The 67,050-nt window shown below is 33.1% G+C and overlaps 4 protein-coding genes and 1 long non-coding RNA gene across 5 annotated transcripts; all 5 read right to left on the bottom strand.

The window, feature by feature from the left end:
- Positions 1–6,848: 6,848 nt before the first annotated feature.
- Positions 6,849–11,611, bottom strand: LOC136979514 (patched domain-containing protein 3-like). The gene is made up of 4 exons (XM_067275521.1): positions 11,098–11,611; positions 8,293–8,622; positions 6,898–7,382; positions 6,849–6,863 (listed from the first exon to the last, which is right to left on the bottom strand). Exons 1-4 carry the CDS (start codon positions 11,117–11,119, stop codon positions 6,849–6,851), a joined length of 852 nt encoding a protein of 283 aa, XP_067131622.1. The 5' UTR covers positions 11,120–11,611.
- Positions 11,153–12,819, bottom strand: LOC136979513 (patched domain-containing protein 1-like). Its single transcript, XM_067275520.1, has 2 exons — positions 12,806–12,819; positions 11,153–11,579 (listed from the first exon to the last, which is right to left on the bottom strand). The coding sequence occupies exons 1-2, from the start codon at positions 12,817–12,819 to the stop codon at positions 11,153–11,155; spliced, it is 441 nt and encodes a 146-aa protein (XP_067131621.1).
- A 12,668-nt stretch (positions 12,820–25,487) lies between these two features.
- On the bottom strand, positions 25,488–45,040 carry LOC136979512 (patched domain-containing protein 3-like). The gene is made up of 4 exons (XM_067275519.1): positions 44,535–45,040; positions 43,710–44,191; positions 41,588–41,917; positions 25,488–26,788 (listed from the first exon to the last, which is right to left on the bottom strand). Exons 1-4 carry the CDS (start codon positions 45,038–45,040, stop codon positions 25,488–25,490), a joined length of 2,619 nt encoding a protein of 872 aa, XP_067131620.1.
- Positions 45,041–54,279: 9,239 nt separating this feature from the next.
- On the bottom strand, positions 54,280–60,328 carry LOC136979583 (patched domain-containing protein 3-like). Its single transcript, XM_067275604.1, has 3 exons — positions 59,854–60,328; positions 55,851–56,180; positions 54,280–55,710 (listed from the first exon to the last, which is right to left on the bottom strand). The coding sequence occupies exons 1-3, from the start codon at positions 60,215–60,217 to the stop codon at positions 54,407–54,409; spliced, it is 1,998 nt and encodes a 665-aa protein (XP_067131705.1). The 5' UTR covers positions 60,218–60,328; the 3' UTR covers positions 54,280–54,406.
- Positions 60,329–61,211: 883 nt separating this feature from the next.
- Positions 61,212–62,423, bottom strand: LOC136979544 (uncharacterized). Its single transcript, XR_010881398.1, has 2 exons — positions 62,223–62,423; positions 61,212–61,686 (listed from the first exon to the last, which is right to left on the bottom strand). It is a non-coding gene; the product is annotated as an uncharacterized lncRNA (long non-coding RNA).
- Positions 62,424–67,050: the final 4,627 nt, after the last annotated feature.

Here is a 67,050-nt window from a genome sequence, read left to right as displayed (position 1 = left end):
GCACTATATCGAAGTTTTACGTGTTTTTTATAATTACCCCCAAAATTTTAAAACTTTTAGACTTAGAAACGTTTAAACGTCCAGAAAAGCAAAATAAGTTGTGGGGTTTTTTCTGTATGTGGGGATATTATAGTGTGTCTGGGATTTACGATTTTGTTAATCACTTTGAAAGCTTAATAACTCCTGTGCCTTCTGTCGAAAAGTTCTGAAATTTTGCAGGGAGATTCGTGAATTAGGGGGTTTGATGCTAGTAAATTTGCGTTATGTCGAGTGTAACGCTAAAGCGAAAACCCAATAGAATTATGTATTGTAATGAAGTCTACACGCGAATTTGAGAGTTTGAATGTTAAATTTTGTATTTACACTGTTTATTTCAGACGTTATATAGGAAACCGCTATATCAAAGTTGGCTGTATTAATTATTATTATTTTTCGTTATCAAATGTGGAGTTTTATCGTTATAACCGAATCGTGCGACTTGTCTGCCAATCTTATTACTTTAAATAGTTTTTGTGGTTTTACATTATCCGTTATTAGCGCCACACTCGATTTAGTGAATCGCTATATCGAGGTTCGACTGTAGACACATATAAGTCAATCAGAAGGATGTAATATCGGTTAATTAAGCAGTAAAAACAATTACTTTATATATTTTAATCAAAATTAATAATAAACAATATTAAACTGGAAATTTTATCAGAATCGTATTTAAAATTGCATGTGGTGTCATCTGTTTTACTTTTATTAAAATCTTTTTATAATATTAATTATAATAAAATGGCAAAAAGCTTAATTTTGAGGATGTAGATGAGTTTTATAAAAGATTTTTTATTAAGTCAGACCCTACTCGAGATACGACACGTGACTCCTTCTATCTCCCCATCCCGTCGACCTTTAACCTCCAAAATTTTACAGCATAAAACCTCGTAATGCACAAACCTCCCTGTAAAATTTTAAAAATTTTCGACAAAAGGCACAGAAGTTATTAAGCTTCAAACAGGTTGAACAAAGTCGTGCCCCCCCACACAAACATCTATTCATACAGAGAAAGCCCTAAATTTCTCTTGCATTTCTGCACGTTTAAAGGTTCCTTGAGTCGAAAACTGCAAAAAACTTTTTTGGGGGTGATGTTTTGATTCCCAAAATACTTCCCCTCTTTCACATATAAACAGTAAAAATAGCCAAAATTATAAGAAATTTGAAGGAAAGAATCACTAAGAATTCCTAAATAAGGAGAAATATATTGAAATTCTTATCAGGAAGCGAGTAAATATAAATTAAAAATAAATCGAATGAATACGTTTATAGACATTTTTCTATTTTAAAAATATAAAATAACTCGGGTAATTCACGAGAAATGCTGTTTTATTGTTATTTTGCATGCGTCATCAGCACGTGAGTAATTGCTGTGTTAAGGAAAGAAAAATATGTTTGAGGAAAAAATTATTTTCACAATGCGATAGAGTACAGATTAACCGCAGAAAACAATACAAATAATTAAATTACGGTTCGGAACACTTCTCGAATGCGGTACAACCCCGGTATAGCGCTACCGCCCCTGAAGTTGGGAGTGCGGCGCTAAATCGAAGATACTCAACATTGTTTAAATTAATTGTGTCTACGTACAGGTTTGAGGTTTGGGGATTTTTGGAAACTGGATCTAGATTTAGTGATAAAAATGCCTTTCCTCTTAAGGAAAAGACATTATACGAGGGGTGGAAACGTACAGAAGGTCGCTATATCGGGTTTAAATAAATGTTTAATTTGAAGATATTAAAAGTAGCCTAATTAAAACATTTTCTTTTATGCTATTTGTTTTAAAATGTTTAGCAATACAGTATCTCATTAAAAAAAACCTCGTTATACCGAGAAGTGTAATTATAAAGTTTTTAATTTATCGTAATAAGTTAAGTAATATTCGATAAATTATGTGTAATACCGTCTAACCTCCCGTAAACGACCATTTATAGGCAGCGGCCAGACTTTTTCCCCTGCAGCAAAAATAAATACAGAATAACCTCCAAATAACGGCCAGTTTTTTTCCCTGTCATTGTCCGTTATTCAGAGGTTTGACTTTCTATTCTTGCCTTTATGACGTAATTAAACTGACGGCACATTCAGTCCTGCATAAATCCTAAAGAGCAAAAGGTTAACGAGTTCATTAAGTTACAAACAAATCAATGGTTTGTATCAATAGTCAAACCTCTATTTAGCACTACCTTCGTACAGTGTCGATGTTCATAACCTACAATACAGCTCCGAATAAATAAAAAGTAAAATAAAGTATGAGTAAGAATCCCGAATGCGTACAGTACACTGATACAGTTTTTCATTCACCTTGAGTACACGACCTTGCTTACACCAGACACAGCCTTACGAAGCTGCAGGTCGTGTCGGGTCACGCGAGGTTATACACTATCGATATATACAGAAAGAACCCCAAATTTTTTTGCACTTCTCCACGTTTCATGGTTTCTTGAGTCCAATAATGTAGAAATGTCGGGTGAGTTTTTGATTGATCGCCATACTTTCCCTCTGTTACATATAGGCCTAATACTTACAGTAAAACCTGTCGAAAACCTGACTAAACGGGAAAAATTCTTAGGAAGGCAGCGATTTTCTTTGTTAAAGAAACCTGTTCAAAACGGTAACCTGCCAATATTCTGTACCGTACGAGTTCGGTTTACACAGATTTCTCTATACCACACAACCTGTGTTGTACTTAATTTTCGAACGTGCTGTACAGTTAAATGGAATAATTAATTATATTTTTGATTACTTCCGATACACCTCTATGTATTCGTAGTGTACTTCCCGAACACGTGTTCAGAAAAAAATAAGAAAACAGAGGAATTAACGTCCTTACATTTATTCATATTTTAACGAGGAAAGAGAAGTTACAGAGGAAAATAATTAAGGAAATGCTTAATAAGGATTAAAAATATGTAAAATAAATGTTTTATTTGAAGTGATCTGTGGCCATTTTTCTGAAGTGATCTGTGGCCATTTTTCTAGTAAAATTCTAAAATAATATCGAATTTTACACAAAGGAAAAATAATTTAAAAATGTAAAGGAATTCTTTATCAATTACAATGATTTTTCCTATTGTTTTCGTTATTACGCTGTCGCTATATTAAGGAAAATGAATCGATGCTATACGTTAGCCGGACAGAAGAATTTCTGTAATTAGTAAATATTGTCTCGACCAGACTCCCTTCAAGGATATTCCACCCCCTTTTTGCTGTAAGTTAATTAATAATAGTAATTAAATAAACAAGTCTGGCGAGCTAGTGTTAATCTACACACTACTAAACTGTCGTGTACGCAACCTTTGTACTAAAAACTTTAATAAACCGTTTTTAAGGACTTTATCCACCACATTAAAGACTTATGGTGTAGACTCTTAGAGTCTAGACAATAGAAGATAGGATTTAGTTTAGTGATGACCGTGTAGGATCTAGTTCTTTTTCTGTATTCCACATAAAGGAAGACGGACGAATTTATAAGCCTACTTTTTGAAAATTGCAGCCCAAAAATAAGTTTACGCTATAAAAGCAAAGGCAGATAGGCCTATATATATAGCCTACACTACATACAGTATATACACTGCTGATTGAACCGAGGAGGCTTAGACACTTTGTAGACCCCTTAGGTAGGGACGTGCTGCAAACTGGAAAAGATGGGGTTAAATTTATGAGGTTACACCCGTATTTTAAACTTTTTTGGGTTAGGAGGTATCAAAACATGGACATTTTAAAAAAATTTGGAGAATTAGATTTGACGCAATTGCAATATTTTCCGTTGTTACGTATAGCAAAACGTAATAAAAATACAATATCTTACCTTTGTTAATTGTATCTCCTGGAAAAAACCAAGCGTTTTAAACTTCTTCCGTCAAGATGGAAAGTTTTTATGCATTCATCGAGAAAGACAAATTTCCATTGAGAATGGAAAATAAGTTATTTTAATTCGTTTTCCTCGATTCGTCTCTTATTTATTTTCTTTTGTATGCGATGCTATTACTCAAAACGTATGCTTAGTATATGAAGAACTTTTATTGTATGATTTTAAAAATAGCGCATTTATCGAGATATTTTAGGCCCGTGTGAGTTATTAACGTTTGTTAATACATACGTCACACTTTTTAATTTTGAAATTGTTTCATCCTTGCAAAAGGTTACGGATTTTTACTGTCGTCGTATGGAGGTCGTCTATTATATTTGGAAGGTTTTAATGCATCTTTATCTGTTACGCGTAAGCAGACGGGTAAAGAGAAAGGGCAAACTTTTCTCGGGCCCTCTTAGAAAAATTAGGAACCTCTAGTACTTTTTATCCCTATAAATTAATGCTAATTTTACTAACAAAGTATAAAAGTTTTTAAGACTTTTATTAATATACAAACTGTCTAATTTGTATTTAATTTGTTCAAGAAAACGTGACAAAACGATCTGCTTATCCCCCCGGGCCCCTTACGAGTTACAAACGACACTGAATACAGATTTAAATTGCGTGTTAAACAATTATCTGCTAAAATTAGAAATTTATTAATAAAAGTTGCTGGATATTTAAATAATTCAATTCTCGTGACGTCCTCGATTTACAGGTTTTGTTGTCACGCGTAGAAATTACATTAAGAAATATAAACTTTGCTATGAATAGGTAGACTTTTCATGCTTTGAGGCTGTCCATTAATCACGTGTATGACTTTTGAGTACTTTTGACCCTCCCACTCCGCTGTTGTGGATATTGATGTATGTACCGTAACGAGGTGCGGGAGTAACGCACTACGTACGGTACATCAATGTCTACGTATATCGTGCCTACGTTACTCCCGCACTCGTACGTTACTCCCGTACGAGTGCAGGAGTAACGTAAACACGTTATTTCTCCGCCCCGTTTCTAAACATTACAGTAGAATTTGCTCCTATTGGGTTATTCACACGTTAACTAAAATAGCTAATCCCGAATAGAACTAACGACCATAATTGAAGTTCGAATAATGCAAATGACATAAAATGTAGTGTTTAAACGGGCGTAACTATTAGAAGTTTTCAGATGTGGGAAGTCCTTTACGATCGGTTAAGTGCACGCCCCCCAGAGGGTGTAGCTCGCGCAAGCGAAGGTCACCAATAATTGTAGAATTTCTAGTCTACGTAATTCCACCGGTAGCCTATCGGATCAAATTCTGTTGTTCTCAATTGACCAAATGTAATCGTAAAACTAACCCCGCAACGGGAAACATACGTTTTCGACCGAAGAGCGCCACATTTTTTCCTAACGGCGAAAAATTAGACTAATTCCTCGTACGATAAGTATAAATTTTCGTGCTAATTAACGAGTTTATGTATTAATTAAATTATAGTGATCATTAATCGTATGCAAATTAAGAGAAAAGACAAGAGCGTTGCCTCTCGAAGGAAATTTCTATGCTAAATTGGTTCCTATTTAAGCGTTACAAACATGAAATGGTGACACTATATTGGGATTTCACTATATTCGAATTAGATTTATTTATTTACACTTTCTGTCTGGTTCTTTTCCAACTTTACTAAATCTAATGTATGAATTACATAAAACACGAAGACAAATTAAGGTCAGAAATGAGAAAGGATGTTTAAAAATGTGTCTTACTATGCCACATATCCGGAAAATAAAAGTTTGGACAAACGAAACCAGCGGAAATGATGCAGAATAAAGAAGATTATGGAGTTAATGACTTGATATTCGATATTTTTGGCCTCAATTGAAAATCAAAAAATGGTAGCTTACATTTCCTATTTGTTATTGACTACTTTAGCAAATGGAGAGAGATTTTCTTATTAAATTTATTACTGCAAAGCTAGTGTAAAGAAACAAACTACCGTATACCCCAAAATTGACTGGGCCTTTTGTCTTATCGAAGATTACTTCATAACTCGTATAAGAATTGAAGATCACTAAAGTCATTATAATTTTTAGTTTGTTTATTAACTAAGGCGTTACAGATCTTGTGTGAATGAAATTTTCAATATATACTTTAAAATTCGGGTCGGAATCAACAAGTGATATATCATGCATATTTGCAAATGCAGCTTCTATAAAAAAAAGTATTATCGTTGATTTTCACAATTTAAACATTCGATCTCCTTCCGACAATTCTCACCATATTCGATTTCGTGTCTTTTCATTTTCAAAAAATTACACGAAATAGAATCTATTAGACTCAAAATTACAGGAAGTAAAATCAGGCTATGAAAAGAAGCAAAAATTACCATTAAAGTGATAATTTTAGAAAATACGACAAACGATTCAGAGGGAACAAAATATAACACCGAAACACCCAATAAAGTAGATATACATCCTTGTGTTACTGGGTATCCAGCAGCATATAAACAACTCTTGATTTTCTCGTTTGGTGTCTTCTTTTTGCAATTGATAAACGCGTAAGCCGTATGAACTGTGTAGTCAACACAAAATCCAGTACACATTACTAATGATATTAATGCAGTTGTATTCAGAGTCACATTCCATAAAGACATGAATCCAATCAATCCTACCTGAATAGACACAACAGTGACGGCAACAGACGAAAGAAACAATACATTTGGAGTAAATAAAAGAAATACAGAAATTACTATGGCGGCCGCACACGAGATGGCTTTTAAGCAATTTGAAAGGACATTAATATACAGTTCATAAAACATAAATCTAAAATTGTATGCAATAACCGGAAATTTGCTGTTATCGGCAATTTTTCTTACATTTTCAAAAAAAAATTTTTCGTCAATTCGAGATTCTCCATCGAAACTCGATACGATGAATCTGGATGCAGTACTTTTATTTTCTTCTTCATTAAAGATAACGTCTTTCATAAATTTGTCTGCTACTATTGCATTTAAGAAAACATTTCTAAATGCACTCAAAAAGTCTTCAGAATCATTCAGATTGTAACCAGAAAGCGAAATCATCGCAACCGGAGATTTAGTGAATGCCAGAAATTCTCTCAGCCAACTTTCTGTGGTGGACGAATCGGATATAAATGGAGTGGACTCGAAACTTTGAAGAAGATCTTCTATGTCGGTTTGAACGGTGATATTCGAATAGTCTAATGTCTGGTTAATGACTAATTGCACTTGATGACTGTAACTATAAAAATACTTGTATTCAGCATTCATATAGTCGCGTAAGTAAGAATTGTATGCAGGGAATTTAGTTATGTCTTCTCCTTCTTGAACGAATTGCATACAGTATATTGCACCCGATAGATAAATTACGAACATAGAGATCACAGTAACTTTACTAATTGAATTTCCAAGGACTTCACCTAAAATGTCACAGAAGAACACCATCAAGAAATTTTTTTCCTTCTTCTTTTGTAACTTCACTTCTGTTTTCTGTTCAACTGTAAGTAAAAATTACATAGTAATTGGGTAGTTCCAGTGGTGATATTCGAAATATTTAACAAGGGGTTCGCTAGCTGAAAATTTTTCCCTGACAATCACCGACAAACGAAATGAAAGTTTTGGCTAGAAATAAATACAATACATTTTCTTGCAACCATATATCTAACAATCAGTGGCGTATTTAGAACGTAACGAGCCATGGGAGAAGGCCAGGTAACAATAGTATTTTAGAGCTGTCGACCTTTTTTTTTTTCAAGGCAGAGAAATTCTTTACCGCAATATGGCGCTTCTAGAAATAGGCACATGTATGTCATCATCTCTCGAGATACATTATACTTTTTCTTTCGCTGTCCATAGCCCGACACGTGTTCCACAGCCATCTTGTATTGTCCGCGCGCGTGGCATTCCGGGATCTCTCTTATGACTGGATCTACTTTCAAGAACACTCTTGAATCGATCGCGATTAAACCTCGATTGAAACAGTCGAGAGAGATCGTACCAAGACATACTCTCTGACCTTGCTCACAATTTAGATTGAAATGCTCGGTGCAAACGGGGTATAAGGCCCTAGTTTAGTAGTATTACAGAGTATAATACGCATAGTTTAATATATTTAAAAAAAAACAAACCCACTGAGAAATGTTCGTGTGTTTAACAAGGTTTGGGAAACTGAACATTTTAACAACGGGTTCGCCCGAACCCGTTCGGAAAACTTTAACAACGGGTTCGGGCGAACCCGCTCGGAAAACTGAAAATTTTAACAACGGGTTCGGCCGAACCTGTGCGAACCCGCCAAATATCACCACTGGGTAGTTCCATATAATTCTTGAAATTAAGTTTGAATTTTTATTAGTTTAATTATAATGTTTTGTTATAAGTGGCAGTTGCCGTAATAAAAAGTTTTCTTACCGGAATGATTCAGTTTGATTGGCCAACAAAAGATAGCATGCAGATTATACCTCTCTCTGTATCCATCTAAAGCCATGAGACCACCGAAAAACAATAACTGATAAATATAGTCAAACAAGATTGACAGAGCTGCGTAGGCGCTGAATATATGAATACATTTGTATGGCGTTACAAATCCCATGCAATATGCAAGAAGATTGGTTAGGGATGTAATAGTGATGGACACTGCAGCCTCGGCATATGTTTCTTTCATTCTATTCGGAACAGAAGCCTTAACGTCGGTTCTTCTCCACGCAGCTATTAATGTAAAGCCATCGTCTACACCAACACCTGAAATTAATTATGTGTTAGGGCGCGTGCTGACATGCGATATTCGCCATTTGCCAAAATATTTGTCCCTCTGTGAGCATACACAAACCCATTTATAATTATCACGAGCATAGTTTCGTTGCGAAAACGACGAACGTTTATCGGAGATCTAAGAAATGGGCAATTCTCAAACAATAATTTGTGCTGGTACTTTTATAGTTATTAGTAATTGGTATCTGTTAAATAAAAAAAAACAACCTAATTGAAGAATATAACGGATAGTATTACTTCACCGGAGTAGAATAATATGAATAGAAAAAATACAGGATTTAAAAGTTCTCTAGATCTCGGAAGAACGTTCGTCATTCCCACGGTGAACCGACGCTCGGCAGATAATTGAATTGTGAGCGTGTGTGACAAAAGAGTTCGACAAACGTTTGTTCGAGAGGCGAATATTTGGGATTCCACAAACAGTGTACGTCTGGTTTCGTCCATTTAATGACACAAAATCAGACCTTATTTTTAGGTATTTTTTTCTATTACACAAGTACAATAACGTTTAGGTAGACTGGAAAACTCTGAAGGAGTTTAGAAAGAAATTGCGAGAACTTTTGCAGAAGTGACTACCAGGAGAGAACACACAAAAAATTCTAGGGAGAGAACTCGAAAGAGCTGGAGGAGAGAAGTCTGAAAAACGTAATGTTCTATCCTTTCATCCTCGAATCTCCTCCAATTGGAGGTTATTATGACACATCATATGAGGAAATCCATGGGGTGAGTGGCGCCACAAGATGTGTCAACATGTAAGATAATTAGCTTCGTCACAAGAAAATGAGCTAATCTTAATAAAAATGTCAGAAGGAAATTTTATTTCTGTCTTTAACAAAAATTGAAAGTAAAAGAGAATTTAATGACCATTTTTAAACAAATAAATTCTCAACATCTTTTAATAATTAAAACCAAAACTAAAACATTTCCTGTTAAATGTGAGAATGTTTTCCAAACATTTGCTTCAGAAATAGAAATAATAAAATCAGAGGCGAATTCTCTGGGCTTGCTTTGCATGCACCTCATGCTAAGAGATAGTTTTGACTGTCACTATATTTTTTATATGAGAACAAATATGCGAATAATAAGTTATTTTAACGCAAAAACTCTTTTATTATATGTGTTTGCATTTACATTGACAGCTTATAATATATTTTATGTGTAGATATAATGGGCTTTATAATAGTCCATACTTTTTTATTCACACCGAATAACGTTTCTACCTATTGTTTAGTGCTAGAGATAGGCGCATTATTCTTATTATAACTCCCAGCATGCCCAAAAATTTTGGTCAAGATCCGCCCCTTAATAAAATAAATAGGTCAGATGATTTCCAGGTTCTCACATCAGTCACGTCATATACCTTAACTTGCATTGTTAAATATTTTAGCAAATGGCGTAAGTTTAAGGCAATTTTTTAAATATAAACGTTAATTTTAAAAAAATAGTCGCTTTTACAATAAACGTTTTTTTAAAAAAAGAGATTACATAGTGATAACGATTAATATGTATTATCGCGTGTCACTTGTGGGGTCAGAAAATACGATTTTATTGGTCATTAGTATTTACAACTGTTTTCGAAAAACCCATCCATACTCTCAGAATTAAGCCTTTTGATATTTTATAATAAATATAGAACATTGTGTATAAATATCGCTAAGAAATTTAGTAACAACACAGACTAAAATAAAATATTAATGTTTCTAGTTTCTTCGGTTAGAGCAATAAAAGAAAAACAATAAATCTCAATTCTACTATGAAAAGTCCAGCTACGAGTTGCTTAACTTTCTCGGCAACGTCTAAAACTTTCCGTGTGACGCCATTTGTTTAGATGTTTTATTTTAAAAACTTTTTATATTTTTAATCGTTATAAAACGACAGGAAACTTAATTTTGAAAGTTTGGATGAGTTTTATAAAAAAAAAAAAAAAAAAAAAAAAAAAAATTGTAAGTGAAATAACGAGTAAAATCGTCGTTAAGTCCCACCCCATTCGATATATGACACACAACCCCCGAAATTTCCCAACCCCCTCCACCATTAACGGGGAAACTCAATATAATCAATCTCTATATACACAACCCTCCCTGCAAGATATCAAAAATTTTCGACAAATAAAACAGGAATTATTAACCTTCAAAGAGGGTGAACTAATTCGTACCCCCAGACACACGCACATACACACTAATATCTCTACATACAGAAAAATCTCCTCAATTTCTTTACATTTCTCGACGTTTCAAGGAACCCTGAATCCAAAAATGTAAAAATCCCTGGAAAAATTATTTTTTTAGTGATTGACATACTTTCCCTCTTTTATGTATAATAGAGTCAAGAAAGTAGATATAATAAAAAGGCCTTCATCCGAAAATTATCCTAAACGTATAATTTATTCATTATTTTAAATTAAATTGTCGGAATTTTAAAAGATAAAATTTCTTAAAAACATACCTAAAATTAGAAAAAAAATCATGACATTTATTGCTGCGTAATCCACTTTGCAGTATCACAAGACACCAAATGCTGCGACAGTTGCTATGACAGGCGATGCACAACCAGCAATATCCATCCAAGGTTTGCTACTGAGAGAGTCAGTTGACAAGCAAGAAATTGCTGAAAATAACAGCATAATCGGACCAATAATTAAAATCAGAGGCAATGCACTTTTGCCAACTCGGTTAATTTCATCATCGACAGAGCGACCTAGTATTTTAGAAATTTTGGTACTGTTGAAATTAATTTTTGACAAAGTTTCTAAACACGTTTGTTCCCATTTCAGAGCCATTTCTTTCTTTTCTTTCGTGGTGTGGTCCATTGCGTAGATCAATCTAATTGCGTTGGAATCTCGGACCATATTTTCTTTATCTAAAGTTACTCCTCCAAATTCAACAGCAGACACTACTACTTTATCTTTACTTATATCAGCGGGATATCTGCAAATAGATTCATTTAAACATTAGACAAATGTAAATAGTAGTGATAGTTTTAATTTTTTCACTCTTGCTAATTAGCTATAAAATTACATCTCAATATTTATTATAATTTTGATTAAACAAACGTCCTTATTAATGATTTTCCCATTGCAGTGAAACCTCGATTTATCAGACTTCGAAACTAACAGAAAATTTCCGGTCTGTGATATGTAAAAATTAACACCCCGGTAATTTTCAAATGTTTTCTTTTTTTTATCAGTAACAAGAAGTTATTTATTGTGACATTGTCGCAATGCCGAGCAGAAAATTTTATTCATATTATCTGTCATCAGGTTATCTGTGAAAAAAACTCCCTCCCAAGACTTTTACACTTTTGGACAAGAGAAAACGACGAAAAAAAGTTAACATGAAAAAAATTGTTGGGGATCTTCTGTAGGTATGGATATTAGTGTGTGTGTGGTGGGTATGATTTTGTTGACCCAGTTTGTAGCTTAATTCCTGTACCTTTTTTTAAATTTCTGAAATTTGGCAGAAAGGGCTGTGCATTTATGAGATTAATGCTGTTAAATTTTTGTGGCTAAAAAACGACGGGATGGGGGCATACGATGGAGTGACGAGTCTCGACAGAATCGAACTTAAAAAGATTTTACATGTTATTAGAATTTACAATTTAAAAAACATAAAACTGAACTCTACCATTAACGTTAATCCTTTTGCCATTTATGATAGAAAATTTATGATATGAAAATATTTTATAATTGAATGTCATAATAGATGGCGTTGCAGTGAAATTGTAACTGCATTGTCGGAAAAGTTTCGCAGCTCGTTGCTGGATGTTTTAATGCGCATTCGGAAAACCGGTTAAAGTTTACCTAGGAAACCCCAATGGCCGCGCTTCCGGTCGCCATTTTGTTTACTGTACTACGCACGCGTACTACGTTCGTGCACTGTACTACTCATGCAAATTAGTTAGTATTTAGAATTTATTGAAGAAATAATTATTACATTGGTAAATAATAAATGTTTCAAGATTATTTTACAAGTTTCACAAACTATTAAAAAAGACAAATCTTTACTCACATGTTTGATGATTTTTTTACATTTCATTTCGTTTTTTCTCACTTTTATTGGATTTACGATCCTTATCACTAATTTTTCTCTTTTTACTTGGTATTTTTACACGTTTTTTTCATTTCAACACATGAATCTACCTTTGCTTTTTTTACCTTCTTACACTCATCACTTTGTGGAGCAGCTGGAACAGACTCTGGTTCTTTCCATTTCGGCTCAATTCCAGACCCGGGATAAATAAAGCTCAAATGTTTTATAAAAATTTAAAAACGTTTTCCTGCAGATTTCGATTGCCATTAGGGCTTACAATACCGGGATTCCGGGATCCCGAATACCGGAATCCCGGACGATTTTTGTCCGTTATTAAAAACCGGTATTTATGTAAAAATACCGGTATTTCGGTATTACATTAGTTGATAAAAATTGAATTTATGCACAATATAAATCTAATTTAAAATAATATTAATTAATTACAAGAAATTTTTTTTGAAGATATACAAACAATTTCATTGTATTAAAATCTATATCAGGCACATTTATTACACATACCGAGCCGAGTATGGCACCATCGAGGCGGTGGCGGATGGTATGGCGGTGTCGGCAATATAAAGCGATTGTTTATGTTTTACGTCTACTACCCAATGAATAGGTCTCGTTTATACAAATACATAAAGTGTGTAACACAAAAATTATTAAATAGTTTAGATTAGATTGTTTAATTTTGCAAATCAGCTGTAGTGTTTACAAGTAAAAATTATATTTTATATTTTCAATTTTATTTTTCATTCCGTTGTGTCTTGTGGTGTGTGGATTATGTGCACTTGTTTTCTGTTTTTATTTCTAATAATTGAAAATTATATAACGGTATTTAAATACTGATTAATCCATATGAATTATATGATACGGTAAGTTTATATTTGTATTAATGTAAGTTAGAGTGTAATTAATTTACAAATATTAAAATTAATAGGCATAAACTGCTATACCACCTGAAAGATGAATACATTTACGGAGCACCGAAAAGGACAGGACGAAACTTCAGTTTGGAATCATTTTTTGATTGAAAAAAACGGACAGGTTGCTAAATGTAAAAAGTGCGCGAAAGAAATAAAGTGTACAGGAGGATCCACAAGTGGCCTTCATACTCACTTAAAAACGATACATGGACTAAATCTTAAAAAGAAATGTGAATCCCCCCATGATGTCGAATCAAGTGTTTCTAAACAGCCTAAATTGTAATAACAAAGTATTTTAAAAATAATAAAAACGAAAAACTTTCAGAAGTGCTTGCCCGAATGACAGCTCGCGATGGTTTGTCTTTTAATATTTTTATAAAATCGTATGACATAAGAGAAGGCTTAAAGGCAAGAGGATTCAAAGACATACCAAAATCTGCAGTCACTATTAGAAATATGGTACTTGAATATAGTAAAATTATTAAACAGTCTACAGTGCATGAAATTTCTAGACTGAAATCTGAAGGTAAACGTTTCAGTATCACATTTGACGAATGGACATCTATTCGTAATCGGCGCTACATAAACATTAATGTACATTCTGTTGGAGGAACAATGTGGAATATCGGATTAGTGCGCGCTTACGGATCCGTTCCAGCAGAAAAATGCTTATCCCTTGTAGAAGAAAAATTGAAAGATTTTAATTTAGATATATCTAAAGACATAGTTGGAGTAACTACTGACGGTGCGTCGGTTATGGTAAAATTAGGAAAAATTATAGAGGCTGAACATCAACAATGTATGGCACATTGCATAAATTTAGCAATTACTGATGTTTTGTATAAGTCAACTTTGAACCCGAGTGTGGATATTGATGTTGTGGAGCAAAATTATAATGATGACGATGTTAATGATGTTGACGCGATGACAACAATGACGACGATATCGACGAAGAAGATGGTTATGGAATTATTATAGAGTTAGATGCTAGTATTACTACAAGTAATATAAATATTAGACATACTGGTATATCATCTCTAGTTTCAAAAATTCGGAAAGTAGTGAAAACATTTAAAAATTCACCTTCTAAAAATGATAAATATTTACAAAAGTACGTGAGAGAACAATTAGGTAAAGAAACAGCGCTAAAATTAGATTGTCAAACAAGATGGAACAGTATGTTATTTATGTTAGAAAAATTTGAAGAAATTAAATTTTGTATTCAAAAAGCACTTATTGACATTAGTTCCGATATTCATTTTTCTGACGAAGAATTTAATTTATTATCTTCAATTATTGCTGCTCTTACTCCTGTAAAATTAACAGTAGATGCATTATGCCGAAAAGATGCAAATCTTTTGACGGCTGACGCTTCTTTAACATTTATGTTAGATACTCTTTCCCAGCAAAAATCTGCAATTGCATTAGAATTATTGGAAGCATTAAAATCTCGAATTTTACTGCGACGAACTGAATTATCACAAATACTTCAGTATCTGCAAAAGGGCTCACAAGATGTTGGAGAAGTATTTAAACGCATATCCAAATTTACAATCATTAAAAAAATTGTAAGCTTAACTAAACGGCTCACACATGAAAATCTAGAAGATACAGAAGATATGGAAGTTGTGCAAGAAACATCCCTTCCAATATCTTCCCAAATTAGTAATGAAACAGTATTAGAATCTGACAAGGTAAACGTAAACGCATTAAAGAAAAAACTACAGGCAGCAATAGACGAAACACTAAATACTTCACCCGTGCCTGCGTTTAAAAAAATTCCAGGTCTGGAACAAAAAATAAAAGATGAAATTACTTTTTTTGAAAAAACAGGAACAAAAGGAACGTATTTACAAAATGTGTATGATTTCTTAATGACAATAGTGCCGACAAGTGTAGAATCAGAAAGAGCTTTTTCGGCGGCTGGTTATATTTGTACGAAAATTCGGTCCTCGCTTGATGATGAAACGATTGATTGTTTATGTTTTTTAAGAGCATACTTTAATAAACAAAACGCAAGTTATTAATATTATTTCATAAATACTTTCAATTTAATTATATTTTTTGCTTCTTTAATTATATAATGCCATACGAGCCTATTATATGTAAAATGTAACATAGAATTTAATATGTACTTTTTTTACTTGCACGTTTTTTTGTATCTATCTACTCCTACTCTCTATGTAATAAAATAAATAATATCTACTCATTTCAGAACAATATTTATTGGATTTCATATATTATTTGTTAACAAGTCAATATAACAACTGAGGTAAGTAAAAATATAACTAGTAAATTTTTTATTAATAATACCGGTTTTAATACCGGTATCCCGATATTTCAAATTTCAAATATCAAATGCCGGTATTCAGATTTTAGTTCGGTATTGTAAGCCCTAATTGCCATTTGTGGTATTTTTTATACATAAAAGAATACAAATAGGATTCGGACAATTCCTCCGTATAATGTACCGGAAGATGTTTCCTGTTTTTTTAAATACCCCCACAATCTCTCGATTTTCTGTGTGTTGGCTCCTGTTTTCGGATCCACGAAATTTTTCGAATGATTTACGGTTAAATGATTTATATCGAAACCTTCTAAATCATTTATACTGTTGTATCTTCTCCACTCATCTGTAATCACTGTGCTGCCTGAATTAACAAACTTTGAAATTATTCAATTCAGAGTATGTTCATTCCTACTGTTTACTTGGCATATAAGAGCCGCCGCAAACTAGCACTTTGCGAGAGCAAAATGCTAGCAAACGTGCCCTAGCACAACCGATGACGTCAAAGGCTCCGCCCCTCTCTTCTCGCTCACGTGGTTTTTCCTTTGCTAGAGCAGCGATACGAGAGTACTCTCGCTGTTCACAGAATTCAACAACGAGAGCATTACGCTAGCAAGAGAGAGCAGCGGAAAATGGATGACTACATAAACATGCCACACGTCGAAAAAGAAATAATAGAATTTTATCGATGTACGTAAATTACATGATTAATACATTCAGTATTGAAAAGAAAATGGTATAAACGTTGTATATTAAAATAGTTATTTATAAATAGGCTTAAGCCTAGTTAGGCTTAACTAATAGGCATATTTTTCCCATTCTGTTTCAAAGTTCGGAACGAAAACTGACAGATAGGTTCCGTTATAATAACTGACGGAACGAAAACTGACAAGTATAGGTTATAATAAAATCTTTGTTCTATAGCCAATCCACATCTGGATTCCACGTCATGTGGACTAGTTACGCGAGCAAACGTTGTGTAGTTTGCGGCTGCTTCGTGCTCGAGTAGCTTACCTAGCAAAAATGGCCCATAGCATCATGGGAAAAAAGGCGGGGCTTAGGAGCGCGACCGAGAGTACGCTAGCTCTTGCTTCCTGTAGTTTGCGGCGGCTCTAAAATAAGTATCATCTTCCTCATATACCTCCTACAACCAACCTCGTCCCCTTTACTTTTCTACCTTTCTCATATTTTCTCTTTGCAACTACTGTTTCATCTATTTCCACAACTTTATTTAACCTGCCAATCTTGAAAGCAGATAGGTTATTAATAGAAACCATCATAACAAAACGTAAAAAGTTTGCCCAATCAACTGCTGTTTTTCTTTCTTTTTGAGATTCCTGAAACTACAGCAGCATTACTTAGTGAACAGTCTAAACACAATAAGTGCCAGATAAATGACAAAATACTCTCCCACGACAAACGTCCACATTTCCCTCTAAAGGTTCCTTGAAATGCTGAATAATTTGTTTTACAAACATTACATCGCATCAATACAGAGTTTTTTTCTGCTCTATACATTAACTTACGACGTTTTCCACATTTGTTGCATACATCTTCTACATGTTGCAAATTCAAGAATATTGCAAATTTCATATCACTCGATATTTTCTTATCTATCGCTAAATCATCGAATCCAGAGTACATTAATCGAAAGAATTGTCCAGAGGTACAATTAGTCTAAAATTTTTTCAAATTAATGTCAGCAGCGGTCATTAACTCACAAAAAAATACTTCTGTGAATAAATATTATTATGAGAAAATTATTAAATTTGAAAATTGCGCCATCTACAATGAATTTCTAATATCACACGTCGTCGAGATTACCGGAAGCGCGCCCGTTGGGATTCTCTAGGTAAACTGTAACCGGAAAACCTATTTTATATTACCAACTTTCGGCTTTAAATGCCACCCCTCGCCCGTATTAGTCCGTTAAATCGAGATTTTACTGTATTTTCTTAATCAATAAAAAGTTAATTCTTAAAAGTTTTATTATTTTAAAATGTTGCGCATTTTCTTTTTACAGGTTCTAATTAATTAAATAACTATGGTAGAAGTGTATTTTATAACTAATGAAACACAAAACTGCATAATTATTTTTTTCATACGTTAAGTACAGGGTATTATTTTTAAACTGACGGTACTCAGAGACATCTGTAGATCAATCTAACAGCCGAACTGTCGCCAAATTTGAGAGAGTGACTAAGGACAACATGGGAAAGAGATTCCGTGAAGAAAAAAGTAGTACCAAAATTCGCCGGTAGGGGTAGATTTGGCGCTGTTGTAGCGAAACAGCTAAGAATTTGCATAAAATCCAACTGCACACGAATAAATAATCAGACAGAGGTTTCAGTGTAATAACGAAAGTTTAATTAATCAGCAAATAACCTCCCTCCTTCAATGTGACCACTGTCCTGCTGGACAACACATTGCATCCTGAACACCATGTCCTCTACGGCCGAACGTAATATGTCCGCAGGAATGTTCATCACAGTTCGAGATATGTTGTCCTTCAAGGTCATCAAGTTCGGGACACCACCAAGATAGATCTTGTAAGTAACCCCACAGGAAAAAGTCACATAGGGTTAGATACAGGCAGCGAGGTGGCCATGCAAGTGGAAAAAAGCGACTGATGATCCTTTCTTCAGTGAAGTGCTGGCGCAACACATTCCTCACCGTGAGACAAATGTATGGTAGTGCTCCATCCTGCATAAAGATTGTCTCATCCAGGCATTGTCGTTGCTGAAGTTGTGGAATGACAAAACTAGTCAGCATATCGAGATACCTTTCCTTAGTAACAGTACAGGTCTGTGGTCCTGTTCGAGTGATGTTCTCAAAAAAGAATGGTCTGATGATGAAATCTGCTGTAAAGCCACACCAAACAGTGAGTTTTGGTGAATGCAATAGGATTTGCACAACCTCCTGGGCAGCAGCGCCGCTAGCTGTTTGAGCGCCTGTGTGCAATACCGATTATGCCGCCCTTGTTTAACTATGACTACCTACGCTGAGCATGCCAGCAATACCAATTTGCCGTCCCCTGGACGTGCCGCCAGCGTGCGGTGCACGTCTTGCACGTCCACTTATGGCGGGCCTGCTCCTGGGGGTGTTCTGATACCCAAATGCAACAATTTTGAGTGTTCACATCCCCATTTAGGTAAAAATGGGCCTCATCTCCCCAGAGAATTATCCACGGCCAAGCATCGTCCACCTCCATTCTGGCAAGAAATGTCAGAGCAAATGTCAACTGTGTAGCAAGGTCGTTTGGTGTTTAATTCTTCCAAGCAGCTTATCTTGTACGGATAGAACTTGAGAACTTTTCGCAGAACTTGCCATACCGTCGAAGGCATCATTTCCAATTGTCGTGCCACTCCCCGGGCGCTGCTACTACCAGTAACGGTCTCCTGTAAACCTTTAACGAGTGCAGTCGCAACATCACTAACTGTCTGTGCAGACACCAGTTTCCGCCCTCTACCAGGCCGAACTGCTAAGGATCCTGTCTCTTCAAATTTCTTTATCAAGTCTTTCAGTACATTAATTGATAGAGGACCTCTGCGCAGGTTGTTATGGGTTCTAAACTGACGAAGAGCGCCCAGTGCGCTCGATTGGTTAAGATAATAAAGTTTCACAAGCAACACATGCTGAGGTAACGTAAGATGCATTTTGAACTCTGCTGACCTCTGGAATGTGCTTCAGACTTTGTCCTTGTCTTTTAAGCTCAAATTAGATGGCGCTGTTGTCGACCACGTCATTGTGAATTTGGATTTTCAGGTGTTACCAGCGCGTTATGAAAATTCTTAGTTGTTTCGCTACAACAGCGCCAAATCCACCCCTACTGGCAAATTTGGGTACTACTTTTTTCTTCGCGGAATCTCTTTTCCATATCGTCCTTAGTCACTCTCCCAAATTTGGCGACAATCCGGCTGTTAGATTGCTCTACAGATGTCTCTGAGTACCGTCAGTTAAAAAAAAACCCTATATTTTCAATATTGCACAAATTTGTATAAAGCAAAATTTAATATACAAGAAAAATACATTACAGAAATGAAATTTTATAGAAAAAATATCAACTTACTTGATGATGTATTTACTTTTTTGATATCATTTGTCTTTCCTTTTAAACTCAAGGCAAAATTTTCGTGGCAGATATTCCTCTCAGTCTTACAACATAAATCTTCGTAACCTACGAATGCATTATCCCAAAAGATAGTGAGATTTTGTATGATTTCGTCAAGTTTGATAATATCTTCGATTATTGATTCCTCCAATACAGAAGTTCCATTTCTAGGCGTAGCTATTATTGTTGCTAATGCTTCAAACCTTGTCATTCTTCTGAAATCACATTGTGACGTGTTCATTGGAAAAATGGATTCAATAGCTGCTCTATCAATCCGGCTTCTTGCATTGGATGAAATTAACATATCGTCTGTATTGTTTTGTAACGGCATATGCAATAGGCCGGATGCTAAAACGAGTGACGATATAAACGTAAGTGCGACGTATATTTGAGGATAACAACCGACATGATACCCAATACGAGATAATGCAGTAGAGACAATTCTTCTGATGTTTTTATGCTTGATTTTCATTGTAAAGAAGTAAAGTAAGTGAAAAACTCTGTGAAATAGATTTTTATATAAAAAATATCATCTTCTGAAATAAATACTTTTAACGAAATAACTTATTAAATAATAATATGAATTCAATTAAAACTGTTGGTTTATAGCTGTATGCATGCATAATTGTGCATTAGATGTTAAAATGAGTGTTTAGTTATAAAATAAGAGTTAATACAGGATATTTTAAATGTGTTTAGTTATTTTTATTATTTAAAAAGTAAATGAATGCAAAATCATTTAATCTGTAAATAAATTTCGTAATGTGAAATGCATAAATAAAAATTAGTTCATTGTGAGTTTGGGTGTAAAGTTACAGTTTCGTTTTAAGAATGAACAAAGAGAAAAATAATAAATATTTAATTATAATGTGAGAGACAAAAAAAATCATTCAAAAAAATTATTCGAGAGAAAAAAAATCATAAAGGATATGATTATAACTTTTCCCACGGACTTTCTTCCTTGTTTGAGGTGACAAATTGAATGTGTCACCAGTAACTTAACAAAATCGGTATTGAACGCAGAGGTTTACTTTACCAAAAAAGGGCAATGGAGGAAAGAGGAAGGACCTTCAAATATAAGGCAATGTTTGATGACGACAGATGAGTCCGTCGTCACGAAAGTTCGGCCTCGCTGGAGTTGCATTTGCGCTCGGATACTTTACCGACATCGAAGATCGTTCTGTGTCAGACGTTCCTTTCTCTGACCACCTTTCGGTCGCCTGAATAGTCCGAATATCAAGATATCAAGACTTTGCGAAGTATACCAAAACTTTTTGTAGAGCCATCCATCGAACTTCCGAATTATCAATTCGTCGTGTCGTTAACTCGTCTTCGACCCAATCGGCAACGCAGCGCATCCTCAGATCCTTTACAAGGTATCTATGTATACTCAATCTCTCAAGACTAGAACTCGCGAGGATAGTTAATATCGTGTACGAAGCCTTTAATACAAAATATTAACCTTAAAAAATATATAAACGGATAACCATAATGATCAACCTTCCAATTGTAAATAGCTTATAGTTAGTAAACGAATAATCGTTATTGTTAAAATTGTGTTTGGTGCACTTTCTTAAAACACGCCGTCTCTCGTGTCGCCTCCATCCCGAATCCAACTGCCTAAATACGTGATCGCTGGCGCAAAAAGGTTTCTGTGTCTGACCTTAAGACACAGTAGTGTCAATCCTGTCGAACTAGTCATCGCAAACGCGGTGTCGATCTTCTGTCCAGCGGTGCAGAAGCATAGGAAAGCGCTTCGCGCATTGTCCCAATAACAAAACAAACAGTTTATAGATGAAGCGGTGAGAAAATTTGATATTAATTATAAGCAAAACAATTAATTAATAGGTTTATGTATGATTTAAATTATAATGTAAATCGTGTCTTTAGGATAAAAGAAAAGTAAATTAAATTTACTTACCTCGTGCTTTCAGTATTTAACTTTGTACTGGAATAAACTTATTAACATGTTACTTAGATTATCAAGTCATAGTTCAAATACTAATTATATAAATATCTTCTGATGCAACATTATCGAAAGTCTGAAGTACAAAACTACAAATTATATTATCGTAGGGCAAAATCCTTTAAAACATAACACGATTATTTGAAATTAAAAAATCATACTTACGGACTTATTGAATAAGATTTCTGATATAAATGAATTTTATTTGAATAACAATTGTAGTATCACGCTGTGTCCTTCAAGATGTATAGTACCTGGTATACAAGTGATTATGAAGAGACTATAACCATAAATATATGACTCTTATCAGACTTTTATCTTCACGGATTGCTGGTTTGTGTATTATCGCATTGATAGGAATCTGTTCGCGAACCGATTCTATAATAACGCATATTTGTTGTCAATTAATTTAGAACTATATACGTTAATCTGACTGTTGGAATGTATAAAAGCATAAAAATATATTGCAAGAATATATTAATATTATATGAATATATATGTTAAAAGGAAAATTTTGGCGACCGCAATAGTGTACAAAAAATGAATAAATAAAACGAATAATAATAAAATCGTTCTCAAAAGATGTATTCCGGAACAATGAATATCAATAAATGACGAGTGTTTTCCGACGGACTGAATCTTCAGTTTTAATTTTAAAATTATAAAGTATTGAAAAAATAAATAAATAAAATGGAAAGTAAACACAAATTCTAATGACATGTTAAAGAAAACACATGTTCTAATGACACAAATGACATGTTAAAGAAAACGTCCAGTGATAATTATCGTTATCCGTGATTACTTCTTGACGTGGAACACTTGATGTGAGCACTTTCGTTTCTCTTGTAGTGCACTTGATGTCATGTAAATTAGTTCTGTACACTTTATAAGCAAAATTTTTGTACACGATTTTAGTCCGTGTACTATACATTTTCGTTTCCGGGGCTGTAATTTGTTTCTTCTTCTATTAGAACTTTACAAACGCTGACAGAAAGTGTTTGAACATGATATAAAAAAATAGAAATTGTTTAATTCGAGCTCATTTTACATAAATATAAAAATGTAATGTTCAAAATAAATATGTACATTTTTTTGCTAAGTTATTAAGTGTTAATCACTTTAATTTCAAATGAATAAGAATTCCTACATAAACAGGTATTGGAAAAAGGCATTTGAACAACAACAATAATAAAGAGATCATAAGCAAAATGATAGAAGATAATATTGTGTTAGCTCTCCTCTTTATTTTATTACAAATTTTATGCATCTTGTCAATTTTAAAAATCAATTTATTGTAAGTTTCTGAGAGTGTTTTACTCCAGCTAACTTTAATGGTTTTTTTTACCTCATCTTTATTAATGGGCACACTTTTATCAACTAGTAATTTAACTTTCGGGGTTTAAATTTTAGGGTATAAATCTGAGCTAATTCTGAATTTTGTTTGTTTCGATGGCACGTGGAATTATCAGTCTGAAAACATCATCAGTTTCACCAAAGTGATCGTCGATTGTTTTAATCAGAAACGATTCTGAAATTTCCTCGTTCACTTCTGATATTACAACCTCATTATGGCCCATCTTCGATTTTTTTTTCACAAATTCTTGCAATTTTGCAAAATGAATTCTTAAGAACTGCATTAAAACTTATTATATTGTTTCATAAACATATTTATGCATTGGGAAACACGAAAAAAAATAGGAAGTTGGTGTTATCCACAAGGATGAGAAAGTGCATTAAAGAATATGTCTTAATCTGCTACAAGCCCGAGCATGAATGTTTGGACAAAAGAAACCCGCGGAAATGATGCAGTATACAAAGGATAATGCGTCAATGACTTGACATTTCATAGTTTTGGTCCGAATTCAAGATGAAGAAACGGGAGCTTACGTTTCTTCTTTTTTATTGACTATTTTAGGACATCGGTAAAAATTTTTTATATTAAAAGACATTACTGCGAAAACTGTAGTAAAAATATGAAATAATGAATATGTTTGTAGATATGGAATGCCAAAAGAGTTGGTGTTAGAAAGTGGACCTTAATTCATTACTTTTTTAGTGGTGAGCAACTGTGAGCAATCGGGAATTAAGCATGTCATGACATTCCCGCACCATCCACATTTAAATCTAACTGAGTGAGCAAACAAGATAATTGGAAGAATGATATTTTTATCCGGGTATTCGTGAAGATTATTTCTTACCAACAGTGACAAAAATTGAATCAGCCTTTCCCAAAATGAACCTTTAGCCATCATTTTATTGGCTTTACTTTTGCTAGCTTTCATGTAGGACATCGGGTTCTAGATTAGGATGGTTACATATCCCAGAAAACCGCTCATGAAAAGATACAGGAACTTCAGAAAATAACACAGAAAGCTAAGTAAATGTTACGAATGCTTAAGGCAAAAATCTAGAACACAATTGGAAGACACAGACAACTAACATTTCAGAGTAGTATTTGAATTACTAAGAACGCATTAATTGTTTTGTTAGTTATATATTTTAATGTAAAATAAGAACAAAAAGAGACTGGGATGTTTGATATATCGAGGATTATTTCGCAACCCATATACGAATTCGAGTACACTCAAAATTAAGCTATTGCAGAGAAATATCACGTTTCTAATTTAATAATAATGATTTTCTTAAATGTCAGCTTACAACTACTGGAACTGGCAGAATACATATTGATCTCCGGCATTTCTTCATCTGAAAATCTACAGCCAAGGGAAGAGTAGATTGCAGAGAAGTACATAGTCTTCCAGCACTAAAGAAACGACACGAAGAACAGGCGATGTGAGTCCATTGGCGCAATGTTCCTACATCAAAAAGAATGCGAAATCTTGATTTGTAAAAAATGCAATTTGAAATGCTTTTTCATCATTAACGTGTTATTTTCAATTTGTGTTTTTCTCTAACCTTGTTTTTAAAATTTTTAGTTTGTTTATTAACTCTAGGTATGGCTACTGAGAAAAATCAGTATGTCAGTGGTGGTGTCAAAAATAATTTACATTTAGCATTTATTGTAAGTTTGCAGTTGAATGTAGCATACTTTAAACACGAGACATATAATTAGTGAATTAGAAGTATCTTAATAAACTATGATTATGTGTGACTACGGCTGGTCTGGCAAAGTGGTTTATCCGATAAGGCTATGAAATCAAGGCTACCAGAAATTCGGTAGCGTACCTGTATATTTTAAATGCACAAAATATGTATATATATATATATGATTATATTTGACAATTTATTATATATTTATTGCACTAGCAGAAGGTCATACAAATTCGATGGCACAATTAACGTTAATCAGACAATTGTCGTTAAATTAATTCAACAATACTTTATTGAATTTGCAAAGCAAATCATCGATTTTAACAGTACAGTGTTAAAGTAATTTACATAATATAAATGCATACAATCAGATACGAAAATTACAGAAATGCTTTTTCTTTCGTAATGTCCAAAATTCATTTTAACAAGTAAAATAGAATCTAAAGTCTAAAAAAAATTATCAATTTTAATTAAGATATGACATGTTTTCAGAATTTATACATTCGATCTCCTTCCTATAATTTTCATTGTATTCAATTTTTTGGGTTTTCTTTTTAAAAATATCAAACGGAATAGAATCTACTAGACTAAGAACTACAGGAAGTAAAATCAGACTATGAAAAGAAGCAAAAAGTACCATTAAAGTAATAATTTTAGAAAATACGACAAACGATTCAGAGGGACCAAAATATAACACCGAAACACCCAATAATGTAGATATACATCCTTGTGTTACTGGGTATCCAGCAGCATATAAACAACTCTTGATTTTCTCGTTCGGTGTCTTCTTTCTGCAATTAATAAACGCGTAAGCCGTATGAACTGTGTAATCAACACAAAACCCAGTACACATCACTAAAGTTATTAATGCCATAGTGTTTACAGTCATATTCCATAGAGACATGAATCCAATCAATCCTACCTGAATAGATACAACAGTCATGGCAACACAGAAAAGAAACAATAAGTTTGGGGTAAATAAAAGAAATACTGAAATCACTACAGCTGCCGCACAAGAGATGGCTTTTAAGCAATTTGAAAGGACATTAATATACAGTTCATAAAACATAAATCTAAAATTGTATGCAATAACCGAAATTTTGCTGTTATCGGCAATTTTTCTTACATTTTCAAAGAAAAACTTTTCGTCAATTCGAGATTCTCCATCCATACTTGAAACGAGAAATCTCGATGCAGTAATTTTATCTTCATTTTCATTAAAAACAACATCATTTCTAAACCTGTTTGCTACTTTTACTTTCAAGAAAACATTTTTAAATGAACTCAGAAAGTCTTCAGAATCACTCAGATTGTAACCAGAAAGCGAAAACTTCGCAACTGGAGATTTAGTGAATGCCAGAAATTCTCTCAACCAACTTTCGGTGGTGGATGAATCGTGTATAAATGGAGCAGACTCGAAACTTTGCAGGAGATCTTCTATATCGTTTTGGACAGTAATATTTGAGTAGTCTAATGTTTGGTTAATGACTATTTGCACTTGATGACTGTAATTAGAAAAATAGTTGTATTCAATATTCAAATAGTCGTGTACGTAAGAAGTATATGATGGAAGTTTAGTTATGTCTTCTCCTTCTTCAATAAATTGTATACAGTATATTGCACCCGTTAGATAAATAACAAAGATGACGATCACGATTACTTTACTAATTGTATTACCCAGGACTTGACCTAAATATCTACCGAAGAATACCGTGAAGAGATTTTCTTCGCTTTTCTCTTCTGTTCTTACTTCTATTTTCCTTTGAACTATAAAGAAAAATGACATATTACTGAGGTAATTATATATATTTATTCAGGCAGTCGTTTATAATTACGATATTGTTATGTGTAGTAATTACTGTGATAAAATGTTTTCTTACCGAAATGATTCCGTTTGATAGGCCAGCAAAAGATGGAATGCAGTTTATGCTTTTCTCTGTATCCATCTAAAGCCATGAGACCACCAAAAAACAATAACTGGAAAATATAGTCAAACAGGATTGCTAGAGCTGCATACGCACTGAATATATGAATCCCTTTGTAAGGTGTTACAAATCCCATGCAAAAGGCAAGAAGATTGGTCAGAGACGTAATCGTGATGGACACTGCAGCCTCGGCGTATGCTTCTTTCATTCTGTCTGGAACAGAAGCCTTGACGTCGGTTCTTCTCCACGCAGCTATCAATATAAAGCCATCGTCGACACCAACACCTGAAATTAATTATGTGTTAGGGAGCGTGCTGACATGCGTTATTCGCCATTAGCCAAAATATTTTGACAAGTGTATATCGTCGGAAATATAGGAAATGGACAATTTTCAAACAGTAATTTGTATCGCTGCTTTTATAGTTATTAGTAATTGGTATCTGTTAATAAAAAACAACCTAATAGAATATGGTAGATGGACGATTCAAACGACCCAGCTAAAACACTTTTGTTTTTAACATTGGATGGAGATAATTCGGTAAAAAATGCGAATACCAGTTTACAAAACTTATTGTAAGAACAAAAGGAATCCTTCGCTCGCGTATAGGACTATCTAAGTTTTTAAAGTAGTGAAAAATAAATAAAAACCTCGTCTTATATGCGAGTAAGTACGGTATTTACAATAATACAAATCTTATATCCGTATAATCATTTATTAATATGCGTATTTTGAACTCGCATGTGATGTAATTTGTGTAAGATTCGCCGACTTTAAAGGGGGGATACAATTAATCCCGCGTCAGGATGAGCTTAAGGAAACCCGTGTATGTGGGCGGTTGCGAAGGAGGCAAATGATGACAAGTGCTTACATGCGGAAAACCGTTTATTTGGACGAATTCATGCTTACATCGGTTCGGTTGTTCCAAATCTCAGCGATCTTCAGTAACGTGCACGAGTTCGGTTGGTCGATCGATCTATCCAGTCCCGGGCGGACGAGAAGGGCCGTTGGACGATGTTGATGGGCGGTGTCACACTTAAGGTTCCGAGTGACGACACTACACACACTGTTTTAATCCTCAAGAGGCATGTCCGTCATTCCGAAAAAACTCCTTCTTGACCTTGAAGTTTCAGTTTTTATACGCTTTTCTCGTGTACTATCCACCTTGCGGATTGGTCCATCGTCCCTTTCCTCGCTTCCCGATTGGTCTCCCCTTTGTTTTCAAGCGCAAAACGAGACCATGTCGGGTCGCGGGAAAGGTCCGATTCGAGGTGTCTATTTGACACCCTTTTTCGACTATGCTCCAAGATTGTTGATAGAACCACAACACCTGCACTCATAATTTAATCCGTTGTTTGGAATTGATGCCATTTTGGAATTCTAACGATCACGCGATATTTTTCTATTTCTCCAATTTTTCCCTTTTTCTGAAATTGTTTTCCTAAGTTCAATTTTTTTCTTTGAATACTTGTGTCAACCTTATATCTCTTTATAAGTGCGTGTGTCAGAGTTCTACCTTTGGATTAAACATTAACAGGTTATTTAACACGCGTTGACGTCATCCCGAGACTCGTTGTTTACATTTTTCGTTACGTTGTTTTGATTAAGAGTTTTTTTTCCTCTCTCTCTCTCTCTCTCTCTCTCTCTCTCTCTCTCTTACATAATTTATCGTTATTTTTTTTTCACAACAGAATTCTGCATTTTTGCGATTTCGGACCTTGTCTGGGTCCTCACATTTGCTATACAATGAGTTCATTGTTGTTGTAAGTTATTGCTTTAAATGATAATATTGATGTTCATCTCTCGTGTATATTTGATACAAACGGTAAATTCTATCAATATTTCTTCGTTTTTTTCTAGGCCGAATATATATACTGTGTTAATGAGGTAAACGTTTTAACTTTAACCACAAGAAAAAAATACAAAAACTCGGAATGGGAGAATTAATTACTACACAAATATGGGATTTTCACCGCACAATTCAAACTTCTCACTACATGCCTTATGTAGTGAGAATATTCTTAGAATTACAAGTTAGAATATGAACCGAGTAGAATGTCTCCTAGCATAAATTTATGAGAGTTAAAACTTTTAATTTAAACTTTTCACACATTATTTGCTTGTTCTTTTCTATAACTAATTAACAATATAAAAGCCATCGTCTGTGTATGCTTGTTTGTATGAATTTCTTACAACTCTTAATACTTTTGTCTTATGTAGGTAAAATTTTGGTTATACTTTTTTACGTTACAACGAAAAGTATAATTTAGTAAATTTGCGGAAATATTAGCTATTAGCTATAGAAATAGGTTTTTATCGATTTTAGTGACGTCAATTACCTTAACTCGCATTCGCATCGTGTCGCTTCTACAACAAATTAGAAAAAGAAATTTGAATGCTGATGACGTGGTGTTCTATTATCAAATCGGAAGTAACGATGTAAAGAGTCTGTTATTTAAAATGCATTATCGCGTATCACTTGTCATAATTCGGGTGAAGTCATTAATAACTTGTAACTAATAAACTACAATTTTATTAGTTACAAGTCGAAAGGCATCGGAGCATACTAAATTACAAATAAAAATAATAATATACTGTAAACATAAAATAATTTATATTGTTAATTTAAATGAATTTAATAGATAAAGATGGCCACCGCCTCTAGTGGCCCATTTTTGGCATACTGTAACAGAAAGAAAGAGACTGCCCATTTTTCAGCTTTATATAGTAGATAAGCATCATTTACAACTGTTCTATTCTCAAAATTAAACCTTTTGATATTTTATAACATACAGTACAATAATATATAAAATTTTTAAAAAAATCTCGCAACAGATGGCGCAACACAATTTTAAAATTTATCAGGAAAGTTGCGTAACTTTCCCGGTTTACTTCAGGGCGGTCATCTGTTAAGAGGTCATATTTTAAACGATTGTCATACTTTCCTTCTGCTATATATAACACAGCCAAAAACGTAATTATAGTAATTAGGTTTACACCCGAAAAATATCCTAAACGTATAATTTATTCATTATTTGATATTATGTTGTCTGATATTTTAAACATAAAATTTCTTATAAACATACCTAAAATTAGGAAAAAGATCATGACATTTGCTGATGCATAATCCACTTTGCAGTAACACAGGAGACCGGATGCTGCAACAGTTGCTAAGAAAGGTGATGCGCAACCAGCAATACCCATCCAAGGTTTGCTACTGAGAGAATCAGTTGACAAGCAAGAAATTGCTGAAAATAACAACATCATAGGAGCAATAATGAAAATAAGAGGCAACGATATTTCGCCTGTTCGACTAACTTCGTCATCGACAGAGCGACCTAGTATTTTAGAAATTTTAGTATTGTTCAAATGAATTTTTGACAAAATGCTTAAACACATTTGTTCCCAAATCAGTGCCATTTCTTTCCTTTCTTTCGTGGTGCGGTCCAATGCGTACATCAATCTAATTGCGTTGGAATCTCGAATCATATTTTCTTTATCTAAAGTTACTCCTCCAAATTCCAGAGCAGACAATATTACCTGATCTCCAGTTATATTAGTCGGATATCTGCAAATATATTCATTTAAACATTAAACAAATGTAAATAGTAGCGATAGTTTTAATTTATCTCACTCTGGCTAATTAGCCATAAAATTACGTCACAATATTTATTATCGTTTTGATTAAACAAATGTTATTATTAACGATTTTTCCATTGTAGTGAAACCTCGATTTATCAGACTTCAAAATTAACAAAAAATTTTCGGTCAGTATGTGATATGTAAAAATTATCTTCTTATTAATTGTGAAATGCTTTTTATATATAACAAGCAGATATTTATTACGGCATCGTCACAATGCCGGGGTGCGATTTTTAGTTGTATTTTTAATTAATTTAATTTAAAATATATGCTTCCATCTCAAATTAGTAGTGGCTTGCCCCTGTTCATCATACCGTTTCCTGTTAGCAGTAATATCGTGCCGGTCTATCACCTTTCAAAGGAAATTACTCGAATTGAAATAACGTGACTTCTAGTTGCATCGAATGTTCGTATATAGTTAATCGGAGCATCTTGCCTCTAAGCTTTTCATATTTGCTCTAGAATGTATTTGTCAAAAAATGATCTTTCTGAGATTTTTTACATTTTTGGACAAGAGAATACGTTGGAAAGAATTTAAAACAGAAAAAATGATGGGGATTTTCTGTATGTATGGATATTAATGTGCGTGGAGGGGTGCGATTTTCTTCACCCACTTTACAGCTTAATAATTCCTGTACCATATTTTAAATTTCTGAAATCTGGCAGGGAGGTTTGTGTATTTTGGAGATTAAAGCTGTTTAACGCGCATTCGGAAAACCTATTGTATATTACCAACTTTCGGCTTTAAAGCCACCCCCTCGCCCGTATTAGTCCGTTAAATCAAGATTTTACTGTACAGTGGAACCGCGCTTAACGAGCATAATTCGTTCCAGAACCTTACTCGTAATGCAAAACACTCGTTAAGCGAAACAATTTTTCCCATAGAAAATAATGTAAGATATGATAATACTGAAATACCGTATTTACTGGCGTATAAGACGAGGTTTTTATTCATTTTTCACTGCTTCAAAAAACATAGGTCGTCCTATACGCGCGAGCGAAGGATACTTTGCATTTTTGCAATAATTTTTGTGAACCGTGTATAGTTAACGCTGCCATTATAGCGGAGTGCTATCGAGGTCAAGGTGAATGTCGTTTTTAAAGAGATGACTCGAAAATATCTGGCCACGTACGAATGATTATAAATGTAGTTATTTCATATTTGTTAAATTAGTATTTTTAATGAATATTTGTACATTCTGAAGCATAAAAAATAAACTTTTTCCTGTCAAGTACATTATAATCTTTTGGTTTTGCTACATGGGTCTCGGGTGCGTGGAAAAGCAATCTTCCAAAGCTGATAGGGATAGTGTTTCCCGAATAATGAATCATTCGGGAAACACTGCATTTTAAATTCACTCGACGGATCAGAGGACGATGCTTTGTGGAGTAAAAGTGAAGAGGAGAATTGTAACGAAGCTTCGGAGGGCGAGTCCGAGTAGACAAAAGGTTATAGCGTCAAGAAGACAGGGTTGTTTGCCTTAATTAGTACGTGCATTTAATGATAATTTATTTGTGATTAAACGAAATAAAATTACAATTGTATGAATAAATTTAATTTTCTTTATTTTGATCTTTAAAGTTATACCTTGTCCTATATACGAGATCGTCTTAGAAGCGAGTAAATACGGTATTTTATGTATAACGTTTACTCAACGAAAATTATACAATATACATTATTAAAGAGCGTGAATCATCATCATCTTTTCTTCTAGCACGGCATGAACCAACCTGGAATGCAAATTTGATTTGCAGAAAACAAAAAAAAAAAAAAAAAAAAAAAATAATAGCATGTGGATCGTGCGCACAATCCTCTCTCCTAGTCACTCGTTATGCGAAGTGCTCGTTAAGCGAGGTACCACAGTATTTTCTTAATTAATAAAAAGTAAATTCTAAAAAGTTTTATTATTTTAAAATGTTGCTTATTTTATTTTTAAGGTTCTAGTTAATTATACAACTTTGGTATAAGTGTATTTTATAACTAACGAAACACTAAAATGCGTAACTATATTTTTTCATTTGTTATGATATTTGCAATATTGAACAAATTTCTATAAAGCAAAATTTATATACACAAGAAAAATACATTACAGAAATGAAATTTTATAGAAAAAATATCAACTTACTTGATGTTGTATATTCCTTTTTTTATATCATTTGTCTTTCCTTTTAAACTCAAGGCAAAATTTTCGTGGCAGATATTCCTCTCAGTCTTACAACATAAATCTTCGTAACCTACAAATGCATTATCCCAAAAGATAGTGAGATTTTGTATGATTTCGTCAAGTTTGATAATATCTTCGATTATTGATTCCTCCAATACAGAAGTTCCATTTCTAGGCGTAGCTACTATTGTTGCTAATGCTTCAAACCTTGTCATTCTTCTAAAATCACATTGTGACGTGTTCCTTGGAAAAATGGATTCAATAGCTAGTCTGTCAATCCGGCTTCTTGCATTGGATGAAACAAACAAGTGTTCTAAATTGTTTTGCAATGGCATATGCAATAGGCCGGTTGCTAAAACGAGTGACGTTATAAAGGTAACTGCAACGTATATTTGAGGATAGCAACCGACATGATATCCAACACGAGATAATGTAGTAGAGACAATTCTCCTGATGTTTTTATGCTTGATTTTCATTCTGAAGTAATAAAATAACTGGAAGAACACTGTGAAATAGATTTTTATATAATAAAAACTATGTTTTGAATAAATATTTTTAATTAAAAAATTTATTAATTAAAAATATTAATTTAATTTAAACTGTTGGTTTGTAGCTATATATTGAACTGGGATCAGATGTTAATATGAGTATGTAGTACTGAAATAAAACTTAATCTTATAATATAATCGAGATGGCTTGATAATAATAATAATAATAACAGTAATAACATTAAGCAATCGTGGGCTCAAAAGGCACTCCATGGCAGGCATCCTTATGATCTGGCCCAGGATTTTGTTGACAAAACCTGCGTCAAACAGCTGGTTAGCACGGGGATGCCTCTTTGGGGAGACGGAAGGATTCGTGATCGCCATACAGGATCAGGTCATAAATACCAAAAGCTACAGAAAACACATACTCAAAGATACAACACTCACAAATGACACATGCAGAAAATGTCACGTTATGCCAGAAACTATACAACACATCACTTCTGGTTGCAAGCTCTTGGCACAGACAGATTATCTACACAGACATAATCAAGTAGCCAATATAATACACCAAGAGCTTGCAAAAAAACAAATTATTAGACATCCACGAGCCATACTACAAGTACATTTCACAGACAGTATTGGAAAACAACACGCACAAAATGTACTACGACAGAGCCATAATCACAGATAAAACAATTTACCACAACAGACCAGACACCACACTCATTGACAAACACAATAAAATCACATACATTATAGACATATCCATTCCAAACACTCACAATATACAAAACGCATGCACTGAAAAAATTAGCAAGTACACAGAACTCGCCCAGGAAATAAGGCATCTGTGGAGGATGGATAGGGTGTTATTGTACCTGTTGTTCTCTCTTCTACAGGTGTCATACCACACACACTACACAAAAGCCTGGGCACATTAGAATTGAATAGAAACACATACATCACACTACAGAAGGCCACTATATTGAATACATGTCATATTGTGAGAAAATTCCTGAATACAGACACACACACTGATACACTTCTTTAATTACTGTTTTGGTTACTATGCCTTGACTTTGGTCTGGCATAGTACACAGCCACCGGTGTTAACCGAGTATATCTCACTTAACCCAACATAATAATAATAATAATAATAATCGTAGAGCTTAAACGGTTAGGAGTTGTAAGCTGAAATTTGGTACACTGTTAAGGTAAGCCATATGAATGCGCAGTAACAAGGGATTTTTCGAAATTTCCTCCCGCGGGAAACGATCGAAGAGTAAGCTAATAAGTATGTAATTATAAAAAAAATAAGCAGTTTACGGACGAAGCGATGAGAAAATTAAATATTAATTTTAAGCACAACAATTTATTTATGAGTTTATGTATTAATTAAATTATAATGTAAATCGTAGGCCAATTTGTAGAAAAGAAATGTAAAGTTACTCACCTCGATCCTTTCAGAATTTAACGATGTACTGGAATGAATTTATTAATATATTACTTAGTTTACCAAGTCATGATTTATATATTAATTATATAAACATATTCCGATAAAGCATTATCGAAAGTTTGAAGTACAAAACTACAAATCATATTATGATAAATGTTTTTTAAATAGAATGCGAACATTTTAAATTAAAATAATATGATACTTAAAGGCATTTTAGATAAAATTTCTGAAATAAATGAATTTTATTTCAATAGTAATTACAGTTTCAAAGATTCTTCGTGATATGCAAATAATCATTAAGAAGCAAATAACGATAAATATATACGTCAGACTGTTATCTGCAAGGATTAGTGGTTTGCGTGTTATCGCACTGATAGGAATTTGTTCGGGAACCGATTTTTTACTAACGCATATTTGTAGCCAATAAGTTATGAAAAAATATATTAAACGTTAACTTTTCTGTTTGAACGTATAAATGCTTAAAAATATATTGCAAAGATATTAATATTATTGAGCGGAGCTCTTCGTAAACAAGGTGTTCTGTCTGTAATCGAAGTACAAAGCAATGGTATGACCGTTAACATGGTTTTTTGGAAATATGTACAACTTGGCAAAGACCGTGTCATGAGGAAGCCGGAATTTCGAAATTCGATTTATGAGCTGACTTTTTCGAGATCAAAATTCGCCATGTAAAGTCTACGATTGCCTGTTGTAAGGTGATCGCGTGCTCCATCTCAATCGAGTATTCGTTTGCTGGAAATTTAGATTGATCTCTTCGACGATTTTTGTTTTGATCTTTACGAAGGGCTTTTGACATGCACGGTCTGCGAACTCACACGCGTGTGTTTTAAACGTTTTTGTCTGTTATGATGTTGGACTTGCATGTCTCTCCCTAGAACCCGCGTGTTTTAAAGAGCGTGGTTTAGAAAGAAAGTGATCGATGTCAATAAATGACGACTGTTTCTGCGACAGGCTTAATCTTGAATTTGAATTTTAAAATATAAATCAAATGCAAATAATGATATGGTAAGGTAAAGGCCAGTAACGATCATCAATATCCGTAATTAGTTTTTGATTTGAATTCTTTTGTTTCTCATGTAGTGTACTTTCTGTCACATAAATTAGTTCTGTACACTTTGTAAGTAAAATTTCTTACACAGATTTCAGCCCGTGTACTGTACAGTTTCCTTTCCGAGGCTAAAGTCTGTTTTCCCTTTTTATCACTAATTGTACCAATGTTTTAAAAATTTGAAAAATTCTTAACAACTGAATTATTTCTTGTTAAGTTGTTTCATTCACAAGAAAAAATGCATAACACAAGTCATGAGATATAGGTTACATATTTTATTGTGATATCAAGAGCTATACAATATAAAAAAATTATTTAATTACAAAGGATAAATTTAAAAGAAACATAACTTCCTATTTGTTGAATTTAAAGAATTATACAATTCTTATAATGTCTAACTTACTAGAAGTCAGTGGCGTGCCGTGACATTTGATGATAGGGAAGCTGTGTTTCTGTAAGAAACCGACTTACAGGGGCAATCAATTAATTGAGCGTCAGGGCCCGTTCGTATTCGTTCGTTCGATAAGCCAGTAAAAACCGTACACTTCTTTAAATGTATTTTTAATAGATTATCCGACGTACTTAATAAATAAGAAAGTTCAATATAATTACCTCCGTTATTAGATTCAATAAATTCCCTATGGCCCTTAAATGCCAATTCTCGCTTTGAGAAAAAACATATAACATCTATTAATTTAGATATATCTATTAATCGTAATTATCTCTTTATAATTTGCAATATTTATTTTATATTGTCTACCAATGTTAAATTCTATTCCGTTTTGATTTCCAAATTGCTTCAATTTTACGAAAGAATCGTCATTCGTCATAAATTTTATCGTCAAAATGTTGAAATTTTTTGTTGACGTATTTAAATTTAATTTAGGCATTGGTCTTTCTCTTTTAATAATGTTTTCTTTTTCATTATACGGTTTTGAACCAAAACTTTTTTAAAATAAATTTTTGAATCACTAGCCACGATATAAGGGTTAAAATTAAAATTATAAAAAAAAACTTACTTAGTAAAACAAAATGTGTGATGAATATACATGCTTAGTAAAAAAAAATTCTTCAATTGTATGAATATACTTTTAAAGAAACTTATAATTAAATATAACTTTGTGAAGAAACGTACATAAAAATAACAAAATATTCTTTACTTTTTAAATCTTAAAACAATCCACTTAGTGAAATAGCTCCTACGAGTGGCTAATGAATGGAATCGGAGACGGTCCAGGTAGGTGTGTACGTGCCAAATCCCGAGGGTGCCGATACCGGTCAATGTCAAATGCCTCTTTTGTCGCATCACTAGTATATATCAAAGGACGCGACGGGGTTGTTGTAGATTTTAAACGTTTCTCACTGTAGCTGTAAAAATCTAAATATGTTAAACTTAACAGATTGTCCGTCGTTCGTTTTTTAACTAATTCGTTTTAGGACCAAGTGTTCGCGGAAATTTCCAAAATTTACAACTTTTCGGTCACTCTCGTTGAACTGGAAAAATTTCTGTCTTTATTACATCTAATATTACTAAGAGATCAGACATCACTGTACTCGGCAAGAGATTGGTTCGGTTAAGCTTCTGTTTAAGTAAAATTTCGGCTATTTCATCAGGGTTTTATATATGTTTCTAATTCCCTAATCGCTTAATTATTTAACTACTACTAAGTAGTAGTTAAATAATTAAGCGATTACTTAAGTAGAAATAAGTTGAAACCGGTTACTTTGTACTCGAATATCTGTAGTCTTGGGAAAGAAGTGGAAAGAAATTTTTATGACAACCGATACATAAATCGTAAATTTAAGGAAAATAAATTCTAGAGCTTTTTTTATACCATTGTACGTCTCATTCATTAAATTTGATTGTAAATGATGCTGCCAAAGTAACAGTTAATTTTTTAACACTACTAGAATTGTACACGTTTTTTCTGCATCCCCTTACAGATGGGACATACTAAATCGTAATATTACCGGTTTAACATTGAAATCCGTAAGTAATATAAGATGGGAGAGCAGAATAAACGCAGAATAAATATATCAAATTGATTTTTTTAAACTCCTGTCAACTATACAGAACTATAATAAAAGCATGCCAGTAAACTCCTATCGGTTGGGTTAAGTTATAAATCTACTCTAGGGTGAGCAACCTTTTTTATAACATGGGCCAGAATAAATTTTACGTTATTTCCGCGGGCCGTAGTAGTCAATTGACGCCTTCTTGTGACTTGTAATTTTTTAGTCTGCAAATATGAAATAAATAAATAACAAGTTAATTACTACATTTATTTCTCTTATCATTTTCGAAAATTACAAAGAATTGAAAAAATAACTATTAATTAGTTATTTTTCTAATTTAATAATCTATTAAAGATCTCGCGGGCCGGATAGAAACTTTTCGCGAGCCGTAGCTGGCCCGCGGGCCGGGGGTTGCCCGCCGTTGATCTAGTCTGCTCATGATTCACATAATCGGGCGAGGGCGGCCGAATATCTAGCAGGCAGGCGGCTAACAGCCCACAACCGGTCCGGGATATAAAATTAGATGCTCTATGCGTGTGTTGTTTCTACCGGCTACACCCGGGTGAGGTTGGTGCTCTGTAAACCGCATGTGCCAATGCCTATATAATCTGGCTGATTGGAAACTGACCGGATTTCGACATTCCTTCCGCCACCGAATTATTCGAATATACAATAGCAATCTTATCGTTTTTTTCACATGTAGTATAGAAATTTGTAAAAGATACATAATGCAGTTATAATGAAATATTAATTTTAATTAATGCAAAGTACGTTAAAAAATGAAAATTTATATTTTATAAAATACAAGGGAAGGTCATTGGAAGGTGGAATCGGCGCTTCCATCGCTTCCAATGACGGCACGCCACTGCTAGAAGTTTATAATATAAAGCAGAAAAATCTCAATTGTTTCTACGTAAAAAATTTATAGTTTGAGGAAAGGCTGACCAATTCCATAGTCTACTCGCATCAAGAAAGGGTTTTGAAGAATTTGCATTCGCGTCATTCCGTGCTAAAAGTGACGCCTTCCTGAAAGAAATTCAATGCTAAATTGCCCCCAATTTAAGTGTTACATACGTGAAATGGTAACGCTATATCGAGATTTGAGTATATTCGTATTAAATTATTTTATAGTCTGATTGTTCCCAACTTTAGTAAATATAACGTAGTAAACATATCAACTAAATGAAGGTGGAGTGAAAAGCAATGTGGTTGAGCTAATAACACGACCTTGGAACACATTGCTATTAGAATTGTAAAACACCCTGTGTTTTACAATTCTAATAGCAATCTAGCACAACACGGTTTCTCTACGAAAGACTTAAACACATTCTGACGACCCCATACCATTTATAATTAAATTTAACGGAGTGAGAAAACAAATAAAAGATAATATCTTTATAGCTTACCAACAGTCACAAAGATTGGGACGTCATGTCCCGACTCTATACATCACATTAGTTAATCATTCTAAGTCTAAACATGTGCTAGATGGCAACTAAGACGAATGGTATTATGCTTCTGGAATAGAATAGTCAAATATCCCACTCCATCTGAAACTGCTCCTGAAAAAAACAGGTGAATTTAAGAAAATAATACAAAAAGCTCAACAAAATGTGATCTGAAAAGGATTTCTATAAATAATACATATTGTTAGGTTCCTAGCTCCGAGTAGGTCTGGAGCTCGCCTATAGGAATTTCACACTAAACTTTGACGTTCATGGAGAAAACAAAGTAAAGAGAAAAGAAAGAATACGAAATACATTGTAAAACATGTCGGGTGGTAGTAGTTAAAATTCTTGATTGTCCGAACGGAAGGCATAAAGCTCTAAAATATATAGACTACTCTATAATAAAAACTCTGCTCTGCACTTTAAAACTGTTTCTTATCTAGATATTCGTTAAAAGTAATCTTGCAAACCTTTCTATTATTTCTAAATAAAAGGGTTCAACAACAAAGAAACTTTGTGTCATCGTCAGCCACATCCAGTTATCATTCCTCACACCTCTTTCTATCCAGAATTCGAATTCAACGTCATATCGACATCACACTATTTTAAGTTTTAATAACAATACAAAACACACCATTAAAGAATATATTTATAATTTTTAAGGTATAGGCATTATGGAATTCAATGGTGTAGTAAAGGTTAGCAAAATAATTGCCGTATGATCAATTAAACGATTTTGGTTATTTTATTTCATTTACTAAGCAAACCATCAATTCTAAAAGTAAAGTGTTTATTGAAGTACTTTACATAATACAACTATAAATGCATACAATGAAATATCAAAATTGCCTATACACTTTTCCTTTTGGAATAGCCAAAACGGATTTTCAAAGCAGATTATAATATAAGTAAAAATGATCAGTTTTCGCCAAGAAATGAAATATTTTTAGAATTTAAACATTTAAGTTCGTTCCTATAATTTTCATTGTATTTAATTTTTTGGTCTTTCCTTTTCAAAAATTTAAACGTAATAGAATCTAAAAGACTCAAAATTACAGGAAGTATAATCAGACTGTGAAACGAAGCGAAAATTACCATTAAAGTTACAACTTTAGCAAATATGATAAAAGGTTCCGCGGGACCAAAATATAACACCGAAACACCCAATAATGTAGATATACATCCTTGTGTTACTGGGTATCCAGCAGCATATAAACAAGTTTTGATTTTCTCGTTTGGTGTCTTCTTTTTGCAATTGATAAACGCGTAAGCCGTATGAACTGTGTAGTCAACACAAAATCCAGTACACATTACTAATGATATTAATGCAGTTGTATTCAGAGTCACATTCCATAAAGACATGAATCCAATCAATCCTACCTGAATAGACACAACAGTGACGGCAACAGACGAAAGAAACAATACATTTGGAGTAAATAAAAGAAATACAGAAATTACTATGGCGGCCGCACACGAGATGGCTTTTAAGCAATTTGAAAGGACATTAATATACAGTTCATAAAACATAAATCTAAAATTGTATGCAATAACCGGAAATTTGCTGTTATCGGCAATTTTTCTTACATTTTCAAAAAAAAATTTTTCGTCAATTCGAGATTCTCCATCGAAACTCGATACGATGAATCTGGATGCAGTACTTTTATTTTCTTCTTCATTAAAGATAACGTCTTTCATAAATTTGTCTGCTACTATTGCATTTAAGAAAACATTTCTAAATGCACTCAAAAAGTCTTCAGAATCATTCAGATTGTAACCAGAAAGCGAAATCATCGCAACCGGAGATTTAGTGAATGCCAGAAATTCTCTCAGCCAACTTTCTGTGGTGGACGAATCGGATATAAATGGAGTGGACTCGAAACTTTGAAGAAGATCTTCTATGTCGGTTTGAACGGTGATATTCGAATAGTCTAATGTCTGGTTAATGACTAATTGCACTTGATGACTGTAACTATAAAAATACTTGTATTCAGCATTCATATAGTCGCGTAAGTAAGAATTGTATGCAGGGAATTTAGTTATGTCTTCTCCTTCTTGAACGAATTGCATACAGTATATTGCACCCGATAGATAAATTACGAACATACAGATCACAGTAATTTTACTAATTGAATTTCCAAGGACTTCACCTAAAATATTACCGAAGAATACCATGAAACGATTTTCTTTGTTTTTCTCTTGTGAGTTTACTTCTGTTTTATGTTCAACTATAAATAAAAATGACTTATTAGTTGGGTAATTCTATATAATTATTGAAATTGTAATGTTTTAGTTGTTATTAATTTAATTATAATATTTTGATATAATCGGCTGTTACCGTGATAAAAAGTTTTCTTACCGGAATGATTCCGTTTGACTGGCCAGCAAAATAAAGAATGCAGCTTATGCTGTTCTCTGTATCCATCTAAAGCCAAGAGTCCGCCGAAAAACAATAACTGAAAAATGTAGTCAAAGACTATTGCTAGAGCCGAATATGCACTGAATATATGAATACATTTGTATGGTGTTACAAATCCCATGCAAAAAGCAAGAAAATTGGTCAGTGACGTAATGGTGACGGACACTGCAGCTTCGGCATATGCTTCTTTCATTCTATTTGGAACAGAATCATTGACGTCAGTTCTTCTCCACGCCGCTATTAGTATAAATCCATCGTCGACACCAACACCTGAAAGTTAATTAAATGTTAGAAGATACAACTTGTAGAGTGTTTGTAATGATAAATTTTGGGAATGAAATTTGTTAATGGACAATTTAAACACGTGTTTGTTTTGTTGAATAAAGAAATTTAATACAGATATAACAATTGTGTGAATGTATTCGGTAGGAACGAAAAAGAAATGTTTTACCAACGTATTCATTGTACGGTATATATTGAATGAATGTAAATTTATGTAAATTATTTAATGATATTCGCATATTTTTTATATGCAATAGTGTAAGTTCGGGGTTATTAAAAAATCCGTAGCTTTTTCAGAAAAAATTAGCATTCGTTTCTTGTGATTTAGTTGTTTTAACTCGTTAAAACATTCTCCAAATAGTTTAGGTTATGTATATAATATTCAAGAAGATCAGATGCATTTATTTTTATATAAGAAGCGACACGAGTATGTCTGTCTGAAACTCGCCTGTCCAACTGCATGTCCGAGTTAGTACGTGCATTCAATACTGGTGAGACCGATCTTGAAAATAACAAAAGTATTTCTAACTAAATGTAAAATAACGGAGAAAATTAATTGTTACAATGTTTCCTCTTGAATTTTTAATGTGAATATTTAATTTGCTCTGAACTCTTGATAGACTATCGCTATGAATGGTCAATCTACTGTTTGGTACCGTATACTATTATATATATAGTTCTAACATTTACACTTTCCCTAATTATCGAAAGTAGATTTTGTTGTCTTTGTTTCCCGAGTTAATGTATTTTAACTATACCCAAGGCACGAAAGAAATCAATTATTTTTAAAAAAAAAGCAAAATTTTTAGGGTATATTGTATATCCCTTCATATTCTATGAAGGGATATACAATATACCCTAAAAATTTTGCTTCTTTACCAATGTACCCAATGTAGGAATTGTGTAAAAAAACTTTGTTTAAAAAATATATAACCATAAGACTCTATGTAAGATCCTGTGTGTTATGATTTGATGAAAAAAATCTAAGTCTTTTACATTAGATAACAAGATGTTGGAAGTATCATGATTTGGACATTATGGTAAAACTAGAATGATAGTCATCAGTGGAACACAGAAGACAGAAGACTCAAATAATACTTGTTGTAGAAAGTATACTCGGAGGAGTTAATTGAATGTTTCAACAAGTTGATGCATTTATTCATGATGCTCTGTCTTAATGCAAGCATGCTAAAGTTATAAAATGGCTTGAAAGATGTCCTGACTTAAACCCAATTCAGAATCAATATATCTGAAATCAGAAATTGTGATATGGTAAAATAGAGTATGTGAAACAATGTACAAAACTAATTATTTTAATAGAACATTGTGTTTTGATGTTATGGAATGAATTGGACATCAATTACCGAAGAAGTTGGAATAACTATCAAATTGTTTGTGTTTGTAACGAAATTCCAGAAACATTATGGACATTAATTTTGAATTTTTTTAACAATTCATTGATTATTTAATATTTGAACGTTTAAACTTAGTTTAAGTCATTGTAAAATTATATTCACAGTGCTTTTGTGGTGGCTCAATACGACATAGTATTTAAAGTTTAGAATTTTTAAAAATATATTTTCTACCGCAAAGCGTTTGGACCAGCAGAAAATTTAATAATTAAAATATAACATTGATTGTTTTTTAATACTCTACTTTCGGGCACCTTTGTCATGAGCATTGTTGTACTAATTAAGACAATGGTAAATGGAATAAGTGTACATTTTCGTGTGTATTATATTTTCAAATTTTATAAAGTATAAAAGTCCAGGAAACATACCTAATATTAAGAAAATGATCATGAAATTTGCCGAAGCGTAATCCATTTTACAGTAACATAGGATACCAAATGCTGCGACAGTTGCTAAGAAAGGTGATGCGCAACCGGCAATACCCAACAACGGTTTGCTACTAAGAGAATCAGTCGACAAGCAAGAAACTACTGAAAATAACAGCATAATTGGACCAATAACAAGGACAAGAAACAAACAATTTTCGCCAATTTGATTAATTTCGTCATTTAGAGACTGACTTAAAATTTTAGAAATTTTAGTATTATTGAAATGAATTTTTGACAGAATTTCTAAACACATTTGTTCCCATTTCAGCGCCATTTCTTTATTCTCTTTCGTGGTACGGTCCAATGCGTAGTTCAATCCAATTGCATTAGAATCTCGGATCATATTTTCTTCACCTAAAGTTACTCCTCCAAATTCCAGAGCAGACAATATTACCTGATCTCCAGTTACATCAGCCGGATATCTAAAAATAAATTTAATTAAGCACCACACAAATATAAATTTGTAGTCACAGTTTCTATTATTGTTATTTTTCATAATTAACTAAATACTTACGTCGTAGCTCTTATTTTCATTTTATTTAAAGAAACGTTTCTATTTATGTGATTTTTATTATTTTGTAAACTTTCTGTTATTAGAAGGTAGCCAAATTTTATTTATAATTTTTTAAGTAATTATACTACTTCGACCTAGTAGAAATTTGAATTTAAATTTAAATTTCATCATGTCTAATATATTACAGATGCGATATTGAGTTTGGACATTATACAATACTAAAATTTTTTCAAAGAAAAATATAAACTTACTTGATGTTGTATGTTCCTTTTTTGATATCATTTGTCTTTCCTTTTAACGTCAAAACAAAATTTTCATAGCAAGTATCCTTCTCGGTTTTACAACACAAATCTTCGTAACGTAAGAATGCATTGTCCCAAAGGATGGTGACATTTCGTATAATTTCGTCAAGTCTGATAATATCTTCAATTATTGATTCCTCCAATACAGAAGTTCCGTTTATAGGCGTAAGACGTATTGCTGCAAATGCTTCGAATCTTGTCATTCTTCTATAATCGCACTGTGACATGTTGGTTGGAAAAATCGATTCAATAGCTGCTCTGTCATTCCTGCTTCTTGCATCGGATGGAATGTAAAGGTATTCTATATCCTTTTGTAAAGGAATATTTAATAATCCGATGGATAAAACAACTGATGTTATAAGGGTAACTGCAACGTATATTTGAGGATAGCATCCTATATGATATCCAATACGAGATAATGTCGTAGAGACAAATCTTATATATTCATGCTTCATTTCTATTAAGAACGAATTTGGAAAAGCTCCGATAAAAATATTATTTTTTCGAAATAAAAATGAATTAAGTAAAATATCTAATAAAATATAGTAATTAATTAAATCAACTCATATATATATATTTAATTAAATGTAAGACAGTAATTCTCAACCTTTCTAATACCCCGTTCGCACCGAGCATTTCAATCTAGATTGTGACCAAGGTCAGCGACTATGCCTTGGTGCGAACACCCTCGACCGTTTCAATCTCGACTGAAACGACGTTCAATCGCGATTGACTGGAGAGAGTTCTTGAAACTAGATCCAGCCATAAGAGAGATCCCACAATCCCACGCACGTGAGAAAATACAAGATGGCTACAGAACACGTGTCGGGCTATCGGCAAAGAAATAAAAAAGATGTTTGGAGAGACGATGACATCTGTCTATTATTAGATATATGGCAAGAAAAAGTATTTATTTCTAATCAAAACTTCCATTTTGTGTGTTGGTGTTTGTGACTTACCGAGTAGTTATGCCAGTTTTATCATCGCTTACAATAGCCGGGTTATTCTCAAGCGAGTTACCTGTGCGAACGGCACAACGTTTGAATAGCGACAGTCACAATCCAGATTGTAGGTAAATCGAGATCGAAGTTAGTCGAGAATTGTGTGCGAACGTAGTATAAGGGCGCAGAACATTATTTAAATATATGCATTTTTCTTTATTACGGAGATTATTTGCATCAATGTATTCAAAATAAATAAGCAGTTCTGTGTTTAATATTCTCACGAAACAGTAAAGTAATAAAATAATAAAGTTTATTGTATTGAATAAAACATTGAAAACGGAATTGCCTACTAATAAAACAATACGTTGGTGTAAAATTTTATTAGAATAAATTCGTATAAAAACAGTAAAATCTGCTTCCCCTCAAAAAATTTCAGCAAGTTTGAGGAAAATGTTTAGCGAAACACGCGTAAAAACCACTGACAAGATGTTAATCTGAGTGAATATTTAACAAATAAGCTAAACGTAACTTAAGTTAAATACTGTTAATGATTTATATTTTTTATTACGTAAATGAACACGAATTTGTAATTAAATTTCGTGATATAAAATACAGAAATCTCAATTATTTCATTGTGTTTCCGCCTATATAAAGTTACAGTTTCCCTTTAAAAATGATCCAGGAGTAAAATAATAAATATTTAATTATGCTAGTAATAAAATAATCAGTTTATAAATGAAGCGGGAGAAATTAAGTAGTAATTTCAAGGAAAGTAATGTAATAATGACATTACGTATTTTGTTTTGAATCGTAAGCTAATTAGGAAAAAAGAGAAGTAAAATAAATGTACCCACCTCGCTGCTTTCAGTATTTAATGATGTACAGTACCGAAATGAATTTATATACCTTATTATATCAAGTCATAGTTCAAATATGTAATAATATAAACATTCTCAGATAAAACGTTATCGAAAGTTTGAAGTACAAAGCTTCGAACTGTGTAATATGGATATTGTATATGTTCTTCAATAAACTGGAGTATTTTAAATAAAGACAATATCATAATAATAGATTCATTACAAAAGATTTCAAAAAGAAATTCATTCTAATTGAATATAAATCACAGTGTCATTAAAGTGCCATCAAGGACATTCGTGATATACAAGCAATTATATAACGAGATGATTAACGATAAGTATACGACGTCAGCGTCTTGTGTCTATGGACTGGGAATTAATTTATTGTTGCAATAATACGTATATATTCAATAACTGGTTTCGTGTTAACGCATAGTTGAAGCGCAATAAATTCCGTTCAAAATATATAAAACCTTTCTGTTGGCGTACGAACATATATTATAAGCTATTAAAATATATTAGTAAAATGGATAGTAATATGACAGAATTTAAATAATGATATCTTAAGGGAAAAGTCCAGTTACAATCATCAGTAGCGTCTTATAACACTCGTTTTCTCTTCTGATGGACTTGATATCACGCAAATTAGTTCTATATACTTTAAAAATAAAATTTCGTTACGCGGATTGCGGTCCTGGTACTGTATTCTGGTCCTAGGGATATATATATATACAGTCTGTCTTCTCCACTTTCTTTTTGGTGTGTTCGGTCAATGTCAACAAAAACAGGACGTGATGGCAATTCGCAATACTTTTGAATACTTGTCTGTGGCACGTTATCCAACAGACAAAAAGGGTAATTGCCCGGAGTCTTCACCAAGAGAAGGCCTAAACAAATCTCTTATAAAATATATTCCCCCAAAAGTTTCCCGAAGAAAAATGTCCATTGTGCATGGGGACTCCTAATTCAAATTTGTCTGGGCCCCATGAAGCTATAACGCGCCACTTATACCTGTTGAAGTTTATCGTATTTCAACGTTTTTGCAAAAGTCTTAAACTTTAATGGTCCTTATATTGTTTCACAAACATGAAATATAAATAATTTGCATTTTATATTTACTACATAACCTGATTTTATAGCAGCAAAATATCAATTGTTCCCGCGTTAAAAATTTATTGTTTGAGGGCAAAAAGGCCAATTCAAATTGCCCTTTCACCGAGCTACAGCTTTGGAAAATTGACATAACCTATTATTCCATTCCGAGAGTGGCTCCTTTGTAAATGAATTTCTACGATAAATTAGTCCCTGCTTAACTGTTATATGCCTGGAATGGTGGTGCTCTGTCCAGATTTAAAGTATTCGAATTCGATTTATTTATTTATGCTTTCTGCCTGATTCTTCCCAAGTTCTATAAATCTAACGTATGAATTATTGATATTTGTTGCAATAAAAGTTACAATAATAAATGATATTATTTACTACACGAGAATCCAGGTCAGGAAGTTATCGGATTGTGATTCGTGATATGTTAAAAGACGCCATTTTGGAGAAATTACTTGATGACCCCACTACTGGAAATATGGGTATTCGGAAAACACGAAGACAAACGGGAGGTCTATCTTACTGGCCGGGAATGAGGAAAAAAATTGAATAATGTACCTTAGTTGAATGAATAACCTGCTAAAATGTATAGAATCTAGTGAAATAGGTGCCAAATGTGTCAAAAATCAAAGCCTCTACAAATACAACCTGAGGTATAATGAAGAGTACAGAAGTTAATGACTTAAAAAGTGTTGCTATTTTAGGCGTGTACTAAATAGCAAAAAATGATAGTTTATATTTGTTAGTTATTACTGATATCTTCTACAAATGGATAGAGTTTTTGTCATCGAGAGATACTATTGCAAAGAAATTAATGAATAATTTTGAAGATTTGACGTGTCAAAAGTCTTTATACCGAATAACGTAACCCAATTCATTTCTTTTTCAATCCACAAGGCTTATGAACAACTGATAATTAAGGGAATAAAAGGCCCTGAAAATTCCATATCATCCAGTCAAATTAAACAGAGAGGAAAAGCAAGGTAATTGGAAGGATGATAGCTATATACCTTACCGACAGTCATGAAAGTGACTGTCGATAAGGTATAAAGCTATCATCCTTCTAATTACCTTGCTTACAATTATCCCAACCTCACAAACAGAATGAAAGTGTTATTTCTGTACGTTCATTTAAATATACTATTATTAATAAATGAAACACAGTTTAATATTATTAGCATGCCTGAACATCCAGGCGCAAGTGTATTATATGTATCACTACCATCATCAGTATATAGCCCATTTCAGTCCACTAGTAGGTAATAACTTATATATATTTTGTTTCAAATTTTAACTTTTTAATAAATACTTGAAATTCTCTCCAAAATGTTTGCTTTTAATTCGTAATCAATGAAAAGAAAAAGAAATGATGATGATGATGATCTAGCAGAGATGATAAAACAAATGTCAAGCAACATAAAAAAATATTTAGAAGAAACTGACATTAGCCAAGATGAAGTGTTTTATTTCATGAATAATATCTGTTTAAGACTTTCGACTTGTTTACTCATTACAGAAAATATACTTTTTGTAATGAATAAACAATACCATTAAATATCCGATGCAAGAGATGAAGAACTAGAGAAAGCTCAGAATCCAATCAAAACAATAAATTTAGTTAACACCGTTATGATCACATCACAGTTACATCTGTAGAAATAAAATTTGACTGATAACATTCAAGTAATTATTGGCATGTGTAATGCAATTATTATTATAGATAGGCAAATAGATATTCTGTTTGCAGTGATAAACTAAAAATTATTTAGATATATGATCTTAAAATTTCTATATAGCAAATATGTTTTATATGAAAATCAAAATATTCAATATTTCAAAAACTTATAATTTGCAAAAATGAGTTACGATTAAAATGTTTTATTTAAAATTAATATATATTTTATAACAGTAAAATTTAATTTATGACAGTATTTTGCCAAGGCAGTGCCTGTTGAATATTTCCTAATATTATTTGAATTTTGACAGTAATGGTTTGCACCAAGTCTATTTATTTTACATTACTTTCTCCATTTTCACTTCTCCATTAACCTGATACAACTCTACCTTGCCAATCGTCTGTGTCAGTTAAACCAACAGGACAAAGTTCATTTTTTGATGGTCCTGTCATCAAATAATTATGTAAGCATATTGTAGCTTTCATAACGTCGATGCTTCTCTGACTTAAGTGGTGTTTTATATATTCTCCATCTACTACTTAAGATTCCAAGCGAATTTGCAATCACTAGTCTGGATCTAAAAAAACGGTAATTGAAATTTTTTTTTTCACATTGAACTTTACTTGTTTGGGAGTAAGACCGCATCAGACATGTCGTCAATGGAAATGCTTCATCACCCATTCAAAAGTAAGGATGTTCGACCTCACTCGATAGCATTCTAGACTCTGGTAAAAGAAATTTATTTTGGCATAAACCTTGGCCTGATCTCGATCTAGAAAAAATTCCCCCATCACTCTCGCTACCATAGTTCCCAATGTCTACAAAGATAAAACGATAGTAAGCATTACATGCTAACAAAACTTTACTAAAGTTCTTTTTATAATTAAAATTTAAGCTTCCTGTATTATATAGACATTATATAACAGGGGTGGGCAAGCAAGATTTCAGTGGGAGCCGAAATGTAGGTTTTGCAAAATGCATGGGAGCCGCAGTTCTGTACTGTCGTGGCAGATAGTATGGTAAGGCGGGCGATTTTATTATATAATATAAAACAAATATTGAATTTTTTTAATAAATATATTTTTCACAAAATTATAAAAATAAAATTGTAAAAATAATAATAAAAAACAGAAATTAACACTTTCAGCAAGAGCCGCATGTAATTCAAAAAGAGCCGCATTTGCCCATGTCTGTTCTATAATAACGTGTTTTCCACCAATTGTACCTAAGACATTTTTATTTGAAAGCCCTGGGTAAATTGTCATTTTATTCGAAAACAGATGCAATGTTTATCCATTCTTCTGGTGATGTAGGAAAATGCACAAAGTGTTCAGATTATAATTCCTTAATACATATACAAGTTTGTTTTACAGTTTTCCCAAGTGTCGATCTTCCCATTCGAAAGAAAGAGGAAAGACTTCGAAAAGTTTCTTCTGATGCCAAATATCTGTAATAAAATAAGTTTTAAAATCTTATTAAGTACTCTATCATGTAAACAAACAGTATATAAAAATAATATTGATAGATAAAAATAAACATTTACAATAAACACTAATATGTAAAATATATTTTTGTTAGTCAAGTATAAATAAAGAATACGTAAATATTTTTATATTCAACATTACTGGTAACTGCTATTTGCTACATTAACCTCAATGTCACAACTAGTCTATCACTCGCTACTTTAATGTCTCTACATCTCGTATTCTGTCTATTTATTTTAGTTTTATGTTTATTTAATAATTAATCGAATTTTTCGGGTGACATTATGAGGAAACTATAACAAAATAATAAATTTAACACAAACAATCATGTATAATTTAACTGAAAGGATAAATCGAACGAATCTTATTCGAAATAGTATTTTTCGTCGAAAGATTTTAATCGAGGAGTAAGTGTATTTTGCACACCGGTTCCTTCTCGATGAAAGAAAACACCTCTAATCCGAAATCTCCAGTCAAATCTTGTTAGATGACGTCTTCTAGCTGAATAAAGTGCACAAAATGAAATTTGTAAACACGAGGATGCGGCAGCCTTGGCATCATTCGCCATTTTGAATATTGTACTAAATATGCGTCAAAATGATTGCTTTGCCGATAGGACCAATTTGTTATTCTCTACGATCAATAAGTTAGCATCCATTGAGAAACTTTTCTTCTCGATTGTCTATCGTCAAAATCTAGCATTGTGTCAGTACTTTCCATGCATTGACCATAGCTGCCAATAGCAAACGCAAAGGCAAACCTTCGCGTGGGGTTGCGATATAATTGGCCAATTGCGAATCGGTGAACAGAGACGATGCTTGTATACCCTCGCAGATCGACAAACGACTAAACAGAGTGGTTATGCCTGGCACATCACTCTTGAGGTTTATAGTCGGTGCCGTAGCGATCAGAGGTCGGAACTGCACCATCCACTGAACGTGCAAGTCGCTGATCAAAAATAAAAAAGCAAAATACTCTACTACTATTTACATGCCAGAACAACAGCTAGTGTGTTTTCCGACAGTAGGCACCAAACGTATCAATTTGGGTGCCTCTCGTGAAACCGCTCCGGTTGTATTTTCTTTTTCGGGTGAAGGTTCGTCAATATGAGAAGGTATAAACAGAAATTTTAGTGAAAATATAATATGGATGTTGCAACTCCATGTACGACAGAGACATGGATCGAGCATCACCTCGATGTGCAAACTTTCGACACTAAGCTGGATGTTGTATCGGTGGGAGACGAAAACATCCGATACTTTCCGGAAGAAGTTGTACGAATATGCATGTCGATGGTGACCGGCTCCTGCTTCAGCCACGAATAGATCAGTCTCAACACCTGTGGAATACAAACAAAAAGATCATATATATATATATATATATATAATATATGATCTTTTTGTTAACAAATAATTTGTTATATAACAAATATATATATATATATATAGGGTGGGCCAGCGACAACGAAACAGCAGAGTTATCGTGTTCGTCCAAGCAAATCGCTCGGACAGGTCGATTTTATTTTCAAGGGGACATCTTTTGCCATAAAGTTTTTCCGATTCTGAATACAACAGACAACAAAATATTTTAAAAAGTCTTTATTTTTTATTAACTAAAAAACATAATCGGGAAAGAAGTAACACAAGCTATTAACAAACATAAAAAAAATCTTTTAAGCTAGACTGCATATGCAAGGAAAAAAAATAATAATAGTTTTTTTTTAAACTCAACGGTTAATCGTCACAATTGTCGATATTAGTCAGATAATAACCCAAGCATATTTCATGAAGTTCATAGCCAAACTCCGCAAAGGCTAAATGTGTGGGCCGGAATCTTTGGAGATCGACTACTTGGCCCCATTTCCTAGATGGTAATCAAACGGGACAAAGTTATTTAGATTTACTTGAAAGTGTTGTACTGTACTGTACATCCATTACTTGTTGATATCGTCGAACATGACGACCGATACTTAAAAGACCTTCTTACTTTCCAACAAGATGGAGACCCCCCCATTATGCAAGACCAGTTACAGAGTTTTTGAACACGGCTTTTTCTGGGCATTGGATCGGACGTAGAAGTCCTTTAGAATGGCCGGCTAGATCCCCAGATCTTAGTCCTCTTGATTTTTTTTTCTTTGGGGACATTTAAAAAGTAAGATCTATGCAACCGAACCAGGATCTCTCGAAGATTTGCGACAAAGAATTATAGACGAGTGTTGTCAAATAACACCCGAAACTTTCCGAAGTGTAAGAAACCGTTTTGAGTGCAATTTGTATTATTGTATGGAGGCTAGTGGTGCTCAATTCGAACATTTATTGAATACTTGATAACTCTTTCTTATGTTTGTTACTTTATTTGAAATAAATGTTTGTTTAGTTAATAATTTTAGACTTATAGAGTAAAATAACTCTCACACACACACACACACATATACAGGGTGGCCAACGAAAACGAAACGGCAGAATTATCGTGTTCGTCCAAGCAAATCGCTCGGACAGGTCGATTTTATTCTCAAGGGGGACATCTTTACAAATAAAGTTTTTGCGATTCTGAATACAACAGACAACAAAAAATTTTTGTGTGTGTGTGTGTGTTATTTTACTCAATAAGTCTAAAATTAAAATATAGAAATACGGAACATGGAGTGAAGAAGAACATAGTGCTGCTAATTCCGTAAGCACTTTCAGCAATCGACTCAAATATTATAATATTTGGGCACATAGCTGAATGCCTTGAAAAATGTTATAGGTGCAGGCGAGGCTATGGGTGCACAGAGACGGTGCTGTCCTCTTCTTTTCTTGTAACTATTCATAGTGATCGAAAAATTCGAACCTGTCAGATTGAGCCGGTTCCTTGCGCGTCGTGCCCGAAAATTATGACAAACATATTGCAACGCAACATAGTCCAGTGTAATTGGCCTGAAATGATTGTTAACAGGTAATACAGTTACCTCGAGTGTTAAAAGTTTGGGAAAGTTAGCACGTACGACACCCTTTACGGATAAAAATCAATTAATGCTTACCTCCGCAATGGTACAGTACGAATCCGATTAGGTCCGGACAAAGCACGAGCCCAACGAAATAGCAAAATTTTCGGTGAGAAGGAGCGAAGAAAATCGTATAAAGTTATATTTTGAAAAATGCCGGCGAAATCCAAAACGGAAAATGCTATTGGGTCACGTGCAAAAAGCATATTTGTTTTTCATACAGTACTTTAATGAGCGCGCTGTCTGCGTGTCCATCAAAGTACGGCATCCCCTTATAGGCGTAGTCATGTCACCGGAAATGACGTGAAGTTTCGGAGAAGATATCTGCTGAAGGGTCCCGTGTACAGGTATGGTTCCATTGATTTTGTTCCCTTTACAATTTCGGGATGGGAAATACCTCATTCAGAGTTTACATCTTACTCTATAAACACAGAAATACACTAAATTCTTAATAAAAATACGATATACATCATATATAAATATTTTAAAATCTATAGCTTGTTGATTGCGCTGGTAGAAGACCGTTAAAATTCAATGGCGCGATTAAGTTAGTCAAATAATTGTCGTAGATCAATTGAATAAAATTAAATATTTTATTTGCACTTGCAAAGACTTTCAAATGTCATTTTAACATTAAAGTGTTTTAGAGGATATTTTACATAGAAAAAATGCATACAATCAAATACGAAAATTATCCAAATACCATTTCTTTCCAAACGCCCAAAATTTACATTTTACAAGTAGAATAGAATCTAAGATATAAATAAAAATTATCAACTTTCAACACATGATATATTTTTAGAATTTAAACATTCAATTTCTTTCCTATAATTTTCATTGTATTCAATTTTTTGGGTTTTCTTTTTAAAAATATTAAACGGAATAGAATCTACTAGACTAAGAATTACAGGAAGTAAAATCAGGCTATGAAAAGAAGCAAAAAGTACCATTAAAATTACGATTTTAGAAAATACGACAAAGGGTTCCGCAGGACCAAAATATAACACCAAAACACCCAATAATGTAGATATACATCCTTGTGTTACTGGGTATCCAGCAGCATATAAACAACTCTTGATTTTCTCGTTTGGTGTCTTCGTTTTGCAATTGATAAACGCGTAAGCCGTATGAACTGTGTAATCAACACAAAATCCAGTACACATTACTAAAGATATTAATGCAGTTGTATTCATTGTCACATTCCATAATGACATATATCCAATCAATCCGACTTGAATAGATACAATAGTTATGGCAACAGACAAAAGAAATAATATATTTGGGGTAAATAAAAAAAATACTGAAATTACTATGGCGGCCGCACAAGAGATGGCTTTTAAGCAATTTGAAAGGACATTAATATACAGTTCATAATATATAAATCTAAAATTGTATGCAATAACAGGAATTTTGCTGTTATCGGCAATTTTTCTTACATTTTGAAAGAAAAACTTTTCGTCAATTCGAGATTCTCCATTGGAACTCGACACGATGAATCTGGACGCAGTAATTTTATTATTGTTTTCATTAAAGACAACGTCATTTCTAAATCTATTTGCTACATTAGCTTTTAAGAATACATTCTTAAACGCATTCAGAAAATCTTCTGAATTATTCAGATTGTAACCAGAAAGCGAAAACTTCGCAACCGGAGATTTAGTAAATGCTAGAAATTCTCTCAGCCAACATTCTGTGGTCGACGAATCGGATATAAATGGAGCAGACTCAAAACTTTGCAAGAGTTTTTCTACGTCGTTTTGGACGGTGACATTCGAATAGTCTAATGTCTGGTTAATAACTATTTGCACTTGATGACTATAATTATAAAAATGCTTATATTCAAGTATTAGATAGTCACGCGCATAAGAATTATACGGAGTGAGTTCAGTTACGTCTTCTCCTTCTTGAATGAATCTCATACAGTATATTGCACCCGTAAAGTATAGAATAAACATGACGATCACAATAACTTTACAAATTATATTTTGGAGGATTTCACCTAAAATATTACCGAAGAATACCATAAAAAGATTTTCTTTGTTCTTCTCTTCTAACTTTACTTGTATTTTCATTTCAGCTATAAACAAAAATATAACATTACTTGAATAATTATATATACATGTATATATTTAGACAGTATGATTTAATCGTGCGCTTAGTTTAACTATGATATTATTTTTTTGTGTGACAGTTATTATAATGAAAATGTTTTCTTACTGGAATGATTCTGTTTGATCAGCCAGCAGAAGATAGAATGAAGCCTATTTTTCTCTCTGTATCCATCTAACGCCATGAGACCACCAAAAAAGAATAACTGATAAATATAGTCAAACAGGACTGCGAGAGCTGCATACGCGCTGAATATATGAATACATTTGTATGGTGTGACAAATCCCATACAAAAAGCAAAAAAATTGCTCAGAGACGTAATCGTGATGGACACTGCAGCTTCGGCATATGCTTCTTTCATTCTGTCCGGAACAGAAGCCTTGACGTCGGTTTTTCTCCACGCAGCTATCAATATAAAGCCATCGTCTACACCTACACCTGAAATTAATTAATTGTTAGAATGATTCAAGTACAGGAATGTTTCCAATGATAAATTTATGAGTTAAGAGTTTTAATGTATAATTTTTGACATTATTTATTTATTCTGCTGTGTGTTGATATATAAAATAAAAATTGCATGAATGCATTTATTGAATATGAAAAACATTGCTTATATTGAATATGTGTATTGAAATCATGTTAGATAATTCGCATGTTATTTATGCATAATAGTGTATTAGTATAAGTATGATATAATTCGATCAGTTTTGGAAAAGAAATTCCTAACGTTTTGAAAAAGATTAGCCTCTGTTTCTTATGATTTAATTGTTTAAACCTGTGAAAGTATTACCGAAATATTGGATTTATATGAAATTTATAATTAACGGCAAATGAAAAGCATTTGTTTTTAAAAGAAAGAAAAACATGTACGTGGCTGAAACTGGCGTGTATCATTCGAGTTATAACGTTCACTTATTTCTAGTTAGACCAATCTTGAAAATTAACATAAATGTGCGGGCTTGGAGGCCGTCTGAAATTGGATTACACGAGTTTAGGGTAGGACCCTGTCACCAGGTATGTGTTATCGGACACACCTGCGATTTAGACAAAAAACAAAACAAAACAAAATGCTGAAAGTTAAGGCGCGAGGGTAGGAGTCACTGCGATGTCCAGGAATAAGCCTCTGAGGAGGATGAATGCAAAGACAAGTAAACTAATTTACGAATAAAGAAAATTCATTATGGTTAAACGAAACTTAACGTTTGACCTTAGTTTAGATTAATAGTATCAATAAATACAAAATCTGTTTTAGGGAGTTAGCCTATTTCGATTTGTAAAACAGGGAGTACCAGCGGGAGATATCCGAACTCACAACATACCAGGAAAAGAGTTGTCTTCTCTTGTAGATGTTACGTTGATTTTCTTCTCTTCTTTCTGCTTTCTCTTCCTCTCTTCTTTTCTTCACTTTCTCATTTTTACTCTCTCTCACTTTTCTCCTTCTTTCTCTCTCTCTCCTTTACATCTTCACCTTTTTGTATTTTTTCTCCTTCACTAAATCTTTCACTCCACTCTGATTTTCGTCATTCTCTTTTATTTTTATTCTTTGTTTTAACTAATCATTATTTTGTTCCGGAGAAAGTTGAGATAATTTGCGATAAGCATTGTTGGTCATCCAGTAGTCCTCCTTTCCTCTTGTCTGTTAAGAATTATATTCGTCCATGTGACATGGATGGAGTAACATCTGTCATCTAACACCATTGAAAAAGGGGGGACAACGGTCATCTCCTTCGTCTTTTCCTTTGCATGTTGTGAGAGATTTATAACAATTAATGGATAATTTTTTATTCTAATATGTTTCTTTGAATTATTTTTAACTGGTATTACTAAAAATTTAGAAAGGGGGTCCCTAAAATCGGAAAAGTAGGCGAACTTTTTTACAACGTTGGTTGATAGACATAAAGAATCCCGGTGTCGCAATTGTTCGTTGCACAACCAGTCAACACAAAAAAATGATACAAAATACATATATAGTTTAAAATATAATAAAATTACCAGCTTATTATTTAAAGAATATACATTATTAGCTAAAAGATTAAAATAAATGAATTAAAATTAAGATTTTATAGATAATGTCCGTAATAATTCACGAATATATACACAAACAAACGAATGTCTATGAAACAGTTTGCTAGGCCCCAGTTAAATCTTTTAATAATAAGCAGTGCCTTAACTTACTTGTTTAAAAGTGCTGTAAATTAAAAAGTAAAATAAAAATAGCTTGGGAAATCTGGAGATAAACTAATATGTCAATCTGGAGTCTAGCACTGTTCCACAACACAGCTTTTAATTAAAAATAAGAAGTATTGTTGTCTAAGTTAAACGGGATAATAATAACACTAAATTTTGAAGAGCATTTTAAAACGTGCCTGTAATAATTCGCTTATTTCCATAAAAAGTAACGCATCAAGAAGGAATCATCGGAATCGAATAATGTTGTACATGAGTGAGCATTACGCTCATGCATGTACAATTTAAGTGATATAAGTAAGTAATTACAAAACGAAAGCAGAAAAAAAAGAAGAAAAAAAAACAAAAACCATTTATTGCAGGAAAAACTACAAATTAAAGGTGGTTCTAGTACCTTGTTGGGCCACCTCTAGCGGAAATACATGATGTGATACGAGCGGCATAAAAGCATACAGTTGCCGCATGGTGTCCTGCAGTATCTCAGTCCGTAATTGCTGCAAGCGGTCCTCTAGTTCGGCCAAACTCTTAGACTATTCAACTTGGCATCCCAGGTGATCCCAGACATGTTCGATTGAGTAGGCCAGGGGAGTGTGGCAATGTCACGGAGGTAGTCCTATTACAGTCTTGCTGTGTGTGGTCGGGCATTGTCCTATTGGAAAATGGCTCTCGGGAGCGCTGTCATCAGAGGCAACACATGTAGCTGCAGGATGTAACTACATATCGCTAAGCTGTCATGGTCCCTTGAATCACTGTAGAGGTGGCAATCACATACGACACGTATGTGATTGCACCCCAAACCATCACACTAGCTGTGGAGGTCGTATGCCACTCCAAAGCGTAGAAGGATTGGGTGTTCGCCACGGGACCTGCAGACACGAATACGGCCATCGTCAGTGCCCAAACAGAGTCTGGATTCAGTTGCGGTTTAATTCCACTGGGAGCGACAAAACTCCAAACGGAGGAGACGGTGGGTAATGGCCACCATAATACAAAATATTCCTCAGCCAGGGGCATCCAAATGATATCGACAGACACGGGGGTCTGTAATGATGTCACCACCTGTTTCAGGATGGCAGACAACTACACGGTCCGTTGCGTGTGCGTGTTTGTCCGAGCACCGGGCGTCCTGACGGCTAGTTGTCTGCTGAGGGCGTCTTGAGCCTGGGCGCAGTGCTGCACACTCCACTGGGCGTCCATTGGTCTCAACGTTTCCTCAATGTTTGTTTGTGTGTTTGTTAAGTTATGGCAACGCAACACTTGGGTGATCTGCCTAGGAGGATGCCTTCCGGGAGGTCATTTTAAGGGAAACTGGCCTCTATTTAGACGTTAAAGACGTGAAGAAAACCTGGAAAACTCCACGTGGCCAACCTGTCCGAGCGAGGCGCGAACCCATGACCGAATTCTCAGTGTTCAGGGTACGAAGACCGCTTGGCCACTGGTGGGCTCGCCTCCTCACAATATTGTCTTAGGTGGCTTAGGTGGCGAGCAATTCGACGAGATGATCATATGGCTTCTCTTGACCCGATAATCTTTTCCCTCTCCAACTCAGTTATTTGTTCATAGGGTCTTCGATGGCGACATAAAGGCATCTGTAGTGATACAGCGTCCCTCTGCAACAAGAAAACTACAAACAGGATGTCTTTCAGCGCCTTTTTAAATGCCAAGGGAGACGCACTTTTAGGGAGCATTTCTATATCTGCTTGGGTTTTATCTGCATGTAAAGTTTCGCAGCGATACGACAACTCCTTGGTGAATTAATGGTTTATGGCAATGAATTATTTATAAAAAGTTTAGTATTAGAAACTTAACTCTACATATTAGATTATAATAATTACATAATAAAAACATCCGAAACACATAATTTTTTTATTATATGACATTATGTTATCAGATTTTTTAAAATATAGAAGTTCATAAAACATACCTAATATTAGGAAAACGATTATAACATTCAGCGATGCGTAATCCATTTTGCAATAACACAGTACACCAAATGCTGCAACAGTTGCTAAGAAAGGTGATGCACAACCGGCAATACCCAACAACGGTTTGCTACTGAGGGAATCAATTGACATGCAAGAAACTGCTGAAAATACTAACATAATTGGAGCAACAATGATGACAAGAGGCAAAGCTTCTTCTCCTATCCGGTTACTTTCGTCATTTACAGATTGACTTAAAATTTTAGAAATTTTAGTATTATTGAAATGAATTTTTGACAAAGTCTCTAAACACATTTCTTCCCATTTTAGTGCCATTTGTTTCTTTTCTTTCGTGGTGCGGTCCATTATATAGAGCAATCTAATCGCGTTGGCATCTCGAATTATATTTTGTTCATCTACAACCACTCCCCCGAATTCAAATGCAGACACAATTACTTGATCTCCATTTATATCAGCTGGATATCTGCAAATAAACAAATTTAAACATTAGAGAAATATAAATAAAATAGACGTCTTATTTTTACTTTACTTTTCTGGCAACTATATAAAGCGAAATGTATTGCAATCCTTTCAAATTTTATCATTTGGGATTTTTCAAATCTCAACGTTTTGAAATTTCCTGAACGAAAAAAGTCAAAGGAAAAAAGAAAAATTCTGTTTATGTGTTGGCATATATTTCCTTTAATATCTCGGTGAGATAAATATTATGAAATGAAATTTAGCTGGTAACTTGTATATGTGGGTATTTATTCTGTTCCTTCTTTGGTGGTTCAAGTTCATGTTGGTTGAGTGACAGAGAGAGGTCACGTGTCATATCTGAGATGGAGTAAGACAATAAAAAATTTTAATCGTTATTGAGGTTTACGATATTTTAAAAAGTCACCTTTACACTCAAAATTAGGTGTTCTGCTGTAATTAATAATATACTTGTATAAGGTATTTTTATAATAAAATCTGATAACAGCCGGGAAACTTACGCAAGTCACTGCTAGACTTTTTCGTTATTTTGCAAATTAATAAAATATGAAACATTTTTAATTTTAGAAAGTACAGTATTTTATTTTTTACAAGTTTTTAATATTTCAACCAATTACGTGTAGTGTATTTTGTAACCTACAAAACACAAAACTATGTCTTTATCTTTTCTCATTTAAGGAAATATTTACAATATTGCACAAATTTCTATAAAGCAAAATATTTATAAATAGGAAAAACCAGATTTAAACATATTTAATTCATTACAGCTGCGATATTCATTATGAACATTTCACAGCTAAAATTTTATAAAGAAAAATCAACTTACTTGATCTTGTACGTTCTTTTCTTGATATCATCTGCCTTTCCTTTTAAACTCAAAGCAAAATTTTCATGACATGTATTCCTCTCCGTCTTACAACACAAATCCGAGTAACGCAAGAATGAATTACTCCAAAGTATAGTGACATTTCGTATAATTTCGTCAAGTTTGATGATATCTTCAATTATTGATTCCTGTAATACGGATGTTCCATTTTTAGACATAAGAATTATTAATGCAAATGCTTCAAACCTTGTCGTTCTTCGATAATCGCACTGTGACGTGTTCGTTGGAAAAATCGATTCAATAGCTGCTCTCTCAGTCCAGCTTCTTGCGTCGGATGGGATATAAAGATATTCCCCCTCCTTTTGTAGTGGAATATTCAATAGTCCGGTTGCTAAAACGAGTGATAATATAAAGGTGAGTGCAACGTATATTTGAGGATAGCATCCTATATGGTATCCAATACGAGATAATGTCGTAGAGACAACTTTTCTTACAAATTCGTGCTTCATGTCTATTAAAAACAAGTATTTTGAAGCATTCCGATAAAAATATTTAGAATATATAAAAGTATATTATTTTCTGAAATAAATACTTTAATAATTAAATAAATTATCTAATAAAAATGTAAAGATTAATAAAACCGTTCCTTTATGGATATGTGATGTTAACAGGAGTGTGTAGTTTGCAAATAAGCCGGAATACAAGTTATGCTAAATGTTATTAATGGTTTTTATTGTTTATTGTGTACACGAATGTGTGTTTAGTTAATCTTTAATTAAATTTCGTGATATTAAGTAGAAAAATCTAAATTACTTTTTTATCATTCCGCATGTATAAAGTTGTATTTTCGTTTTAAAAGTAATATAAAAAATGCTGTACTAAATATATATTTATAATAAAACAATGAGTTTATAGACAAATCGAAGAGAATATTAAAAATATTAATTTTAAGGAAAATGATTTATTAATGACATTATATATTAAATTTATTGTAATGTAAATCGTATGCCAATTAGGAATAAAGAATAATAAACTAAATTTACTCACCTAGTTCCTTTCCGTATTTAATATACACTGGAATGAATTCGTATGTTTTATTTTATCAATTCGTTATTGAAAAATTAGTAATATAAACATTTCTAGATAAGACATTATCGAAGGTTTGAAGTACAAACTACAAATCCTTAATATGTCACGGTTAAATTTTTAAAATACAACTCGATCATTTTAAATAAATGCAATGCCTTAATAACAGATACTTTACATAAGAATTCTGAAATAAATTAATTGTAATTGAATATGAGTTACATTGTTATTCAGTGTCACGAAGGATATTTATATGCAAATAATCATAAAAAAGCCAATAACGTTAAATATATGACGTCAGCGATTTATCTGCACGGATAACGGGAATCTGTTCAGAAACCGATTTTGGGTTAATTCATAATTGTAATTCTGATAAAAATATGTTCAATGTGTTCTGTTTAAAATTATAAAATATAAAAATGTATTCATAAAATTAGCAGTAATCTACTAAAAAGTAAATAATGGAAAAGTTCAGCAGCAATCATCGGTATCTCATATCAATTCTCACGTGACACACTTGATTTTAAACAATCATTCTTCTATTATGCAATTGATATCACATAATTACTTTCGCACATCTTATAAATAAAATTTCGTTATACAAATTATAGCTCGTGTCCTAATACATTTCCGTGTCATAGTGAAAATTCTTTATGAAAGAAATTTGTATGGTAAATTTGTCTATATTTAAGTGTTACACACACACACGCATACACAAAATGAAATTCAGAAAACTTCCCGTCGCTAGTCAAAAGAGACTGGCACGTGGAGTTTTCTGTCAGGTGGAGACCGGCACACAATGCACAGAATTTTCTAACCGAGAAATAAATTCTTTCTCTTATCCATACTGCTTTCAACGAACTGCTTACCGAGTTTATTTCTTACTGGTGAAATTTTTATGCAAGAACTTATCTATATATTTTCTCACGTTGTTGATGTGTCTTGAAGTGTCTCTATTATTTCTTGTGATTGTTACTCTATTATCTCTGTTGCAAACCACACTCCTAGTGTTTTAACTGTATTTTTTACCGGCACCTGCATTTGACGGTGTCTTTCTGCCATAACTTTTCTTTTCATGTTGCTATTTGTGCTGTATTGATGTCTTATTTTTGTAGCTGTAAGTCTGTTGAAGCGATCGAGTCCTTTGCAGGAAAACACCTTGCTGTGACTTCATTTTTAGCTATATAACGTTTTATACTACTGCCGGTACGTTTTTGAAAGTAGAACAAATATGAAAATTATTATTAAATGTATTTTGACGGACTAACAGGAAGTATTACATAAACAATACTCCAGTTTTGTTGACACTTTTCTAACTACATATTGTTAATATTTCTACTGATGAAAGTTGTGATTGATATCGTTTATACTTCAATTGATATCTATTTGTTTATAAAATAAATATTTTTAAAATTTCAAAACGTTTCTCTCTCTCTTTTTTTTATTTTTTATTTTATTTTTTTTTGAAAACGATAAAGGAAAAAGTAAGGAAAAATTATCAGGCACGTAACACATCATACGATTTGGATTTATTTTGTTTTTGTCAATAATCCTTTCGGTTTATCACCCGATCATTTCTTTTTTCAATAAGTTTTTTTTATATTTATTCTAATTAAATCATATTTGTTTAATTTCTTTATCGTCGGCAATTGTTGGAAAAAATGACCCTTTAGAATTTTTACAATTTTGCACACAAAACCTAGAAAAGTCGAGAAATGCAAAAAAGTTCAGGTTTTTTCTGCCTTCTGTTATTATGTACGTGTGTTGGGGAACTATTTTCTTCACCTCCTTCTAGCTTAATAACCTTCCTGCCTGTTTTTAAAATTTCTGAAATTTTGCACGGTGGTTTGTGTATTAGGGAGTTTGATGCTATTAAATTTTGATAATTAAAGGTCGAAAGAATAGAGGTAGAGAGAATTCGTGTGTAATAGTTCTTGTAGGTTCAGACTTAATAAAGACTTTTCTTTTAATTAGTATTTATAATTTTTTTTATAAAACACATCTTTTCCCTTAAAGTTCAGCTTTTTACCATTTTATAATAATTAATAATGAAAAAAATTAAACAAAATATCATATTAGATAACAGATACAATCACACTCATTTTTAAATGTTGTTGCCGGAAAAGTTAAGTAACTCGTTGCTGTATTTCTTGATTTTCAATTAAAACGTGTTACTGTGACTTGAATCATCATGAAGTCACATGTCAATATTTGATGAGCACAGTTTACCCTTATTTAAATAAAATTATTTATATTTGTCAGTTTTTAAGTCAAAAAGCTAATAATCTGGTAGTAAACATCACGTAATAACGTGGAAAATTTTCGCATTGTTTTTTCAAATCTTTTTATTTCTCATTTAGGAAATATTCCTGGCTAAACAATCAGCAAAAAGATAATTTCTGTAATATTTCAATTGATTTTTAGTTTTTTAATTAAGATAACGGATATTTTCGTATCTGCGTTACTAAATCGCATTGAAAATGAAAATAAAATTAAAATGATCCGTTTTGATAAAAGTAGCTGCTATCTGTTAAACAAACGTTCTTCCGAATGAAATAATACAAAAAATGTTGTCACTCGAAGCATTTACGATTTAGATGGAACAATCAGTATGCAGTGTTTTTTTACCCTACAAACAAGTAGGGTAAAAAAACACTTCACTGATTAAGTTTATCTACAGATCGATCAGCTGACGTATCAGATCGCTGGCCTTGGACTTCGTAAAGCAGATAACAGTTTTAGTGTGTCACTCCCAAATTATCCAAAGTTCGTGGATTTCAGGTAGGTTTGTCTCATCTGATGTCCTTCCAACATTTTTACGATTTCGTTTTTATTTATTATTTCGCAGGATATGCACTTTCACTCGCAGCTCACTTTGAACATTTCAGCTCAACTCGGGTTTAAAAATAGATTCTTTTTTTAAAAAAAATTATTTACGAACAAAAATATATACACTCATTGACTCATTTGAACAGCTATGAACACAAAATGTTCCTGAGGGTTTTATCCACACTTCCGTAGTCACACAAGAAAAAAAAAAGTTTGTTGGGTTTTCACAGTTCTGGTAAGTATCACAATTTGTACAGTTTTCTTAGTTGTCTTACACGTTTGTTTTCTTTTTTCCTTATATTTATCGATCGTCTGGCTTCGTTACCCGGTGTTACAATTTCCTTCAACGACCGCTGAAGTCATTTTTGCCAGTTGGTAGGTTCTTATTTTGATGTTGATGTTCATTTTCGTCTTCAAGCAAGGCAAGTAAACCCAAAATTATATGTACTGTTCCAAGGTAGGAGAACTAAATAAGAGATTTTCGATAGGATCACAAGAAGATATTTCGCAGGATATAATCAAGATCTAAGAGATAGAGATCTAAGAGATCGCAGGATATAATCAAGATCTAAGAGATCTTAGAGATAATCAAGACTAATAGTGATAGAACTGTCACTGCTATCAGTAAAGTTAGAGAGGAGGTATGGGAAATGAACAAAACCTAGCCAGTGGAATTCGAATTACAGGAAGAGATTAGCAACCCTACTTACAGAGATATTTTAAAACATGGTAAAAGTAAAACTCAGGTAGTTCCAGAATCCCCTTCCTAGAGTATACAATTATATCCTATAGTAAGGACAAGAATCAATTCGGATAAACTAAGGCTATTTTAAAGAAGAAAATAAACCCAATAACATTAGGAATTGGGATCAAACGAGTTAGAAAAATAAAAAATGGAGGAGTGGCAATAGAAATGTGTAGGCAAGATGGTGTGGAAATATTAGCAAGGGCATTAACTAAAGTTCAAGAGCTAGAAAACCATAAAATTAGAAGACATCTCCCATTAATAAAAATAGTATCATTCCCCAAAACTCTCACTCTAGATCAGGGATCACCAACCTTTTTCTACCTAAGAGCACATTCTAGAATACCAGTCAGAGAGCGGGCACCATTTATTTTTTAAGGTGAATTTATACTTGGACATAGTTAATAATACAATTCAGTGGTGTACCGTCATTGGTAGCGGTGGAAGCGCCGCTTCCACCTCCCAATGACTTTCCCTTGTATTTTCTAAAATATAAATTCTCATATTTTAACTTACTTTGAATTAATTAAAATTAATTTTTTATTATAACTGCATTATGTATCTTATTAGAAATTTTTATACTACATGTGAAAAAAACGATAAGATTGCTATTGTATATTCGAATATCAGTGCGGAAGGAATGTCAAAACCGGTTCAGCTTCCAAGCAGCCAGATTATAAGTATTGGCGCATGCGCTTTACAGAGCACCAACCTCACACGGTTTAGCTAGTGAATGCTACACACGTATAACGCTTCCAATTTTATATCCCGGACCGGTTCTGTGCTGTTAGCCGCCTGCCTGCTAGATATTCGGCCACCCTCGCCTGATTATGTGAGTCATGAACAAACTAGATTTATAACTTAACCCAACAGATAGGAGTTTACTGCCATCTTTTTATGATAGTTCTGTGTAGTTTACAGAAGTTTAAAAAAAAAATCAATTTGATATATTTATTCTGCATTTATTTTGCTCTACCATCTTATACAGTCAAACCTGTTTTTATGCGGTCTTTTTTGTGCGATTTTTTTATGCGATTTTTTTATTTGTGCGGTTTTTTTGTGCGATTTTTTATTTGTGCGGTATAGTTGGCGACTAGTCTCATGCGTTTTGTCATGTCTCACGTTGACTTATTATAGCTAAATAAACTTATTGTAGCATAAATGAACTTATTATAGTAATATTATTTCATGAATATGCGAAAAATGAAATAATTT

This window comes from Centruroides vittatus, unplaced genomic scaffold (assembly GCF_030686945.1).
Source record: "Centruroides vittatus isolate TY-2023 unplaced genomic scaffold, ASM3068694v2 contig_628, whole genome shotgun sequence".
Classification (NCBI taxonomy): domain Eukaryota; kingdom Metazoa; phylum Arthropoda; class Arachnida; order Scorpiones; family Buthidae; genus Centruroides; species Centruroides vittatus.
Note: the sequence above shows the minus strand (reverse complement) of the source record. Positions and strands in the feature narration are given on the sequence as shown.

Bases quoted from the DNA above. Each gene is read 5' to 3' on its own strand.
- LOC136979514 (XM_067275521.1), bottom strand. From the start codon at position 11,119: ATGATTTTTTTTCTAATTTTAG. The intron at 8,623-11,097 runs GTATGTTTTTAA...AATTAATTTCAG, and splicing joins GATTTTTTTTCTAATTTTAG to GTGTTGGTGTAGACGATGGC. The intron at 7,383-8,292 runs GTAAGAAAACTT...TTTTACTTACAG, and splicing joins AATCAAACTGAATCATTCCG to TTGAACAGAAAACAGAAGTG.
- LOC136979583 (XM_067275604.1), bottom strand. From the start codon at position 60,217: ATGGACCGCACCACGAAAGAAAAGAAACAAATGGCACTAAAATGGGAA. The intron at 56,181-59,853 runs GTATGTTTTATG...AATTAATTTCAG, and splicing joins AATCGTTTTCCTAATATTAG to GTGTAGGTGTAGACGATGGC. The intron at 55,711-55,850 runs GTAAGAAAACAT...TTTTGTTTATAG, and splicing joins GATCAAACAGAATCATTCCA to CTGAAATGAAAATACAAGTA.
- LOC136979512 (XM_067275519.1), bottom strand. From the start codon at position 45,040: ATGAAGCATGAATATATAAGATTTGTCTCTACGACATTATCTCGTATT. The intron at 44,192-44,534 runs GTAAGTTTATAT...ATTTATTTTTAG, and splicing joins AAAGGAACATACAACATCAA to ATATCCGGCTGATGTAACTG. The intron at 41,918-43,709 runs GTATGTTTCCTG...ATTAACTTTCAG, and splicing joins GATCATTTTCTTAATATTAG to GTGTTGGTGTCGACGATGGA.